Source organism: Neoarius graeffei, chromosome 19 (assembly GCF_027579695.1).
Source record: "Neoarius graeffei isolate fNeoGra1 chromosome 19, fNeoGra1.pri, whole genome shotgun sequence".
NCBI lineage: Eukaryota > Metazoa > Chordata > Actinopteri > Siluriformes > Ariidae > Neoarius > Neoarius graeffei.
In genome coordinates, this window is record NC_083587.1 from 19301581 (window position 1) to 19373669 (window position 72089).

Below are 72089 nucleotides of genomic sequence, written 5' to 3' on the forward strand. Positions count from 1 at the left end.
CGTCCGTTGAAATCTGCTCCTATCAGCACGCGCTCCTCCCTCGGTATACTTTCTACCACTTCATCCATCTTTTCCCAGAAAGACTCTTTCTCTTCATTCTCACATCCAACCTGTGGGGCGTACGCGCACACAACATTGATTACCACTCCTTGAATCTCCAACTTCATGCCTATCACTCTATCTGACACCCTCTTCACATCAATCACACTGCTGACCAACTCTCCCCTCAGAATAATACCAACACCATTTCCCTTTCCATCCACTCCATAATAAAACAACTTGCATCCACCTCCAATGTTCTTGGCCTTGCTTCCTTTCCACCTCGTCTCCTGCACTCACAAAATGTCCAACTTCCTTCTTTCCATCATACCTGCTAACTCTTTCCCTCTGCCAGTCAGTGTTCCCACATTCAGTGTTCCTACACTCAATTCTAAGCTCCTTCCCTTCCATCTTTCACGCTCTCTCCTAACACACCTTCCCCCTCTCTTTCTCCTTCTCCATTTTGGCACAACAGTAGCACACTTTCCACCGGCACCCTGTTGACCAACAGTACCGGAGGCGGTCGTTGTTAACCCGGGCCCTGACCGATCCAGTATGATATTTCTCTTTTCATTCCGCATGTTAGATTTGGCACAGTTTTACGCGGGATGCCCTTCCCAACGCAACCCTCTCCAATTTATCCGGGCTTGGGACCGGCACCAAGAGTACGCTTATGCACCCCCAGTGGCTGGATTACTCGAGTTCATGGAATAACTTAATTATTTTTTGAGAGTGTACTGTATTCAGAAGCTGCATTTTCTCTATCTTAATGTACAGTACTGTGCAAAAGTATTAGCCCCTCTCCTTTTTTTCATACAAACTTTGTTATAGATTTCTATTTTATGACTTCGACATTATTGAGTTAGTACAAAAACATTTTAGAGTCCAAATGTTCATTTTCTAGCGCAAAATTAAATATTACAGGGGAAAAAAGTTTGTATCTGAGCAGCATATGACATACGGTAAGAGAGCACTTTTCAGATTAAAAAAGAAAACATAATGAAGGTGGGCGGCACGGTGGTGTAGTGGTAAGCACTGTCGCCTCACAGCAAGAAGGTCCGGGTTTGAGCCCCGTGGCCGGCGAGGGCCTTTCTGTGCGGAGTTTGCATGTTCTCCCCGTGTCCGCGTGGGTTTCCTCCGGGTGCTCCGGTTTCCCCCACAGTCCAAAGACATGCAGGTTAGGTTAACTGGTGACTCTAAATTGACCGTAGGTGTGAATGTGAGTGTGAATGGTTGTCTGTGTCTATGTGTCAGCCCTGTGATGACCTGGCGACTTGTCCAGGGTGTACCCCGCCTTTCACCCGTAGTCAGCTGGGATAGGCTCCAGCTTGCCTGTGACCCTGTAGAACAGGATAAAGCGGCTAGAGATAATGAGATGAGATGAGACATAATGAAGGCGGGTGGCACGGTGGTGTAGTGGTTAGCACTGTCGCCTCACAGCAAGAAGGTCCAGGTTCGATCCCCGTGGTCGGCGAGGGCCTTTCTGTGCAGAGTTTGCATGTTCTCCCCGTTTCTGCGTGGGTTTCTTCCGGGTGCTCCGGTTTCCCCCACAGTCCAAAGACATGCAGGTTAGGTTAACTGGTGACTCTAATTTGACCGTAGGTGTGAATGTGAGTGTGAATGGTTGTCTGTGTCTATGTGTCAGCCCTGTGATGACCTGGCGACTTGTCCAGGGTGTACCCCGCTTCTCGCCCATAGTCAGCTGGGATAGGCTCCAGCTTGCCTGCGACCCTGTAGAACAGGATAAAGCGGCTACAGATAATGAGATGAGATGAAGAAGTGAGTGTGACAAAGTGTCCAGAAGAACTGTGGCTGGTTCTGTAAGATGCTCAGTACAACCTACAGCTCATTTCCGCATAAAACTGCACTCACTGGACCTCAGACTACTATTTTTTTTTTTAAAGCAAAGGGTCGTCTCACACTGACTTTGTTTCATTTAGTACGGCTTACTGATTACTGTTTAATTTAATTTTTTAATTTAATTTAACCTTTATTTAACCAGGAAAAGTCCCATTGAGTTACAATAACTCTTCTCCCAGGGAGTCCTGGCCAAGACTGGCAGCAAAAAGTTTCAAAATACATAAAAAACCAGACAAAGTTACATACTACACCACAAATCCTATACTATACTGTACATACTAAAACACAAACAAGACATTACACTTAATATGACAAATAATAAGCTAATACAGACACACAATTTAAAGGGCACCTAGTTAAAAACAATTACACTGTTCAGTCAGAGTTGACATTAAAAGGTTTTTAAAAGTGCTGAAAGGTTACTGTTTGTAGTATTTTATAATGTTGAAACATTTAATTTCTTATTTTTAAGCCATTTTTTTGCATTTCTTTCCAAGTGCCTAAGACTTCTCCACAGTGCGGTGTATTTTCTTTTTAAGAAAAAAGAAACTGCTCTAATTTCCCTGTTATGAAAGCTCACAGCTCATCTAGTGATGTACTTCCGGGTTACGCTCCATGGAGTCATTTGGACGGGAGGCAGCACGCGCTCTTTACTGAACATTATTGCGCTTTTGCACTTTATTACCGACAGAAACTCGTTAGTTTGTGCTCACGGTGTATCCGCGGAACATGTGCTGAAATCTGGTATTTTGGTGGACGTTTCGTCTTTTCACACTTTGAGCAGTGAGAAGTGCAGAGGGTAAGCGCTGAAGCTCAGCCTGCTAATGCTAAAGCTAATGTTAAAGCTAATGCTAATGCTAGCAGGCCTGCTGTATTAGCTCGGGTGAGAAAGTCTCATTCGCGCTTTCTTTGAGCTCAGTGAAGGTCATTTGGTAAGAAAGCCTTAGAAAAAACAAAATGTCTGTATATTAACGATTAATTATCAGAATTTAACCTGCTCATAAACCCGAGCAGCTAACAAGCTACATTAGAAGGTTATTAGCTAACTCTGCTAGCCGGAAACACTTGGTGTAAACTCGACAAGTAGAAGAAAACAAGTAGCGTTTTCTTGCTCATATAATCATTTTATAAAGTCACTCGATGCTGAAATCAAGCCAGGCAGCAATATTGTGTATTTTAGTAAGGTTTTTTTAAAAATTAAAGTGATCATTTTGCACAATCGACACGCTGGCTAAATCTAAAATGGCTCCCTTTTAGACACAATGCACTATTTAGTGTGTAGGGGACATTTCAGGGAACATAATGCAGTTATTTATATAAATAAAGTGCACACTATGTATTTTTATTTATTTTGCTTCTAGTAAGCTATATTAGGCATGCATGGATTTGTAATATTGTTGGATCAGCTTTAAGGTGATGATGGTGATTATGATCTGTATATTGATCAATATCATGATAATTTGTTGCATGCTTTTCTGTGATATTGTGAAGATTGTGATTTTTTTTTTTTAAAGCTTTTTTTTTGCGCTCATTCTAAGCAGGTCATGTTAAAGTCTTGTATTCATTTCTTACTCTAAAGGTGTAATATTCAATATTTTCCATTCCTCATTCCTTACTAAGACATGGAAAATTCTGCAGAGCAAGTGCATCCCTGTCAACCCATTTCAGAGCCCAGGTTTATAAGCCCTCACAGAAACCCTTAAAGAGGGGAAAAATACTTATGAACTAAAAACGAGACAACTATTGTTTTTAAAGAATAACATATCCCCCAAAAAACAAGGAAAAATTTCAGTTGCACTTTTTTTTTCCCCCCCAAGTCATAATTTGCAATACAGTAGAGCAGTGTGGGAAATAAATAAGGAATTTTAAGTAGACTGTCACGAGACAGATGAGTCTGAAATGTCTGTCTGTCTGTCCAAATTTCAGCCTGTCTGGAACAATGCGGCCGGGGGCGTCTAAAGCTGAAGAGCTTTTAGACGCCTGGAGATGGCTTCTCGGTTATTTCCAGGCACATTTTTGTGATCTTCAAAGGCCAGATTACACAATGAATTGAATATAATTTACAAGAAAATGTCAGAAGATTCAAGAAAAACATGCTTAAAGTTTTACCCAAGAAAACAGTAGCGCACACAGGTCAGTTCCGTGTCTAGAAAGAAGTACGCGGAGCAAGGATGGTCCAGTTGGTTGCAACTTACTGGTACTCATATATACTGTAGGTACTATAATAACACTCATGAAACGTTATGTCAACAATGACTATTTTTTTTATACTAAGTCTGTAAGAAATTCAGTCATTAACAATACAACTATTCTTACATAATAGAGTTAAAATTTTGAGTTCGAGATTCCAAGTAACTTTATAACAAAAGGACTTAAAATGACTCAGAACTAGACATGGGAATATCATTTGGCATTCAGACTAAAATCTGCTGGACTCGAACTTAGAAAATAGAAGAAAATAAAAACTCTATTACAATATAAATCTGTATCCTCCAAAGCATATGACTGTGACTGCCATTCTAATTATGAATGAAAAATGCACATAATAATAACATAACCATTGATTGGCAGTTTGGCACTTAACATAATACTGTACTGCAAAGTTTCATGTAAACTGAACTCTTAATCACCTGACTGGATCAATCACATACTGCCAACCCTAAAACACTAGTTCAGCTGCATCACGCAAAAAAAACAACAATGAATACTGAGATTATTATTATTGTCGTCTTTAGTGTGCCACTCGGGGAGAGGGAGGTGCCTGTACATTTTGGCGGGGCTACGACCTTCAGTGGCCGAGTTATGAATTTTTAAAGTCAGGTCTGCGGGGGCCCCGTTTTACATGCCGTGTTACGACATAATGTATTCACCTAGTGTAACATTTGGAAGAAAATTAGAAGCAGATTAGACCCATATCTTTACAATTTTTCATGGGCCATCCGGTTCGATGCTTTTGAAATACAGACAGACACGTTTGAAAATTAGCAGTAAATGTCTGCCGGTCCGGCCTTATTTCCCACACTGGTACTGTGCAAAAGTCTTAGGCATATGTAAAAGAAATGGCTTAAAATAATGAAGTGTTTCAATCTTAAAAAAAAAAAAAAAAACTTTAATCAGTAAGCCATAATAAATGAAACAAAGACAGTATTTGGTGCGAGATGACCCTTTGCTTTAAAAAAAAGAAGCTACTAGTCTCAGGTAGAATAAGTGCAGTTTTATAAGGAACTGAGCTGGAGGGGAAGCCCTGGCCTAATGGTTAGAGAAGCAGCTTTTGGATGAAAAGGCCGGTGGTTCGAGAATGTTTCAGATTGTTTATGTGCCCACGCTAAACATTTCTTTGCCCAGTTTTGTGCTTGTGATCCACTTTAAATCCACTGTTTGTTAAATTGGCAGTGGCTGAAAGAATTTGAAGTTCTTCCACATTAGAAAAAAAAGCATTTTGTTTGTGTTTATTGTTTGAGTAAATTTTGAATGAGGTTTGAATTTGATATTCTTTTTCTTGTTTGGTTAAAGGAAAAGTATTTTCAAAGCCGTTAACTTGCCAAGTCCTGTCATGGCACATTTTTAAACATGAAATAAAATATTTGTGATTGTGATTGTTTTTTTTTTTAATAACTTGACTATCAGTAGCATTATGCAGTTTGTCACTTGTAGCAATTCCTCCTGTATTTACTGGCATGGATATACGATGAGAAACAGGTACCGAACCAGGGGAAGTTGAATTAATAATTTAATAAATAAATTAATAACTTGCTGCTGATTTTTATCATGCAGCGTCATGTCACACGGCTGATTCTGGCCTCACTCTTAACTTACACCACTGTGAGTGAGTTCCTTTTCGTAAAATTTCAAGCTTTTTTTTTTTTTTTTTGGGTCATGGTTTGTTTTAGACCTTTTATATCGCCTGGTCGTGTGGCTGACATTCTTTTTTTTTTAAGGTGACAATGTCACGGCAACGTTCAAGATCCCCTCTCCATTCAAGGTATTTGGGTTTAATTAGTTTGAGCTCATTAACATTGCATTGTAGTGTGATCTTGTGGGTTTTTCTTGTTGGCTGATCGTGTTATTGACAACTTCGTTCATACAGAACCTCGACTTTGCTCGGAAGGCGAGAAGGATATTACACTGAGCAGTACCATGCACCGGTGCATTCTGATCTGTGGGGAGGTTCAGAAAACGTAGGCAACAGAAATGCCGATGGTGCCGAACGCTGGAATAACGGATCCTCTCAAACAGAGGAGCAGGTTGACCACTGGGCCAAGTTCATCGAGGCTATAGGACGTGCCGGAAAGCGGAAAGCTTCGTCCATGTCAAGGTACCACGAGCAGGACAGCGTCCAGAGTTTTGATGAGAACTCGGCACGTTCTCCGAGACAGCTATCTCAGGAGAGATTATCTTCCCAGGAAGCTTCACACTATGGTGTGGAAATGCATCAGAGGATTCAATCTCCAGGTCTGAGAAGAAACGAGCATGATGCTGCTCATGTAGACAGGCGCTATTCAAGAAGTTCCAGTCCAAGGCATTCACAAGGAAAGAGATATGACAGAATGGAACATGGATATCTTAATGAAGAACACGAAGATAGATATGACAGAAGCTCCTATAGCGAGAGGTACAAGAACACTGATCTACTGAAGCGGAGGAGAGGAGTGGAGAAAACATGGATTCAGTTATGAAGTCATTAGCTTTAAGGTTTAGAATATTGGAACATATACAAAAATTGATTACCTCAGACTTTTTAAAATGTATGTATTTTCATTTTTGATGCTGTTCCTGATCACCTGGCAGCACTCTGCAAGTTGTAAAAGATGTATATATTTTTAGTCAGCTTATTACATTTAAATGGATAGTTGATTAGGAAGCATAGCTTTTTTTTTTTTTGCTTTTTTTTTTTTAATAGTAATTTAATGTTGAACATATTATTGTACTTGCTTTTCCAACACAGGTCGCTGAAGGCAAATTATACGGAACATCAACTACATTTTAAAGGATTCCAAGATTTGGATCCACAGGAAGAATATACTACATCGCGCAGGGGCTTCAGTCCACATTGTGCCACTGTTGTAGTGGAGCATGATCATGGAATCCCAAAACATGACCCAAGTATCCACGATCAAGATAGGGCCCGCGAACGTCCAAGGAGCCGCGATCCAACCAGAGAACGAGGGCGTTCTAGGAACCCCGATCCAGGTAGGGATAGGGAGCATCCGAGGAGCCATGATCCAATTAGGGACCAAGAGCAACCAAGAAGCAGTGGTCCTGTTCGGGACCGAGAGCATCCAAGAAACCGTGATCCTGTTAGGGACCGAGAGCATTCAAGGAGCCATGATCCAGGTAGGGACCGAGAGTATCCAAGGGGCGGTGGTCCTATGAGACACCAGGAGCATCCAAGGAGCCGTGATCATCTGAGAACTAGTGATCTACCAAGAGGCAGAGATTATCCAAAAAGCAGTGAACCACAAAGGGGCAGAGATCCCAGCAGGGGAAGAGAATCCTCAAGAAGCAAGGAACTCCATAAACATGGAAGGGAATATAGCCATCGTTCAGGAACATCCCATCATAGCCCCAGTGGTTCATCAAGCTATCATATTCAGGAAGACACAAGATTCCATACCTCTTCGGCTGAAAGAGGAAGTCCTTTGCAAGGCATGCGACCCCACAAGGAGCAACCTAGGATGAGATCACGTTCAAGAGAGCCCTATGGACAAAGGGCAGTGGATGGTAGAGACTTCAGAATGGATGAGATTGATGGTGCAAGAGACTCTGTTCATGACTGGGAGGAAGAGGTGCAACGTAGAGGGAATCATGGTGGTGTGTTGGGACAAGGAGACGTTTTGAAAAGACATCCTCACCATAGTAACACAAACCATCCTGGAACTAGAATGGATTTTGCCGGTCATGAGACTCTCAAGATCAAAGTGGATATGAGTCGTCCTGTGCAACAGAGCAGGTATAGTATCGCCGCAGCAGTACTCTAGGGTATGGTTAAAAGTTCATGCCTCTTTTCCAGATACACAGCATGAAGATGTATCTTAAAGAAGACTGAACCTGTTGTACAAAAGCACCCATTTTTGGAATTTGGACCATTACATATCACAAAAATGGAAGTTTCTTTAAATAGAATGCAGGAAGCCAATGGAAGTTGGTCCGATATCTCAGCAGACCTTCAGGCTTTGTAGAATCGATTTTCCCTCAATAAATTCCGAAGCGTACACACGTCCTTTGATGGTTTGCTCACTGGAACACTTCAGACTCTTCCATAAGCACGTGACAAGATGAAGCGCCATATTATTCTGGGTGAAAAAGGGTCCCTGGTACCCTTTATGGTCGATCCGAAGGTGGTTTGAGACAGTGACCTCACACCCAACACTCCCAACTGATGTTCCCTTGTGAAGTATACCAGGTATTTAACCTGGTGGATCTTGTTGGATTTGGTATATCGTATCCTGTCTCTCTGCTATCACCTTATTTGTGAGGTGTGCCGAGTATCACATGGTTATTAGCAACAAGTGCTATACATACTTACGAAATGCAAAAATTGTTGAAAATATATGAAATCCAAGGGTTTTACCATGGCATGCCTACTGGCCACAATCTTTCAGGAGGTCAAGGGAAGAAAATCAAGTGAAACACCTTGCAAGTGAGACAATGGTTGCATTTAGCCAAGGTTATGGACAAGAATTTGGACAAGGGTGGCAGAAGAAGGAAAACTCTGCAGCAGAGTTTGTATTGCACAGGATTCGTTGCAACTACAATGAAGAGAAGGATGCTCAAGTAGCCTCTTGATGAAGAATGGAATGAACCAAATGGGAGGTCATTAAATTCCACCCAAAGGTTCTAGCATTCTGTGGATAGGAGTTGGGTGTACTTACCCAGTGACCGAGGGAAGGAGTCTTCATTCTTTTATGATACGTGAGCATCACATCTGTGCTTGAGGAGCCTGATCATTGAGCTGGATTTGAAGAGGCTTTGGTTTGGGACAAGAGTTATTTGATGGCCTGTTTTGTAGAGGAAAGTGAAGATGATGCGTCCACCAAAATACCAGTACCCACAGCTCTAAATGTTGCATGCTATGTATTATTCAGAGCAATACTGACTGAAGGTAAGTCCACAGAATTATTTTAATGATTTGGTCCTTGATTTTGTGAAAGCCACCACTTGCTCTTATACACTCGAACCTCATGGAGATGTTGGACCTCCGGGCTGATATTGCACCTCAAAGCTGCAAGCTTTTGAAACTGCCAGCTTGTGCTCACCTTAATTTCAAGGAGGATGGACGCTTTTGACATCAAGGCAAAGAAGAAATTTGTTTTCTGAATGAAGGAAACACTTTTTGGATGATGTCCACTGTAACTGGTACTATTTTTATGAAGTTGTGGATATAGAAATAAATGTAAAGAAAATGGATTAGTGTTTGTTTGATTTTTTTATTTTTTTTGGCAACTATTTCATCATTAATACACTATCCTGGACTGGACTGTTGAAAGATTGCAAAAGGATCTACTTTACCATCAAATACTTATCAATTCCCAGAATAAAAATGGACGTTCAGAAGAACATGGGTTCTCAAGGCCCAGATCTCATCAGTACTGTGTCTCACTGATGTAAAGACCTGAGAGTAGACACTCGCATCGCAAAATGGACGAAATCCAATTCAACTCCTTGCAGAGAAAAGGGCAAAGAAGCTAGCTCGCATCCTTTGTCACCTATTAAATGGAAAAACGATCCATCAAGCTCTGGAAAGGCAGCGTACAATGGCTCATCGTGTGTTTGAGTATTTCTCTGACTTGTTTACTGAACTCGGACCAGTCCGATGGTTCTTCTCAGGATGAGTATTCCAAATCTTCAATTTCAGAACCTAGGAACAAGAATAAATATCCTCAAACTGGTAGTCGTTAAAGCAGGAAGTCTACCTGAAATGGACAAGTCGTCTACCTGAAATGGACAAGTCGTCTTCCTCCAGCAATAAGCCACACAGAAGAACCAATTCCTTCCTGTGATCTCTGAACAAACGTGAGCTGTCACTAACTAACTACTACTCCTGTATCATTCAAGGACATCTACCCATCCTCATAAATCTGGAAACCTTTGTACGTCGAATGTCTTCAACTGATAAGAAGCTCCTCAAAGTTCACACCAAAGCGGAGGACTAAGGACCCAAATGGAGAGTGAAAAAGAGGCATGAACTTTTCACCATCCATTTATGACTCAGTGGTGTACTTAAAAGCAGCAAAGGTTGAAAGAGAACCTAAACCAGTTAAAGGCTTGGTTTAAAATAATATAACACTATCAAGTCTTAAATTTAAGCTTGAATTGAGAGACAACAAGGCTAACGTTAAAACTGAAGAGTATTGGATGACTTGTATCGGCAACCTCTGCTTTTTAGATACACCCTGTAGAGAAAGAGAAGGGAGTTTCTAATATTTTCTAGCTTACTTGCTGAAACTCTTCACACCACACTCAGGTTCAAACACCGAAATTGAGTCTTAAAGTAACACTTGCTTTCGAGGGTGGTTTAGGTTTTTTCTGTGTGTTGGTATTTGGTGACTTGTAGAAAACCCAACACACTGAACAGTAGAGCTGTAGATTAGAAGTCCAGTTTCATTTAATCACCAGTAATCTGGTTTCAAAGTGGCGTTATTAACAAACCTGTATGGCCGACGTAAGCGTACACACTTTGTTGCCAGTGACCTGATTTCCCAAGTCACAGAGTACACAAGTCCCAGTTGAGTAGCTAGTTGGGAATGAAATGGCTTAAGTATTTTAAGAAACAGCAAGTAAGGATTAGTTCTGTTTAGGACCATTGACCTTTCACTAATTGGTTACTGTTGGTTCATCTGACAAGCTTTCAAGCCTGGAGATTTTTAATGAGATGTACCATGTTTATCGTAATTCCACGAAACAATGTCTTGACTTTCAGAGGACCAAATGGAAAAAGGTCTTTGGTATGCTTTTTATAAATCATTCAACATCCATCATTACATAACATTGGACAGTGTTTTAAAAAATGTTAAAAGGGTAAATAGTGACCCTGAAGCTTGCAGATCATGTACAAACTTGGTAGCTTTGTCAACTGGAAATGTTTGTACATGTAAATTGAAGACTAGCTTTTTTCCTGTATGATAAGCACATAAGTACATGATGGGATTTTAAGGATGGCTTTTATTTATTTATTTATTTATTTATTTATTTTTAAGCCGTATGTTGGACTCTGCATAACACGCCATTGTCCTCTTTCCTCTGGATTTTTTTCCTTGGGGAAACCTGGGAAACTATCTTAAGGGTCAGCCTATTACTATATTAGCTCATTAGATGACCCTTTTAGAGGGATGAGAGATTGAGTTAGGCCCTGTCCACACGGCAACGGATTCAGGTGAATCCGATAAAATTGTTTATCGTTTCGGCCTGGCGTCCACACGGCAACGGCATTTTGGGTGCCCCAAAACGAAATCTTTTGAGAACGGGTTCCAGAGTGGAAAGATCTGGTAACGGCTCCGTTGCGAAGTCGTCTGGATGAGTAGAACGGATTTGTTTACGATGACGTCACAACCACATGTGCTTCACGCCGGGTAGAAGTGTAACGAACTCTGCGAGTTGTCAACAAATCCTATAACTTGGTTCATGAAACGCGCTTACAAAATATTTTCACTGTGAATATTTATTGTGTAATGGTGCAAAGTGAGAGAGAGAGAGAGAGAATAGCTCTTAGGGCAGAGTCAATCCCGCCAGCAAAAATAGGGAAAAAAAGGAGCGATCTCACCTCTTCAGATGTTGGTTTAAGTCCTACAATACATTCCTCAAAAAAGGCATCGAAGAACAAATTAATCCATCAACGTGTAGCATTCAATTTATTCCAGACCATTAAAGACGCCGCCTTCTGTGTAGAATCATACGTCATCCTCGCCACCATATTGGATGGGTCAAAGCGGAGAATAAAGATGCCTCATTCATGTGCTGCGTTTAACTGTACCAACAGGTTTGCCGTCCAAACGCGATCACATGGGATTACCTTTCACAGGTGAGACTGGAAAAATACTTTTCATTGTATTTGGTCATTATAATGTAATTTTACGAACAGATTTTCCTGACTTTGTGGCTAATATGAAGTCTCGCGCATAATAGTTTGTGCATGCGTCCTTACTACTTCTATTGTTCTGGTGTCTCCGAAGGGACCATCTTACAGCGCCCCTAGAGGTGTGGCATGTGTATTGCATCGTTTTCAGCAAGCGTTGCGTTGCCATATGGACCTGATATTTTACTGAGCCGTTGCCCATGTGGACGCGATATTTTTTTTTTTTTTAACATCTCGTTGCCGTTGTCGTGTGGATGTAGCCTTAGTCTCAATGCAGACTTCAGGAATGGAAATTGTCATCCAGAAATCATAATGCATTACGAAGTTTGCCTAGATAGGGACTTTGGTTAGGTATTGCAGTCATCCATTGAAATTGTCATCTCACCGTTACAGCTTCATTCACGGTCAGCATTTTAAGTCCTGAAACCTTGTCAGAGGTGCTCATGCCTAAATACAGTCGCCAAGTTATGATTGGTCATTTAATATTTTTGCGTTTTAGCAAAGAGTTTAGTGAAGGGTCAGTTCCATAATTCATACATGGTAGGTTCTGTGTATGAACCTGGGAGCTATTTGAATATTGTGGTGGCTTTCTTCCCCAATCCTTTATGTAGCCACTTAGGCTATTCGTCTGAAAGGCAGTTGTCACTCGATTTGGTCAATGTGGGTCGACAACGTCTCGACTTCCTGCCCATGCTGGAGCATTCTGGGACATATAGAGAGACTCCAATGCATTCTGGGACCTTCGCACAAGAGATCATCACTCTGGTGCATCAGGTCAAAGGTCAGATATGTTTGGTTTAATCGAGTTGCTTGCAGCTAATCAGCATTAACCCATTTGAGTTAACATTATATGTTCTTTATTTTATCAGAAAATTATTTTCAGGGTCAAGGCGTCACACTTAATGAACGGTTCTCTAACGAACAAGAGTATTCTTTGGTGGATGAGTTGACCGATGAAGAGCAGGAGATGGAGGCCGTCAGGCCTGTCGTAAACAGGTAGCTGTGTCATGCTTAATACAAAACTGTTGCTGTATTTTTGTACAATATTCTCATCGCACTAAGAATGCTTCAGTCCGTTTGCCACTGAGCATCAGGAATGGGGACGATTTTGAAAAGCTGCGTTTCCCCCTTACCTATGCTCCAACAGATTTATCCAGTTTGGAGAGCAGATTTGAAAATTGGTGTTTGTGACAGGTGAAAACAATGGGATTTCACTTGGAGAGAGAAGAAAAACGGACCTGAAATAATTAATTTTCAGATTTACCTGAGTTTTAGTGTTTGTGGACTAGAACTTAAGAGAGATCACACGCTTGTCTTGAAATTTCACCAACATTGCCAAGAAATGTTTGCAGTTCTTGGCTTAATTAGTAGCGGGAAAGAAAATCTGAGCTGTAGGGCTACTGCACATCCGCCAGTTTGACTCGCTGGTTTTTGCTGGTTTTTGTTTCTATTACAGCAAAAGTACCAATTTGGCATGCTCTTTTTAAAAGAGGTCTGGAGTTCATTTGAAAATGTATTTTAAAGTGTTTTAGAATTAAACTATTGACACTATTCAGTAAATTTAGAGCAGTTTGGATAAAGACATACAGTGGTGCTTGAACGTTTGTGAATCCTTTAGAATTTTCTATATTTCTGCACAAATATGACCTAAAACATCAAATTTTCACGCAAGTTCTAAAAGTAGATAAAGAGAACCCAGTTAAATAAATGAGACAAAATTTATTATTCTTGGTCATTTATTTCTTGAGTAAAATGATCCAATATTACATATGTGAGTGGCAAAAGTATGTGAACCTCTAGGATTAGCAGTTAATTTGAAGGTGAAATTAGAGTCAGGTGTTTTCAATCAATGGGATGACAATCAGGTGTGAGTGGGCACCCTGTTTTATTTAAAGAACAGGGATCTATCAAAGTCTGATCTTCACAACACGTTTGTGGAAGTGTATCATGGCATGAACAAAGGAGATTTCTGAGGACCTCAGAAAAAGCGTTGTTGATGCTCATCAGGCTGGAAAAGGTTACAAAACCATCTCTAAAGAGTTTGGACTCCACCAATCCACAGTCAGACAGATTGTGTACAAATGGAGGAAATTCAAGACCATTTGTTACCCTCCCCAGGAGTGGTTGACCAACAAAGATCACTCCAAGAGCAAGGCGTGTAATAGTCGGCGAGGTCACAAAGGACCCCAGGGTAACTTCTAAGCAACTGAAGGCCTATCGCACATTAGCCAATGTTCATGAGTCCACCATGAGAACACTGAACAACAATGGTGTGCATGGCAGGGTTGCAAGGAGAAAGCCACTGCTCTCCAAAAAGAACATTGCTGCTCGTCTGCAGTTTGCTAAAGATCACGTGGACAAGCCAGAAGGCTATTGGAAAAATGTTTTGTGGACGGATGAGACCAAAATAGAACTTTTAAATGAGAAGCGTTATGTTTGGAGAAAGGACAACACTGCATTCCAGCATAAGAACCTTATCCCATCTGTGAAACATGGTGGTGGTAGTATCATGGTTTGGGCCTGTTTTGCTGCATCTGGGCCAGGACGGCTTGCCATCATTGATGGAACAATGAATTCTGAATTATACCAGCGAATTCTAAAGGAAAATGTCAGGACATCTGTCCATGAACTGAATCTCAAGAGAAGGTGGGTCATGCATCAAAACCACGACCCTAAGCACACAAGTCGTTCTACCAAAGAATGGTTAAAGAAGAATAAAGTTAATGTTTTGGAATGGCCAAGTCAAAGTCCTGATCTTAATCCAATGGAAATGTTGTGGAAGGACCTGAAGCGAGCAGTTCATGTGAGGAAACCCACCAACATCCCAGAGTTGAAGCTGTTCTGTATGGAGGAACGGGCTAAAATTCCTCCAAGCCGGTGTGCAGGACTGATCAACAGTTACTGGAAACATTTAGTTCTAGTTATTGCTGCACAAGGGGGTCTCACCAGATATTGAAAGCAAAGGTTTGCATACTTTTGCCACTCATAGATATGTAATATTGGATCATTTTCCTCAATAAATAAATGACCAAGTATAATATTTTTTTCTCATTTGTTTAACTGGGCTCTCTCTATCTACTTTTAGGACTTGTGTGAAAATCTGATGTTTTAGGTCATATTTATGCAGAAATATAGAAAATTCTAAAGGGTTCACAGACTTTTTAAAGCACCACTGTAATTTTAATGTTTCTTTCTGAAGAGATCTCAGAGTCTGCTCGTAACACCACCAGAGGTGTGTATCGTCCAACAGTACAAACTCTTCCCTGAGGATGAGTTTATCCTCTGATGCGGAAATCAGTTGTTCCCTTGCATTTTAAAATGACTTTTCTTAGCTACACAAAGACTGTCAAATACTCCGTCCCGCAGTAGCGTTAGAGTTGGTTCGCGACTTTGGTTTAAACATCTATGAAGTGAACACACAGTTCATGATCATTGTGTAAAGTGGTTAGGATTACGATCGCAGCACAAGGTCAGTATTGGACATTGACCAGTTTTCAGTCACTTGAGATTGGACTGATGCTAAACTACGCTTTCTCCAGTGAAGCCTCATTATTTCACCCCCATAAAGACAAAAACTAACATTTTCTCTCTCATATTTATGAATCCTCCAGGCCACTTGGTTCTGCGTCTTTAGACACTCAGATTTTCTGCAAGATTGGACCGATGCAGGTAAATCACAGCACGTTACATCATCTCATCTGCATAAATAACGTGATCTGGCTTGGTTTAAAGTCCTCGGTTGCTTATTAAAATCCACCTTGTTTGGTCACAGAGGAAACCACATGTTCCTGCTCCTGGTGATCTCAGGCATGACCTGGAGAGGAAAAGACAGGAGAGACTAGAAGGCGTGAAGATCACTATCGCTGGAGGGAACTTCTCTCAGATACGGCATGAGAGGTACCAAACCTGCTTTATGGCCTTTATTAATAGATATTAATCTATACTAAGTAACTTTAAAAACGCACAATGGAATTCAACACGCTATCACTTTAGATCCATGCATATATTTGAAATTTATGATATTGTATGTAATGCACACACATCTTGAAACATCGATAAAGGACATTTATTGTCAAACTCAAGAATTAATTCACAGTAAAAAAATTCAAAGTGACAGTTGGTCCATGTTCGGACCGTCACGCTGGAGATTCTGGGTCTGCGTCGTCCAGGGGTCTCAGCAGCAGTGACTGAGGGTGTCGGGAATCTGTCACGGAGGTGAGCTAGCCTGATGTGCTGATCCTGAACTGGCGTCGTGACTCGAGGCTGACCAGGGCGTGGACGATCCCTGGTGCTCCCTGTCTGTCTGTAACGCTGACTCAAACGGGAAATGGTCGAATGATGAACACCGAAGTGCCGAGCGACCTCTGTCTGTGTACTTCCGGCACGCAACATCCCGATGGCCTGTTCACGTTGATTTTGGCTTAGGCGTGGCATCTTCAATAATGACAATTTTCCCATCATTTCCCCCGGGTATTTATAGGCAAGATTGTGTGTGTACAGTGTATGCAAAATTTGTTTGAAAATTAAAGCCTGTCCATGTCATTGACTACCCGAGTCATATTGTACGTTATTGAGTACAACTCCCTTAAATTCTGATTTGAGCACAGATTTGGAACTTATTCGGGCGAAACAAAGTTATTTTTCCATTGTGATATATTTATTTTCTTCTTGAGATAAACTCAGCACGAATTCAGCAAGTTTTATCAATGTGCGTTTTTAAAGTTACTTAGTGTAATTTTTTTTTTTTTAACCAAGATTTTTTTTTGGTGTCTGTGTGCGCTCATGTTGATGCTTAGTCAAGAGAACGAGCCTGAATATATAGGCGATGAAGACCCGTGTGAAGCAGGCTGGTCCGAGGAGGTGCCTCAGCAAACAGAACACTGGGTAAGTGGATTGGTTGGTTATGCTTTTTTTTGTGTGTGTAAAATGATGAGATATTCAGAGTATTGTTGTGTGTGTCTCTCTGCTGCAGGATGAACTTCGTCAAAAGAGGCCCGCACGGAATTTCAATGCCAGACGGAATTTCAACCGCGTCCGCAGTCGACATGGTTCACGCATGAAAAAGAATGCAAGTAAAGGTAAGGAATATACGGACACCATTTTACAGCATGGCCTTAAGTGTCATTCGCACTCAGTAATGTTCTTCATGTCTTCCAGGTGCCCGATGGTGAGGAACTGGAATAAAGTGAAGCTCTGGGGGTCGTAAACATGACTGCTTCTTGAACTTACATGATGGTGTGTTATCGGCTTCAGTTGTTACTGTTTTCGTTAGTAGACTGTAATATGTCTTGTGTGAAATTTCACAGCTAGTCGAGCGCAGATTCTCGTACATTGCTTATTTTTTAAAAGTGGTTTATGAAGCAAACTTAAAGAACATTATGTATTCGATCATGAAGTTTGTGGATGTGGTTCATTTTTAGTCACCAGCATTCTGTAATGTTTAAGCCCTCTCCCTCGTGAACAGCTGTCATCAGAATAAAAGTAATCCCCTTTTCAGAACCTGCTCATATTCATGTGTCCAGAGTGTGCTTTGTTTATATTAAAAGGAGTGAGTTTCTTTTTATTGAGGAAAAAAGCATCCACTTTAGATTGTTTCGGTCCATTCTTTGCCTTTTTGTTCCCCTTCATTGTTTTAATCAGTTCTAAGAGAAACATTTGCAGTTATGTTGAGTAGTCATCTAAATGTTGTACATAGTTTTGTATGAAATAAATGTACAAAAAAAAAGTTGTCATAACTGTTTATTCATTGCACTTGGCACCCAAGTATGATCCAAACCATCACTTTAGGCAGCTGGGCCATAGAAGGTTCACGCTGCATGCTGCACACTACACGCTACACGCATGTAAAGAAAAGTGGACAAACGTAGCATGACTTGCTCTGGGCCATAGAACGGCGTTCACGTTGCACGCTGCACACTTCACGCGTGAAGCGAGAAATGAACATGCACACTTTTTTCTAGGCGTGAAGATGGAAATTCCAGTCAATGCATGCGGTCACCGCCGCGCCAGCCAATCAGAACGGGTCTAGGGAGATAACTCTATGCTTTCAGGGGAAAACTTCAGAAAAAATATAATTGAATGGTATAATTGAAAAATAGTTCTTCATCGGGATTGTCAAGCAGATTATAGAATGTTCGGTGAAATTCACCACGGGTTTCTCTCAGAAGGAAGTGTTCTCGGCTCCAAATTCTGTTCCTTTTTCTCTTCCTCTGTCTCAGTAAAAGCAGAATGAGGCAATCGTCGTCATCCGAAGAGTCCATATTGTTGGTTACTCGGTCAAAGTAGAACAGACGCAACACGTGAACATCCAAGCATGAAGTTTAATGGCCCAGGGTCCGGTTCTTCACGTGAACGTGTAGCGTGCAGCATGCAGCGTGCAGCGTGAACCTTCTATGGCCCAGCTGCCTTAGTGAGCGCTTTATCCTGGTCAGGGCTGCAGTAGATCCCAAGCCTCGCCCAGGAAAACACCCTGGATAGGACACATGCCCGTTCACAGCAAGGAGTCATTCTCGTTATACGCTGCATTGAAGGAAGCCCACCTGAACATGAGAACATGCACAGAAACTCCACACAGACCTGAGCCCAGCATGGAACCAAGGATCCTGAAGATAAGAAGCTGCTGTTCAACCTTCAAGATGCTGATGCTTGTTTTAAAGAGATCAGAAGGTCTGTGGGGGGGGTGGCACAGTGGTGGAGTAGTTAGTTAGCACTGTCGCCTCACAGCAAGAAGGTCCTGGGTTCAAGCCCAGCGGCCAGCGAGGGCCTTTCTGTGCAGAGTTTGCATGTTCTCCCCGTGTCTGCGTGGGTTTCCCCCACAGTCCAAAGACATGCAGGTTAGGCTAATTTGTGAGACTAAATTGACCATGAATGTGAGTGTGAATGGTTGTTTGTCTCTGTCTCAGCCCTGTGATGACCTGGCGACTTGTCCAGGGTGTACCCCGCCTCTTGCCCATAGTCAGCTGGGATAGGCTCCAGCTTGCCTGCGACCCTGTAGGACAGGATAAAGCGGCTACAGATAATGGATGGAAGGTCTGTGGATGAAGCTTCTAAGACTTTTTGAAGGAATAGTTTGTGTTGACAGGAGTGAATTTGTAGGAGATAAAAGGGAACAACTCTAGCAATAAATTATCCAAAAAAAAAAAAAAACCACACAAACTGTTAGTACATGTCTTATAAAGTAGAGAAAATAAATAAATAAAAACCCAGACTTGAGTCTAAACCAACACTTCCAGTTCAGTGGAATAGATTGGACAGTCTTAAGAAGAAAAAAAAAAGTCCACAAACAGTGTTGAAGTGCAGAAAGTGTCTGTGTGTAGGCACAAGATCATCCAAACTGCAATATTCTCTTCAGTGCTTCCTCACCAGATGATACACACTCCTCCATTTAGCGTGTTTGCACTTTGTAACATGGATGACAACTTTATGAAGGCTTACAGATGAGACTCCTCGCACAACAGGGGTTTAAAGGTCACCTCTGTGTTCTCCTCCATGACGAGGTCATATCGGCACATCGGAGGCCTGGAGAAGACGGAAGAGCAGTATGGATGTTTCACATCGCATGCTAACTTTATCTGCACACTATTCCTTAGTGACTGTGTACTAAAGGTTATTTGATAAGTTTACAAATGTTTGATTACATGAAATTTTCAACATTGGAGACTGGCTAGTTAGCCAGATATCTCTAGATTCACACAGACAACCGCAGCTCGCTCTCTCAAAGGGAAACTGAGATTTTTTTGAATCCTGGACCCTATTTTCAGGTCCAAATCTTTACTCCGGACAAAAACAATCAAAATTGGTCCAGTATTGAGTTAGATCACGATAACTGGCAACCGCAAAACGGCTATCCAACGTAAGCCTATGGGGCAATCGAACGCGTCAAAAGTAAACCCCTTGTTTTGGCCACTGACAGGCTCAATGTTATTCTAAGTGTCCGACAACATGGAAAGGATCCCTCCAGACTAAACAGACAGAGTAGAAACTCTGGAGTCCAGAGTTTCTACTCTGTTTACCTCACTAACTAGAAAGAAAGTGACCATTTCTACACTTGTCGTTTTACCTTTCTTTTCTTCTGGTCTCTGATGCAGTGCTCTATTCAGTGCCTGTAGTCAATTGTCACAAAGGGCCTTTTTTTTTTTACTTTTCATGTTAAAAAAAAAATCCCAGAGTTTCTCTTGCAGAGATGTGGTTGGGCCTGTGAATCTATAGATATTTGACTAACTAGAGAGTTATGAGTTTTGAACCTGTCAGTGGCGAAAACAAGCGGTTTACTTTGACGCGGATGTTTGCCCCATAGGATTACATTGTATAGCCATTTTGTGGTTGCCGGTTATAGCGTTCTAACACAATACGGGAATGATTACAATTATTTATTTTTATTTTATTGAGCTTTGCCTTAACATAATTGAAAAGAATATGTACAAGAAAACAAAATAAGCATGATTACATGTAGGCAGGGCGGCACGGTGGTGTAGTGGTTAGCGCTGTCGCCTCACAGCAAGAAGGTCCTGGGTTCGAGCCCCGGGGCCGGCGAGGGCCTTTCTGTGTGGAGTTTGCATGTTCTCCCCGTGTCCGCGTGGGTTTCCTCCGGGTGCTCCGGTTTCCCCCACAGTCCAAAGACATGCAGGTTAGGTTAAATAGTGACTCTAAATTGAGCGTAGGTGTGAATGTGAGTGTGAATGGTTGTCTGTGTCTATGTATCAGCCCTGTGATGACCTGGCGACTTGTCCAGGGTGTACCCCGCCTTTCGCCCGTAGTCAGCTGGGATAGGCTCCAGCTTGCCTGCGACCCTGTAGAAGGATAAAGCGGCTACAGATAATGAGATGAGATGAGAGACATGTAGGCAGGGTCACCACAACAGTTTACACCAGTTACTGTGGGCTCAGGTAATAAAAACAAAAAACAAAACAAAAGATGGATAGATACGCTAATACATTAAAATGCAATGCAATAATAGAAAAAAATCTGAACATTAAAAAAAACAACAGGTAACGGGGCTGGTAAGGATGCGTGACTTGTTACATTTCACTCAGTTTTCCATGAACGCGGGTCTTCTATGTTATACACAGAGGTAAGTGCTTCATGATAGTAAGCTTGGAACAAGAATTTAAACTGTACGAGAGAAACCTGGGTGAACCTAAAATGTTCTCACGAAAAATGAGTATTGGTGTGTCACAGTTCTACACTTACAAGGACGGAAAGGGATTACACTGGGATTTGCAGTAAATCTAGTTGGTATCAAACGACTGGGTAAAATATCAGATGAGACTGTTACAATGGCATTTATGACCTTAAAAAAAAAAAAGAATACCATGCCCAAAAACGGGCAGCACGGTGGTGTAGTGGTTAGCGCTGTCGCCTTACAGCAAGAAGGTCTGGGTTCGAGCCCCGTGGCTGGCGAGGGCCTTTCTGTGCGGAGTTTGCATGTTCTCCCCGTGTCCGCGTGGGTTTCCTCCGGGTGCTCCGGTTTCCTCCACAGTCCAAAGACATGCAGGTTAGGCTAACTGGTGACTCTAAATTGACCGTAGGTGTGAATGTGAGTGTGAATGGTTGTCTGTGTCTATGTGTCAGCCCTGTGATGACCTGGTGACTTGTCCAGGGTGTACCCCGCCTTTCGCCCGTAGTCAGCTGGGATAGGCTCCAGCTTGCCTGCGACCCTGTAGAACAGGATAAAGCGGCTAGAGATAATGAGATGAGATGTCCAAAAACTTGTGCCAGTAGCAAATTGGCAAAAGGTTAATGGCAACGAGTCTGTCCGTAGAGCTCTCCGAGCGAAGAAAGGGGAAGTCTAAAATAAACTTGGACACCTGCCGTGTTTGATAAGCTCAACTGACTGCAGACACCAGACTTAAGTAGCGTATCCTAAGACTGGGCGAACAACTGCTAGATGCAATGTGCGACGCATAATTTGAATGCTAATCTCTGTAGCACATCTGCGTACGAAACTGAGTAGCTTGTTAGCCTTTGTGCACTTTTCCATTACATGTTTCAACCACGTCAGGTCACTTGACACCCAGACGCCAAGATCTTGCTCCACAGAAGTGATTGTCAGGGTCGTTCTGTTGATCTTGTAAGGGAACTGAATAGATGTTTTTGTCCGTAGTAAATATCTGGAGCCAAAAACACGAGATCATGTGGCCAAGGTAAAAAATAAATAAATAAATAAATAAATAAATATATATATATATATATATATATATATATATATATATATATCCTGGAGTTTTCCTTCAAAGAATTGCAAAGCTGTGATGCTCAAAATACCACGAGGCTTCCGTTTTGCCAGCAGGACTGCAAGATTAAGTAAGGAATAAAACACTTTGGGGTGTGCTGTTGTAGGAAAATAATGAACAGTGGGGTGAGGCGGTCCAATGTGAAGGGGAGTTAGCGTTATAACCCTGAATTTGATTAATTTTCCAATAGCAGCATATCCCTAAGTATTTATTCCTCTTAGACCAAATTTTTTTGTCCTTCCCATGTCACATCAGGTGGCACAGATCTCCGTTTCTACAGCCCTCAGCCTCTTGCCTATCACATAGCTAGGGTTACAGTGGGGGTGCTGATCCTCTGATAACTGTGAGAGTTTGACTCCCTACTTGCACCTGTGTTGCGGTGCCTCACCAGATGGCTGTAGGTACCGTTTTTACGGTGGTCTTTGGTATGACCAAACCGCAAGTAGAACTCGCAATATCCCAGTCAAGAAGCGGACACGCTAACCACTAGGCCAACTTGTGGTATACCAACAATTACACTTTCGTAAAATTTAGTAAAGAATGACATGCCTTGTGTTCATTTATTGTTAGGGAAAGTCCACAAAACTAATCAGTTCCTTTTATCACTTCTTGCTTGAGTGCTTTTTTGAATGCCTGCTTTTGACGCTCACCTCTCTAACAGATCCAGTGGCGTAATCGTGATGCGGAGGAGTCGAATCTTATATTGAGGTCCGATTACGTTCCCAGTAACAATTCGGAAGGAGATCTTCTGAACTGGATACAAGTCCTCGTCAAACTGTGCAAGCAGTCGCATAGAGGTGTGTTTCTCAAAGCGTAGCAGCTTACTGAGCAACAACAGAGACACATTTCTCATGAACCGCAGGAAGAATCTCACTAGCTTTAAATATATATAAATCTTGAGGTACTTACTGGTCAATCTTTGCCTCCGTTACATTTTTGCCGCTGTGAAGACGAAGGATGACTATCCCCCATCGCAGGTACTGATTCCACATAACAGTGTCCACTATGTAGCTCGTCTCTGTCAAGCAAAATGAAAATTTGCTCCTTCATGATTAAAATGGGATTTTATCATCAGGAAATGAGATCACAGTTGCGTCAACTCACTTCTGTATGGCGGCTCTGCTGTGGTAGAGAAATAGACTTTTGTCTGTCCCAGTTTCAACAGTTTGTCCCTCCACTGGCTCAAATTGTATCCTAGAGGAAAAATCTTAAACTGCATTAATTATCAAATCGTATCATACATCATAAAGTCACGTTTATCGTTACTGCATACATATAGTTAGGTGACAAAAGGAAAACCGATGGCTCTGTTATTATTAATTACATATACAGTGCTCAGCGTAAATGAGTACACCCCGTTTGAAAAGTAATTTAAACAATCTCTCAATGAACACAAACAATTTCCAAAATGTTGACAAGACAAAGTTTAATATAACATCTGTTTAACTTATAACGTGAAAGTAAGGTTAATAATATAAACTTGGATTACACATTTTTTCAGTTTTACTCAAATTAGGGGTGGTGCAAAAATAAGTACACCCCACAACAAAAACTACTACATCTAGTACTTTGTATGGCCTCCATGATTTTTAATGACAGCACCAAGTCTTCTAGGCATGGAATGAACAAGTTGGCGACATTTTGCAACATCAATCTTTTCCCATTCTTCAACAATGACCTCTTTTAGTGACTGGATGCTGGATGGAGAGTGATGCTCAACTTGTCTCTTCAGAATTCCCCGTAGGTGTTTGATTGGGTTCAGATCAGGAAACATACTTGGCCACTGAATCACTTTCACCCTGTTCTTCTTCAGAAATCCAACAGTGGCCTTAGATGTTGTGATGTATGTGCCCTGCACTGACTCCACCAATGTATGCACCCCATACCACTAGTTGGCGCTGCGCTGCCACTGTTCCAGTAATTATCTGTATGTACGAACTAATGCAGATACTTGTCAATGAATATAGTTCTCACCGTGAAGACGTGTCTGAGTGTGTCTCTAGAAAGGTTATCTAAAGGAACCCACTACATAACATTATTGGCGACGAGGCAGACTTTAGGTTACCTGCAGTGTTTCCGCCACGGTACTGACTGTGAGTGGAGGAAGGGAAAAGTTTGGTCGCGGTGGAAAGTTGGCCAAGACCCGCACGCCTAGAAAAGGGAGGGTGAGTGCTAATGACACGAAATGGCTGGCTACGGATACATTGGACACATAAATGCGTTCGACGAGAATGTGGAGCAATGGACAACCTACGTGGAAAGGTTTGAGCACTTCGTAAAGGTGAACAAGATTGAGGAAGATAAAAAGGTAGCCATTTTTCTAAGCATAATGGGTGCTGCTACGTATGGACTTTTACGCAGCCTCATAGCTCCTGACAAGCCAGGGGAAAAGTCATATCAAGACATTGTGAGTGTTTTGCAAGGGCATTTTTCTCCAAAACCAATTGTTATCGCGGAAAGATTTCGCTTTCATAAATAAAACCAACAAGAGGGAGAATCTGTGACGCAGTACATTGCAGTCATTAAAAAGCTCTCGGAACATTGTGAATTTGGCACACACTTGCAGGATGCATTGAGAGACAGGCTTGTTTGTGGACTGAACGCAGAGGCAATACAGAAACGATTGCTGACCGAAGTGGCACTCACTTTCCAGAAGGCGGTAGAGATTGCTGTGTCAATGGAGACTGTAGCACGAGAAACCCATCAGCTGAGTAACGCGCTAAAAGTGCATGCATTGTCAGTGAATAATCAGCAACGCAGCAAGTGTGCGCGCTGTGGTAAAACGAATCATAAAGAAGCAGAGTGTTATTACAAGGAACAGAAATGCCACAACTGTGGTAAGAAAGGTCATATATCAAAAGTTTGCAGAAACAAAGAGACTGTAAATAATGAAAAGTCAGTGAAACCCAAAGTCAAAAATAAGAACAGAGTGCACCACATGGAGGCAAAAGAGAGGTCCAGTAGTGATGGTAGCACAACTGATTCAGAACCAAGTCTGCATATGGTGGCGCAGAAGGGAAATTTGTCACACATATGTGTTAAACCAAAAATTGAAGGGAAGATGATTGAAATGGAGTTAGACACAGGTGTGGCAGTTAGTCTGATTTCAAGAGAATCGTATGATGCACAGTTTTGCAACTTGCCTTTGCGCCAAACAAGTATAATGTTGAAGACATACCGTACACTGGTGAGATGAGTTCACCGGAGGGAGTCATCACGGTCTCTGTGAAAATGAACAAGCATAGGGCTAAGCTACCACTGTATGTGGTCGAAGGGGCTTCACCCCCACTTTTCGGTCGGGAATGGCTGCGAAAAATACAGATTGACTGGCGGGAAATTAAGACGATCCGTGAAGAGACGCTAGAGGGAGTGCTACAAAGGCACAGTGAAGTCTTTAAAAAAAGAGCTGGGTACTCTGAAAGGCACTGAAGCTGCCATAGCTCTGAAACCAGAGCATCAACCACGTTTCTGTCAGGCAAAAGTCGTTCCTTATGCTCTCAGGCCAAAAGTGGAGGCTGCGATTGACCGACTGTGTAAAGAGGGCATAATTTTGCCTGTGAAGTTTAGCGAGTGGGCAACGCCCATTGTGCCCATTGTTAAAAAGAATGGAGACATTAGGATTTGTGGCGATTTTAAAAGTTACAGTCAACCCCGCTCTGTGTGTAGAGAAATATCCAATTCCATGCATCGAGGATTTATTTGCATCTCTGTCAGGAGGGCAGCATTTCAGTAAGCTGGACCTATCTCATGCATATTTGCAAATGGCTGTTGAAGAAAAATCTAGAAAATACCTCACAGTAACTACATCCAAGGGTCTGTTCTGTTATAACAGGCTTGCTTTTGGGATTACATCATCACCAGCTATTTTCCAGCGAGCCATGGACCAGGCCCTCCAGGGTTTTCTGAACATCCACTGCTACCTGGACGACATTCTAGTTACTGGCCAGGACCGTGCCCAACACCTGAAGAACTTGGACGCAGTTCTTGGGTGCTTGAAAGAAGTCAGCTTGCGTCTACAGAAAGAAAAATGTGAATTTTTCAAGGATTTGTTGGAATACTTGGGCCACATCATCGATGCCCATGGTCTACACAAATCTCCTGAGAAAGTCTGGGCAATTGTGGAGGCTCCTGCACTGACTGACGTGAGCCAGCTTCGCTCATTTTTAGGGCTTATTAATTATTACAGTAGATTCATTCCAAATTTGTCATCTATCCTTTGCCCGCTGAATGCTCTTCTGTGTAAAGGAAAGCAATGGTGATGGACACCAGAATGTGCAACAGCTTTTAAAGAGGCTAAAGAACAACTACTCTCTCAAAGTGTGTTGACCCATTATGACCCGCACCTTCCCATCTGGCTGGCGTGTGACGCATCCCCATATGAGGTAGGTAGCGTCATCTCACACATCCTTCCAAATGGACAAGAGAGGCCCATAGCCTTCGCCTCAAGGACTCTGAACAAAGCAGAACAAAATTATGCCCAAATTGAGCGTGAAGCTCTCGGCATCATCTTTGGAGTTCATAAATTCCACCACTACCTGTATGGCAGGAAGTTTACACTCCTTACAGACCATCGTCCACTGACCACAATTCTGAGTCCTAGTAAAGCTATACCATCTATGGCAGCCACTAGAATGCAGTGGTGGGCTCTCTTGTTAGCTGCTCACGATTACACCATACAGTACAGAGAGGCAGCACGTCATGGCAATGCTGATGGACTGTCACGTCTGCCAATCCCCACATCTCCAAAGGAGAAAAACAGTGCGGTGGACAGCTTTCACATTAGACACTTGGAGGCCTTACCTGTGAACTGCAAAGAAATCTGCAGAGAGAGCAGGACAGATCAGGTTCTTGCTCAGGTAGTGGAAATGGTATCCACAGGTCAGTTTCCAAGAGTCCAGGATGTAGACAGCGTGCTGGCACCATTCATCAGCAGGAAGGATGAACTGACACTCCAGCAAGGGTGTCTTATGTGGGGTATCCGGGTTGTCGTCCCTCCAAAACTGAGGCCCAGAGTGTTGTCTGAGCTACACACGGGACATCCGGGTGTCATCAAAATGAAGGCTGTCGCTCGCAGTTACATGTGGTGGCCAGGAATAGACACTCAAATTGAACAAGTCTCAAAGACCTGTCAGTCCTGTCAGCTCACACAGAAAGCACCAGGACCATCACCCCTCCATCCATGGACTTGGCCTGGATCTCCATGGCAGAGGATCCATATCAATTTTGCCGGTCCTTTCCAAGGCCATATGTTTATGGTAGTCGTAGACGCACACTCTAAATGGCCGGAAGTACACCTCATGAGTTCAACCACAACTTCTAAGACAGTACAGGTACTGAGAGGGCTGTTCAGTCACTATGGGCTCCCTGAAGTCTTAGTAAGTGATAATGGCCCACAGTTCACTTCAAGCGAGTTCGAGACATTCATGAAAAGCAACGGCGTGAAGCACATCCGCTCTGCACCATTTCATCCATCTACAAATGGCCTTGCAGAACGTTTTGTGCAAACATTCAAGCATTCACTGAAACGTTCCACAGGAACAGCTTCAATTCAACACAGACTGGATGCATTCTTCCTAAGGTATCGCAACACTCCGCACTCCACAACCAAGGAGACGCCATCTATGCTCTTCATGCATCGCAAGTTACGTTCTCGACTTGACCTGCTGAAGCCGAACGTCACATCAGAAGTGGAAAAGGCGCAAGAGGCACAGTGTACTTGCCGAGAGATTCATGCCAAGGCCAGGTCGTTCAAGGTCAGTGACAGTGTTAGTTCGGGATTATGGGAGAGGAGAGAAGTGGACACCGGGAGTAGTGTCAGCCAAGACTGGTCCTGTGTCATACACAGTCAACATTGGATCAGAACACTGGAGACGCCACACTGACCAGATGTTGGCCAGACACGCTGAGTTGGATGCTTCAACCAACGGAGAGACGGCATCTTCTCACGCTTCAGTAGACCTACCTGTGGTGGAGAACACAGCTCCCAAACCTGCTATGCATTATTCTTCTGAATCCGTGAGTGTGTCATCACCTCAGGTAACCTCAGAGGAAACCAACACACAACCACAAGAGACTGGTAAGCGATACCCCTCCAGAGTTATTAAACCACCAGTTCGTTACAGCCCTTAAGGCGTTAAGCATGGTGAAGACAGTTTCCTTTTGGACACTTGAAGGAGAGACTGTCAAGCTGTATTTTTGTTAGTTTAAGGAGTCATGTCTTAAGAATAAGGGCAGAATAAACCCTTGACTGACTCAGGGGTTTGGGACAGTCTACTCCCAACCTCAAGGTTAGTGTGATTTAAATGTAAAAAAAAGAAAAAAATTTTTTGTAAGGTCATGTTCATGTTAAGGGGAGAACAACAACATTTAGTGGGGAGGAGATGTGATGTATGTGCCCTGCACTGACTCCACCAATGTATGCACCCCGTACCATTAGTTGGCACTGCGCTGCCACTGTTCCAGTAATTATCTGTATGTATGAACTAATGCTTCAGTAAATGAATATAGTTCTCACCGTGAAGACATGTCTGAGTATGTCTCTAGAAAGGTTATCTAAAGGAACCCACTACATAACAGATGTGTGTTTAGTCATGTTGGAAAAGTGCACGACGACCAAGGGCACGGAGTGATGGTAGCATCTTCTCTTTCAGTATAGAGCAATACATCTGTGAATTCATGATGCCATCAATGAAATGCAGCTCCCCGACACCAGCAGCACTCATGCAGCCCCACAGAAGGACACTGCCACCACCATGTTTCAATGTAGGCACCATGCATTTTTCTTTGTATTCCTCACCTTTGCGATGCCATACAGTTTTGAAGCCATCAGTTCCAAAAACATTTATCTTGGTCTCATCACTCCAGAGTATAGAGTCCCAGTAGCCTTCATCTTTGTCAGCATGGGCCCTGGCAAGCTCTAGGCAGGCTTTTTTGTGCCTGGGCTTTAGGAGAGGCTTCTTTTGTGGACGGCATCCATGCATGCCATTCCTCTGCAGTGTACGCCGTATTGTGTCACGGGAAATAGTCACCCCAGTTTGGCTTTCTACTTCTTTAGATAACTGCAGTGAACTTGCATGCCGATTTTCTTCAACCCTTCTCATCAGAAGACGCTCCTGTCGAGGTGTTAACTTCCGTGGATGACCTGGACGTCTCTGTGAGATGGTTACAGTTCCATCCTTCTTAAATTTTTGCTACAGTATTCTGACTGATAAGTAAAGCTTTGCTGATCATCTTGTAGCCTTCACCTTTGTGGTGTAAAGAAATTATTTTCTTTGGGGAATTCTGAAGAGACAAGTTGAGCATCACTCTCCATCCAGCATCCAGTCACTAAAAGAGGTCATTGTTGAAGAATGGAAAAAGATTGATTTTGCAAAATGTCGCCAACTTGTTCATTCCATGCCTAGAAGACTTGGTGCTGTCATTAAAAATCATGGAGGCCATACAAAGTACTAGATGTAGTAGTTTTTGTTGTGGGGTGTACTCATTTTTGCACCACCCTAATTTGAGTAAAACTGAAAAATGTGTAATCTAAGTTATATTATTAACCTTACTTTCACGTTATAAGTTAAACAGATGTTATATTAAACTTTGTCTTTTCAACATTTTGGAAATTGTTTGTGTTCATTGAGATATTGTTTAAAATGTTACTTTTCAAAGGGGGTGTACTCATTTACGCCGAGCACTGTAGTTATAATAAAATACTGCACATATATAAAAGGTTCTCTGATTGGTCAGTTTCATCCTGATGGTCATGATCTCATACTGGATGACTCTGTTTATATCCAAGAAGGCTCCTTGAGCATGAAAATTATATAAATCTTATACTATGCACTTCACATTCACCAGATCTCAAAGCAATTTAACTTCTCCACTACCATCACCAAAACACAAAGGGAAGATAGTTTGCATGACCAATGTTCGTCACTCCTGTACAGTTCCAGTAAATAAATACCGAGGAGCACTGAAACTTTTCTGGTGGCTCACAGTGATCCTACACTGGAATGTGAATTTTCCTTTAACGTGTCACCCATCTCTATGTTGACTGCAGTATTGTAATGGACATTTACGTTACCCAGAACAGGGCAGGACGCTGGTTTAAAGGCCTCACACTGCAAACACTGGCCGTTGATGAAGTCAGTGTAGGAGGAGCATGGATAAGCGGTGAGGTGACAGGTGCGGTTTAGAGAGCACAGGTAGAGAAAAACAGAGCGCTGGTGGTCGCAAACAAAGTAGGACTTTCCTAAGGAGGAGAGAAGGCAAGATCATGTTTAGATGTTTTGCAAGATCTACCTTTAAATCCAGTTGTAATGTTCGTATGAACTGACCTGAGAATATAGTCTTGGGGCACCCAGGCTGGTCAAGTCCACCATTGGCGTAGAAATCGATATGACCATTAGGTCCTCTGAGGCCAAATGCTGTCAAGACAAATGCATCTGGAATGTGTTTTCACCATGGATACATCAAATCCATTACTGCTGTTGGGTACTGGTTCGATGTTTTGGAGATTTACTCATCCAACACCACGATACCGTGTGATATAAGCCGAATATGTACCTACTAGACTGCTCAAAGTCGTCAGTTACTTAGTAGCCCTGATTCTTTTATCTAAACTCTGAATAGCTCTGTAGTGCCTCTAGGTAGTTGAGGACAATAATATTTTTGAGAAATTTCAATCTGGTTTCAGAAATTAACAGGACAGAACTGGCACCCCTCAGAGTTACAAATGACATTTTAATGAATAAAGATGCTGGGAATATCTGTGTTAATTCTCCTTGATTTAAGTGCTGTGTTTGATGCAAACTCTTGCCAGAGGATCAGCCCCCCCACTGTGGGTAGCTAGCTATGTAATGGGGAGAGGTTGAAGGATATAGAAATGGAGACTGAAGGGCCTGGTTAGCACAAGGATGGGAGACTGCCTGGGAAGACCAGGTCCTGGTACGAGAGGGACCTGTTTGATGCCATCCATCATGCTGTTTTGATCAGCAGATTAAAGCAGTGGGTGGGAATATCAGGAACGGCACTGTCCTGGTTTTCCTCATGTTTTATCTATTTAACAGCACTTTTCCAGTTGCTGTTGGTTTCCTCTTCCACAGTGCTTAAATACGGAGTACCTTAAGGCTCAATTTTAGGTCCAATTGACATTAACTTCCACTGTTAGGGCTCGGTCCCACAATGCTGATAACTATAACTAACTCCAACTCTGACTATACCTCTACCTGAATTTAGTTCCAGTCTGGAGCAGTCACACCTCAACTATAATCCCCACTATAATATTGCTTGGTCCTGCCACTCAGGGAAATAAATGCATGCAACTTAGGAATAGTCATGGAAGTTTTTACCAAGTAGTAGCACATTATTCTGGGTCATACTGTACAGCTTGGACTTCAAAACAACCCATGCACACACTCCGGTGGTTGATATAATACAGATAGGTCACGGATTACGGAAATAAAATAAAGGATGCAAAATACGGAGTGGTTACGTATTTTAATACGGATGCATCACGGATGCTAATAATTTACGGATTGGTCACGAACGTTTCAGTATATTACAGATTGGTCACGGATTTCATATGGATGATGCATCACGGATTTAAAAAAAAATTAAGAAGTCTAAAACAATTAAATGTGTGGACTGCCAAAGTTCATAATTAAAATATCTTACCTGCATTTATTATTTACTATTTATATTTCACGGAAAATCACATATCCGTGAATAAAAAGATCCGTGTTTTTTATTACATTTTTTTATTTTCAGTGAATCCGTATTCTGTGACTTCACGATGCAACAAGGATCTACAAAGATGCCCGGGAAAAACAGCACATGCTCAGACAACGTCACATATAAACAATTACCTGATTGGTCAGATGTTTTAATCAGGTCGCTCCAGAAACAATCTCACTGATATGGATAAACCCAAGCCTGGGCTATAGGTATCATTATCAGTCTGGTGTGACCACCAACCACATAAACTGCGGGGGACTGATTTATTTATATAGTTATTGGTATTGTGGGACCGGGCCTTTATGCTGATGATATACAGCTCTACCTGTCTCTGGATCCAAGCAATGTGGCTAACGTACCAATTCTTCTCGCCTGTATTAATGATGTGAGAAATTGGATGCCCAATAATTTTCTTCAACTTAACACTGACAAAACATTGTACCCCACAATAGACTACAGCTCTAGTGAAGCAGGTGACCCTTAACTTAACAACCCTCCTTGAGCCAAGCTAACTAAAGTAACTATTTATTTTTATGCACTTTATTTCGAATCAACTACTTAATGTTATGGAATGAGCCAAAGCATGTGAAAAACAAAACGTGCACACTTCATAAATACTAATTAAATCAGACAAATATAAACAGAGCTAAAGAAAAATGTTACATGACACCCCGACAGGTTATCAGTATCAGCGTTGGTACCAACAAGTACCAATAAACGTTACATGCACATTAAAGATTGAGAACACAGAGAAAGAGAACTCAACCTGCAGTTTTGGTGCTTACAGTTCATATCTGTGTGTAAGATGTCTACAAACTGAGCATCGGTTGGATCCAGGCGCTCCTCTGGAGGCACACTTGCAAACATAGGGCCAGCAGGGTCCAGACCTGATCATATGGAGCAGTCAGTCATGGTTAAGGCAAGACACGCAAGAGGTAAAAAAAATTACGATTTGGTCAGGTCAGTTGTTTTTTGTATTTTTGCATAAATTGTGATAGAATGTATGCTTAAAACTGTAGAAAAATGTAAAAACTTTTGTTTAAGATGTTTCGTCCACTTTTGACCACCATATTATTTAAAATGGGAGACTTTGATGAAGCTTCTTGTGTCACATCCACACTACAGAAACACTGGATAGGTTAGAGAATTCTATTACAAGGGGAAGCCATGGCCTAATGGTTAGAGAAGCAGCTTTGGGACCAAAAGGTTGCTGGTTCAAGTCCCTGGACTAGCAAGAATGGCTGAAGTGCCTTTGAGGAAGGTACCTAACCACCAATTGTGCCCAAGGCTGCTCTTGGCATGTTGTATGTCGCTCTGGATAAGAGCTTCTGCTGTAATGTAATGTTCTATTTAAAGGATTAGCACGATTTGTTTTCGTATATCACCTGTGATTCGTCCCACTCGGCCTCCCAGCATAGCTCCTATAAACCCAGCCACATGTGCACCCAGACTCACTCCAATGAGATGGATCGAGTTGAGACACGCTCCCTCATCCTGAATGACACACACACACCCCTTACCACCACCTTGCTTACTGATTTACACATATTTGCATTATAGGTACAGGAACATCTAAAAAGGAGTACACTCCCCAAGTACAGTTCAGTTTTCATTTATCAATTTAGTAAAACACAAATATTTATTTGACATTATTTCTCAACAAAATCACCTTAAATCAAGACATACTGATCCTGGTTAATGGAAATATGACCATAGCATAAAGGTTTGGGTGAAACTTATATTACTTGCTACTAGCTACAGTGACTTGCAGAAGTATTCAATCCCAAAGTTTGAACATTCCATCAAATCCATCGGTTTAAAAAAAATGTAAAGAATGTAGTATAACAGTAATTCTGCCAAAAGGAGGCTGTCCACCAAAAGTCTGTGACTGGGTCAAAAGGGGATTAGTCAAAGAAGCACCCGAGAAGCCAAGGGCAACTCAATGAATGTGATGCTGCCACCACCATGTTTCACAGTGTGGATGGTGAAGAGTGGTGTTAGGGTTCCATGAAACGTAGAGTAGCACTTTTACAAAACCTAAAACCTATTTTTCGACAAGAATTTCTGAAGATGAAAATATTTGGAAATAAATTTTGCAAACTCTTATTACCCCACCATCTCCAATTCAATATCATGGGCTGTTTTGTTTAGATTCATGACATATAATCAAACTCAAGTCCATTTCAGTTCCAGGTTGTAACACTACAAAATTCCTAAAAGTTTAAGGGAGGGTAAATACTTATGCAACACACTGTATGCTTCAGCTAAAAAAAAAGAGCTATTGTGTAAACAGTATTTTAAATATCATGACATTTTATATATAGATTTGTTTTGGTTTTAAATAGCATTCTTTAATTGTAAACACCATCCTTGACTTTTCTATTAGTTTTAAATAAGATATAAAACAGTTTGGTGATGGTGGACTCAGACTCGTGTACTTGTCCTGTGACTCACCATCATCCTGCGTATGAAGGCGGTGATGTTGGCGGCGGTGTGGCGTGTGTTAGCCACAGCAGTGAAGTAGTTGAGGTTGGCAGCTCCACGGTTCCAGTCCACCACCAGGACGTTCATGTCAGCCTGCTCTACCAGCAGCCGTGTGATGTGGTTGATCCAGATGGGGGGCGCGCCAGTGGGCCGGTAGCCATGGATGACGAAGGTGGTAGGTCGGGTGACGTGGAACAACAGCACTTTGGTGAAGTTGTGATGAGGAAGCTCGTGGCCACAGTCCAGGTTGGCACGTGTGTACAGGAGCAGACGCACGTACAGGTTGGTTCCAATGAATGCCTCATGGAAGTCCACATCGGAAAAGTTGTCACACTCTTTGCCTTTGCCTGGTTAGAGTCGACACACTGACGTTTAATGTTTAAGTTAACTTTTTGATTCTGATTCTAGGTTTATCCTACAGTATTATTTTCATAAAATCTGTGCAGCAAAGCCGCAATCATGCATTAGTAAAGCTCTTTTTTTTAATTCTTAAAGAAAAATCCCACATTTTACTGGACATTTATTTTTCAAATGGATTTTAGTTTACTTGTAGTCATAGCAATACTTTTTGTATAACAATATAAACTACATAATAGACAAATTTAGGACCTTGATTGAAGGAAACATGAAACAATTTTTTTGATCACTGGCAACCCTGGACACAGAGTGGACAAGGAGTGTTTATTGACTCCTAAACTCCATCAGATGTTTGCAAACTATGCATTTAGGTAGGAACATTTGGTCTCTAGAGGTTAAAGAGATGGATTTAAGGTATGAATGACGTGTTAAGCCCAAGTACTAGTGTTGTTTGTCCTGGGTATGACGTAAAACTACATCCGGTGGTAAGGCTTCAGTTCAGGAGTTCTGAAGCGTTGGGGAGTGTGGAGTCACCCCTTAGTTACCATTGGTCCCAGGTCCATCCTGGCCCAGGATGGTAGTACCTGTGAGGGCCCCAACTATGGGTTAAATAGCCCCAGGGAAGTCCTCAGGAGTGGATCAGGCAGAAGAGGTGGACTCCATTGGAGCACTCGACAGCTGTGAAAGCGGAAGAAGGCTGCAGCAGATCTCCAACCCAATTGTCTGGGACTCCCAGCCATTGGATCCAGTCAGAGAGCTGTCAAGAGTCATGCTTTTGTTGGTGTGCAACGACATCCCCACGTTAAAACGAATTTCACACACAGGCATCTTCTAATCAACTTCTAATCTTTCGGCAACTGGCAACGAGTGACGGCGGCAGGACTGAGAGTCTGGAAGCCCTCAACTTGGACCTGGCCTGGAAGCAGCAGATGCATGAATAGGTCATCAAGTCCTTGGATGAAGCAGAAGGACTCTTTTGCATCTGCGACTGAGCAGCCCCATTTAGGATCCACTCTACTCACCCTGAACAGGGAGGGGGCTAGAAAAGGTGCCCTAAATATAGTCTACTTCACTGCCACCTGTCTGGATTTCCACATCCAGAGGGTCACCACTCTTGTGGACGAAAAATACAAGCATAGACGTCGCCAGACCCATTTTAGGGTAGCTCCAGCCACCCTATCTTATGGCAAAGCCACCCTATATTTTTTGCCCTTTTTTAAATTATTTATATTTTTATTTTTTTTCCAAAAAAAAAACCAAAGGCAGTAAAGCAGTGAACATGAGCCATCAAGAACGCAAGTTAATCCGAACAACAGTTTCTGCTTGCTTAATTATTGTTTAATGCAATATTATTAATATCGTTATGATTCCTCCTCATTGGCTCTGTGTCAAGCGTCACGTCGAGTGGTAGGCTAGTAGGACTTAAAAAACTACGTGGGCATTCTGCAGCAGGCGCGGTGCGGGCTTCCATTGAGTTGGGTTTGCAGAGAGTCAGAATTCTATGCTTTCATTTGCAGACACACACGGTGAGATTGTAATTTGATGTCAGTGGTTTGCATTTGCTTAACTTTACCTAGGCTATATTGAGTCTTCTGTAGAATGTTTACATGATGATTTGTGAAGCACTTGCCCTCTTCAGTTTGCGCAGGAATGCATGACACCTACCATTGTTTTTTTTCACATTTTTGTAGTTTAGCTGGTGAAGTTGCTTCAGCAAGCAATTAAATGATGAAAGCAATTTTAAAATAGAATAGAAATGGTGGGAAGTGTGTCCCCAAGATGTGATGCTCTTGAAATAATGAATTGATTGACAGCCTTAGTAGGTGCTCTGAAAAATGTTCGGCGCGCGCTGCGCGCGCACAATACCTTTTCTCCTCTGGGTGCTAAGCTACCCCTGTCTCTCAAACCTAGTGACGTCACTGAATACAAGTGATGAAATTTAACACATGGAATGTGTGAACTCTGATGGACAACACTGACTCAGACCGACCAAAGAGATGAACTGCTCTTAGCTCGCAAGCTTCAGAAATTCAACCTTGACATTGTTGCCCTGAGTGAAACCCAAAGAGCAGGAGAAGGAGCAGGGAGGATACACCTTCTGGAGAGGACTTCCCAAGGAAGAACGAAGAATCCACAGTGTCAGATTTGCAATCAAGAACTGTCTCCTCGCAAAACTGACAGAAGTCCCAGTGGGAATCAATGAACAGCTGAGGACCCTTCGTCTTCAACTCAAATCTGAACAGCATGCAACTGTGATCAGTACATACAGTTGTGTTCAAAATAATAACAGTCCAACATGACTAACCAGATCAATCACTGTTTTTGGTAGAAATTATATTACTACATGGCAAATAATTTACCAGTAGGTGTAGTGGAGTCATAGAAAACCAACAGACCCAACATTCGTGATATGCATGCTCCTGAGTCTGTGTAATTGAATAATTAAGTGAAAGGGGCGTGTTCAAAATAATAGCAGTGTGGAGTTCAATTAGGTAATTCATTCTGTGAAAAAACAGGTGTCAATCAGGTGGCCCTAATTTAAGGATAAAGCTAAAGTACATGTTGTACATGCATTTCTCTCTGAAAACCTGAGAAAAATGGGCTGTTCCAGACATTGTTCAGAAGAACAGCGTGCTTTGATTAAAACGTTGATTGGAGAGGGGAAAATGTATAAAGAAGTGCAGAAAATGCTAGGCTGCTTGGCTAAAATGATCTCCAGTGCTTTAAAACGGACAGCAAAATCAGAGAGAGACGTGGAAGAAAACGGAAGACTACCATTCAAATGGATCGAAGAATAGCCAGAATGGCAAAGACTCAGCCAATGATCAGCTCCAGGGTGATCAAAGACAGTCTGAAGTTACCTATGAGTACTGTGACAATTAGAAGACATCTGTGTGAAGCTAATCTATTGGCAAGAAGCCCCCGCAAAGTCCTACTGTTTAAAAAAAAAAAAGATGTGCTGAAGAGGATACAATTTGCCAAAGAACACATCGACTGGCCTAAAGAGAAATGGAGAAACATTTTGTGGACTGATGAAAGTAAGATTGTTCTTTTTGGGTCCAAGGGCCACAGACAGTTTGTCAGATGACCTCCAAACACTGAATTCAAGCCACAGTACACTCTGAAGACAGTGAAGCATGGTGGTGCAAGCATCATGATATGGGGACATTTCTCTTACTATGGTGTTGGCCTATTTATCACATACCAGGGATCATGGATCAGTTTGCATATCAAAATACTTGAAGAGGTCATGTTGCCTTATGCTGAAGAGGAAATGTCCTTGAAATGGGTGTTTCAACAAGGCAATGACCCCAAACACACCAGTAAGTGAGCAGCATCTTGGTTCCAGACCAACAAAATTAAAAGTTATGGAGTGGCTGGCCCAATCCCCGGACCTTAATCTGATAGAAAACTTGTGGGATGACATAAAAAATGCTGTTTCTGAGGCAAAACCAAGAAATGCAGAGAAATTGTGGAATGTTGTCAAATCATCCTGGGCTGGAATACCTTTTCACAGGTGCCAGAAGTTGGTTGACTCCATGCAACACAGATGTGAAGCAGTTCTCAGAAACCGTGGTTATACAACTAAATATTAGTTTAGTGATTCACAGGAATGCTAAATCCTAAATATTTTTTCAGTTTATACAGTAAATATTTGAGTTTGTAATGAAAAATGCAGACACTGCTATTTTTTTTGAACAGCCCAATATTCATTTTTCTTCATTTTCTGTAAAGTAATTAAAATATTGATACATTTTTCTTCATGTTTTGATGTAGAATATAATGTGCAGTGTTCCCAATGCATGAAATAAAATAAAAACTATTATAAGGATTTTGAGCTTTACTCACGTTTTTAAACACACTGCTATTATTTTGAACACGACTCTACGGTATGCTTCAATAATTGATGCAGATAATGAAGTGAAGGAAGCTTTCTATGCTGAACTGGACGCCATCCTATCTGCAATTCACCCATCTAACAAGATCATCCTTCTTGGTGACTTCAATGGCCAGGGTAGGGATAGCCCACCAACCTTGGAGCAGAACCATTGGGAAAAATGGAATCGGCGAATGCAATGCCAACGGCATCCTGCTTCTCACAAAATACACTGAACACGACCTGATCATAATGAACACAATCTTTCGACAGAAGCAGAAGTTCAAGGTCTCCCGGCAACATTCTTGCTCAAAGCTCTGGCACCTGCTTGATTACCTCATCGTTCAATCTTGCAACCGGAAAGATGTTCTCTCCACCAAAATGCTTATTGGCGCAGATGGTTGCTGGGCAGACCACTGCCTTATTTGTTCCAAAATTAGGCTCAACATTCGGCCTAAAAGGAGACCTGGACACTGCAAGCCCGCCAAAAGGTTTAACATCTCCAAACTTCATGATCCAGCTACAAAAGCAGAGTTCCAGAAACACCTCGTAAAATAACTCCCAAATGAAGTACTCCATCTCAGTCCCCAGCCACTGGGAAGAACTGAAGACAGTGATCATGACAGCCTGTCAACAAGCTATCAAAAGACAAAACACCAAGACTAGTTGATGAGAACAACAAAGTCCTGAAACAACTTGTGGACCAAAAGCAGAAAACTTTCCTCAAGCTTCAAAAAGACCCAAACTCAAGGGAGAAGAAACGTCGACACCAGGAAAACAAAGCGACTCTGCTGAGAGAAACCCACAAACTGAAACATCAATGGTGGGTCAACAAAGCGGCCGAGACCCAAGCACTTGCTGATAAAAATGATACCAGAGGTTTCTTCAATGCCACCAAAGCCATCTTCAGTCCCTCTAGCCAAGGACAAGTGCCTCAACAAAGCAAAGATGGTTTGACACTGCTGAAGATCAAAGATGACATCAGGGCAATGTGGAAGGAACACTTTGAAGAACTTCCGAACACCAATCTGGCCATCAATGAAGACATGCTCAGCCAACTGCCTAGTCAAAACGCCATTGATGATCTTAGCTGGATCCTTAGCCTCGAGGAGACTTGCTCTGCCATCAAAGCGCTAAACAACAATAAAGCACCCGACATCGACAATATCCCTGCCAAGGTCTTCAAAGAAGGAGGGCCTCTGCTTCAGCAGCAGCTACACCAGCTCATCATCAAGATTTGGATCTAAGAGCACATCCTGACCGACTTGAAAGATGCAATGATTGTCACCATTCTATAAGCAAAAAGGAAACAAGTCAGACTGTATAAACTACCGTGGGGTCTCCTTGCTGTCCGTCACAGAAAAAGTCCTAGCCTGCATCACCAAGAATCGTCTCGAGCCATTCACAGAAACCATCCTACTGGAGACCCAAAGCGGCTTCCGGCCATCAAGGGGAACAACAGACATGATCTTCACTGTCTGCCAAGTGCAGGAAAAGTGATGCGAACAACACCAACCACTATATCTGGCCTTTATGTACCTCACCAAGGCTTTTGACAGTGTATCACATCTCCTCCTGTGGAAAATCCTGGTCAAAGTTGGTGGTCCTGAAAAATTCATCAAGGTCCTGAAACTTCTACATAATGACATATCCGCCACGGTTCTAGTGAACGGCTCAAAGACTGAAGCCTTCAAGATTAAATCTGGAGTGAAATAGGGCTGCATCATCACCCCAATGCTGTTCATTATCTTTGTTGCCACCATCATGCACCTGGTCAAAGGGAAATTACCACCCAGAATCAACAGTTTACAGAACCAGTAGGGAACTCTTCAACCTGAGTCGGTTGAGGTCCAAAAACAAAACAAAACAAACCACCACCTCCCTCCTGGACTTCCAGTACGCCGATAATAGCGTGGCATCCTACACAGAGGACACAATTCAAGAGATTCTTGAAACCTTCAACAAAGCCTATAACAAGCTTGGTCTTCACATCAACTGGAAGAAAATTCAAATCTTGTACCAACCACCTCCTCTCAAGACCCACCCGAAAGCCCCTGCAGTGACACTAAATGGACAGGTCTTGGAAAACGTGAGCCACTTTCCATACCTGGGCAGCTGCGTGTCACCAAGCGCCAACATCGATGACGAAATACAACATCGTCTCAAACATGCAGGAACTGCCTTCAGCCGGCTTCGCTCTTGTGTCTTTCAAAACAGAGACCTCCGCAGCGAGTTGAAAATCCTCATGTACAAGGCTATAGTTATTCCAACTCTCCTGTACAGATCCGAGAGTTGGATAACATACTGCTGCCACCTGAAGTCACTCGAATGATTCCATCAACGCTGCCTGAGGAACATCCTGAATATCAGTTGGGAAGAATACCACACCAACATCAGCGTCCTGACTGAAATGAAACAGAGCATCAAATCCATAATCATCAAGAACCAGCTGCGATGGGTGGGTGTCATCAGGATGGAGGACAATAGACTCCCCAAACAGGTTCTCTACTCACAACTGAGCAAAGGAAAGTGGACCAGGGAGGACAGAAAAAGCTGTATAAAGATCTTCTGAAATCAAATCTGAAGAGCTGCAACATTGACTGGGAGACCTGGGAAGAGCAAGCCAAAGATCGTACTAACTGGAGAGTGCTGATGTATGAAGAAACGGAAAGATTTGAGAAGACACGGATGAGCAACATTGAGGAGAACAGAAGAAAGCGGAAGGAGCGACAGAGACCCCAAGCGCCCAAAACTCCCCACCACAACCACGTCTGCCAGAAGCTGTACACAACTAGACTGGGGCTCTTCATCCATCTCAGACTCCACCAAGCCACTACCGATTAGGAGACCATCATCCTCAAATTTCGAGGGGTAGCCACTACTAACTAGTGTTGTAGTCAAGACCACCAAAACCAAGACCAAGTCATGACCAAGACCAAGGCAGGTCGAGACCGAGTCAAGACCAGGACCAGACCATTTTTATATTTGATGATTTTATATCACTACGTATCTGCCATTATGTTTTGGCTGTTTTCTTAGTCTCGGTTTCATTTACCGCTTTGCAAGTTATTTTATATCCCCCTGCTGTTGTAGTATGGTACGCGTACTGTTTATAGACCCCTTGTGCATGACGTCACGCATCACGTGATAATTACAGCTGGGGTCAGACAGACACCATCTTTCATGCAAACAAGGCTTAATCTGTCTTCAACATGGTTAATTTCTGCGCCGTTTTTGCTTGTTCAAATAGAGAAATAGATAAAAGGCATTACCGTCTCCCTGCTATCAAGAAAAATGTTAACAAATAGAAGCAAATGCTTCAAGAACGAGGAAATGAGTGGTTAAAGAATATGACAAGAGGAGCTCAGCCTGAAAACTGCAGAGAAATTCACAATTGTATTTAAAATGGTGGTGTAGTGGTTAGCGCTGTCACCTTATAGCAAGGTCTGGGTTCGAGCCCCGTGGCTGGTGAGGGCCTTTCTGTGTGGAGTTTGCATGTTGTCCGCATGGGTTTCCTCCGGGTGCTCTGGTTTCCCCCACAGTCCAAAGACATGCAGGTTAGGTTAACTGGTGACTCTAAAGTGAGTGTGAATGGTTGTCTGTGTCTATGTGTCAGCCCTGTGATGACCTGGCGACTTGTCCAGGGTGTACCCCGCCTTTCGCCTGTAGTCAGCTGAGATAGGCTCCAGCTTGCCTGTGACCCTGTAGAACAGGATAAAGCGGCTACAGATAATGAGATGAGAAAGTCGGAAGTGAGCATGGAAGCGTTTGCTTAAGAATCTCAGTTTTTTTTTTCTGCTCGCATTCAAATTAGCTCCTTCATGAAAGTGTTTGATTTTCTTACAGGTGAAGCCGCTTCCTCATTCGACATGGAAAACCCAGATTGGTTTCAAACAACTCAGGCATAAAAAAACAAACAAAAAACTCAACAAGAAGCGACATGCGCAATATAATCCTAAAAGAACAGAACAGATTAAGAGCAGAGAGAGCTGGAGCTTTGTTTCTGTTATCAGAGGAACACAGTCCTGTGCAAAATGTCTCCATGGAGTCAGAATGTAGTAATGAACCTATAGTTCACGAGAGTTCTACACAAACACACTAAACTTAGGACAGCTGCATGCATGTGAAATGGAAATAAATCGACTAAGGCAGGAAAAACTATTTTGGATCAAATTGTTATTGTCACACTTATCAACCTGTGTGACTCAGTTGTGCCTTTTGAATAGAGAATAAATGAAAAGGGAACTGAACATTAACTGTTTATTGAAATTATTATTACAAGGGTGATTATAGTTACTATATAACTACAGCTACAACTGAAATGTGCTGATTCTGTTAGTGTTTATAATTATTGTACTATCCACTATTAGATAAAATTAAAATAAAATCTTACAACATTGTTTGAAAGTCTAGAGCAACATATTTTTTTACAAATAACACTTCAGATATTGTTTTAACAATAAATCACTGTATAAATGATGAGAGCAAATAGCTTTGTAATTAGATGTCCGTGGATTTGAGACATGGAGGGGCAGTAATACCATCCAGCCTACAGTTCAGGTCAGAGTCCTTCAAGAGTACATGCTTTGGCTTTTGCAGCACTGTCCCCAAAAGCTGATGTCGGGAAAAAGTCTTTACACAAAGGTTTTCTTGCTTTTGTAGTTTTTTTTTAAACTCTTCTTCTGTGTCAATACTCGGGGGGGGGGGGGGGGGGGGGTATATTCCAACATGTACAGTAGCTAATGCTAGGCCACAAATCTACACGGTCACTCCAGTCATTTTGAGGAATTTTGTATGGATCAGAACCGCTAATAAACTAATTTTTGCGTATATCTATCCTCTGCTTCTTTCTGACTAAGATTATCCAAGTAATCCGGTAGTAAAGCTTTTCTAGCTGTAGTTTTTTTTCAGACAACAGCAACAGATGCTGGACATCTCCGCTTGGCTTCAGTATGTAAACAAAGTTCGCTTGTCCCCAAAGCAGAGGGTAGTGAGGTAAATCTGAAGTCAGTGCAGCTATTGTAAGAGCGGTATCTATCGGAAATGACTGGTCATTGCCGAATATTTCAATGATTATTTTTGACCAATCAGAACTTCAACTGTATTCAGTCTGTGCTGTACAAGATGGCAACGAAGAAGCCAAAGCAGCAAACTCTGTTCAGCTTTCAGTTTGAGCTAAAAAAAACCAGTCTGATAACAAGAAACAAGAACAAGGAAAAGAACGGGAAAGTCAGTCCGAAAATAAAATGATCTATGAAGCTAACAAGAGAAAGAGACAGTTTCAACAAAGTTGGCTCGAGGAATTCAGGGGACTCGCCTACACTATGGAAGACGGGATGATCTGCGAGTATTGCACTCAATATGGAGGTGGTTCATCTGTCTTTATATCTGGCTGCAAAACTTTTAGAAAAGGATGTCTTCAGAGTCATTGGGATTCATCTTATGGCTGCAAATGCTGCTGCCTGTGCTGAATGGGGACAACAGGGGCCAATTGATGTTATTGTTTGTAAAATGGCCGAAAAAAAAAATGAAATCCTAAAGGAAAAGTTTAATACTGCATACTTTGTTATGCACTTTGGAATGCCATTCGCTTCTTTTCCACGTCTTCTTGAACTCCAGGCTAAGAATGGCTCCGATTTGAAGCGGCTTCTGAGCTACACAAGTGATAAAGCCTGTTCCAGGTCAGTTTTGGAAGTTTTAGGTGGTCTCTGTATTGTTACTATCCAAATTTTAAATACTTTTTCAATAATGATTCATGAATTTTCTCATCTCATCTCATTATCTCTAGCCGCTTTATCCTGTTCTACAGGGTTGCAGGCAAGCTGGAGCCTATCCCAGCTGACTACGGGCGAAAGGCGGGGTACACCCTGGACAAGTCGCCAGGTCATCACAGGGCTGACACATAGACACAGACAACCATTCACACTCACATTCACACCTACGCTCAATTTAGAGTCACCAGTTAACCTAACCTGCATGTCTTTGGACTGTGGGGGAAACCGGAGCACCCTTCGTGAATTTTGCTTGGCAATATAAAAAAAACACTAATAGTATTCAAAATTGTGCAATTTAATAGTGAAGATAATATGATATCACATTTATCAAATTTACCAAACAAGTTCTGAATTATTTTTTGTTGTTACAGGACAATTTTTGGAAAAGCTTGGAATTAATTTGAATTTTATAGATTTACAATGGGTCCATGAAAACACTGATTCATGCCCGTTTTAAAAATTGATATTTTTCAGGTTCTCAAAGTATATTGTAGAGGCCATAAGACAGCCAGTTTTAGAATCCGTTGCAGCTGCAGATGTTCTGCCCATAATATTTGATGGGGCCATAGATTGCAGTGCTTCTGAATTAGAAATTGTGTACTGCAGGTATGTCACTGCCATATACGGCGAACTAGAAAATGTAATGCATAGTTTCAACATTCTAATGTGTTATTCGGAAAAGAGTAATACTCAGGTACTTTCAGTTTTGGTACCAAAGGATTTTTTTTTTTTTGGTTGGCCAATCATTAACATGTAATCAAGAACCATGTACCTTCCCATAAAAAGTGATTATTCATGACATTAAATAAAATCAAAACTGCATAACAACTAAGTTTTACAGTTTATGGCATATTCCAGAATTTGCTTGTAGGTTTGTGGAGAATGGCCAAGTGAGAGATGTGCTGGCCAGTTTAGAAGATATTGAGCATGCACAAGCCGATGGAGTTTTTGGTGCACTAGACAGATCCATGAGAAATTTTGCAGGTGAAGTTTTAAAACAAAATTGCCTTTTGGAATAGCATCTTCCACATTAACATGTAGATAGATAATTAAAAGTTAGTCAGTTTGGCCAATTTCTTCCAGTATTTCTCTTTGCAAATTGAGTGACACTCTGTAATGGATAGTTATTTCAGAAGTTATTACCGCGAATCACAAGTCATTGTATTTCAATTTGGAGATCAGTTAATGACATCCAAGAATCATTGTCATTTTTTAAAACTTCACTTTTGTTTTTGCCAGGCAGTGATTGGTTGAACAGACTAGGTGGTGCTGGGTGTGATTGTGCTTCTGTGAATCTAGGGGCCAACAGCATTGCCACTTGCCTTCAAGCAAATCATCAATACATTATCCCTTTTCACTGTGTTGCTCACAGACTTCTGCCATGTACACACGTAGCCGGGTATTTTTAAAACCAAACATTTTCCCCCCCTCCGTTTATAAAAATGTTTTATCCACACCACCTCGTCTTCGAAAAAAATCCCTTCCACACATAACCGAACATCTGCGTTTTCAATCACATTCATAAGCATTCCAAACCTGTAGATGGCATTATTTCCCCAAATCCTACCCCCTAATCACATCGCCTGTGCTCTTGGAGCAGTAGTTGGGCTTCTAAAATTAAACATGTAAATAGCACCTGCACAATAATTAACGCTTTCAAGGCACTACTCCGATCCATTACTCTTTAGCTAGCCGCACACTACACTGATTTTCAGCGTACCGAGCCAACTGAAGTCGCGAGTCAGGCGTAAAGACTAGTTTTCGATGGTACCGACTCGTCTCACAGCCGATTCGAAAAACTAATCGGGAGCCAGACTGATTGGCGAGATTCACTAGCAATAGCCAATCATATCTTTCGCATATAACACGTGACATCATTAAACACAATTTCTAGCGCGAGAAATACGTGTTGGTAGCACCTAATGCAGGTATATACTGTAATTCCATAGACTGAAGCTTTATCCATAGACACAGTGGGCTGGAAAGCCACTCTGCTCAAGTTGTGTGGCTGAATTCCAAATCGCTTTAACTCCCCTATATAAGTGCACTATTTAAGGTTGGGAATAATAGCTCATGCAGCCTAGATAGTGCGCTACATATTCCGTGTTGTGTCATTTGTAATTCAGCCTGTAGCATCTTCAAGTGTTGGATTTAACAGTAACTATATCCAATAGCCAATCACAAAGCTATTAAGTTGTCACGTGTCACTTCAATCGCGACTGCACTTGTCAACAGTCGGGGGATATGTGCGTGCCCTGTTGGGAGTCGGCTCTGAAATGGGTCGGTTCGGTACCGCGTGGATCGCTGTGGTGTGCGGCTAGCTTAAGTCCATGCTTAATCTGGCTTCTGCAGTAAACAAAGGTTGCACGTTTGACGTCAGGGCAGATTTGTTGTCATTTTTTTGGCGCAGATTGTGACGTTCTAAAACGCAAAACTCCGGTTATCTCTGTCTACACGAAAAGGCATACACGGAGTTTTCAAAAATCTTCACTTTGCCCGGAGTTTTTTTAAATATTCATTTTTGATGTGTTTTCATGTGGATGACAGGCCAAAACGTAGAAAAATATCTTCGATTTAGCAGATACCCGGCTACGTGTGGACGGGGTCTTCAGCTGGCTGTTATGAGTGCTGTCAAAGACAACCAAAACATGACCACAGTTAATGACATACTCAAAAAACTCCACAAACACTATCACTACTCTCCAAAAGCTCTTAGGGAGTTGAAACCCATAGCGGAGACCATGGAGGAGAAAATTATTAAACCTACAAGACTGTCAGGAACCAGGTGGCTCCCCCATATCAGAAAGGCTACTGATGCTTTGATGGCCAGCTATACAGTAATTGTTACTCATTTTAACATGTTTCACAGGCAGGCCCAGGGCAGGCAACCCCTGAAGTCCGAAGCAGAGCTCAGCTTGTAGTAGACAAGCTGAAAGATTTCTGGGTATTGCGCTTTATTTTCTTCATGAAAGATGTTCTTGATGATGTTGCCAGGCTCAGCCTGTCATTTCAGCAAGAGGAAATGACTTGTGTTGACTTTCTTGATCCATAGGAGACTGCAGCTCTTGAACTGACACAGCTGGCAACAACACCTGGGCCACAGTATACAGAATTTCTGGCCCAGGTCACTACTGTACCACAAAGCATAAAGATGTTGTTCTCACACATGTGAAAGAAAGCTCAGATTACACAGATTTAGAAGGGGTGTGTTAAGTGATTAGAAATCATATCATTGCATGGCTAGACAACAATCAGAATGCCGTTACAAGAGTTCTGCAAGCAGGCAGGATTTTTGACACCAATGAGTGGCCAGGCGACAGGGATGCTCTAATCACTTATGGGAATGATAGCCTAGCATTTGTGTGTGACCATTTTGCTGAACTCCTAACAAGTTTGGGAATGAATGACCCTGCTGCCACGCGTCATGAATGGACTAGGATGAAAGCCGTTCTTGGAGCCAGGCTACACCAACACCCCAGACCAAAAGTGAATGGACTTTTTCTGACTCACCCTGTTCCTCTGGTGCATATTTTGAAGTTGGTGCAGATAGTTTTGACAATACCAGTTTCCGGTGCTATTTGTGAGTGTGGCTTTTCAGCTGTGAAGCGCATAAAAAGTGACCGGTGTTCATCCTTGACAACTGCACAGATGAACAATCTTCTGATTGCCTCTATGTAGGGTCCATCACTGGAAGCATACAATGCTGAAAGAGCTGTACAACTCTGGTGGAATGGTGGCCAGAGGCAATGGCGCCCTATATTTGCTCCACCACAGGCAATGGAGGAACACAATGATGCTGCTGCAGAGGATAGACTGCTTGATTTTCTCATTCAAAATGATGCATGTGACATTGTTTAATCTGATGGTGCTTCATCAGTTTTGGCTGCTTATCAGACATTTTGAATTCTTACTGGTCTTAGCTGTCTTGCCTAGTTGAAACCCCCCCCGTTTACCTTTTTAGATGGTTTGATAGTCCAGTTAGTCATTCTGGGAATACTCAGGTCAATCGGTTTTGTTGATTAAACAGATAAAAGTACATGTTTTGTGTTTCAATAACCAAACTTCAACTCAATGTGTGATCATTTTATGTTGCAATTCACAACTATTCTATGGTTTTCCTAAAGGAAAAAAAAAAAGTAGTACTCGCAAAATAGGGGGGCAAGTGGAAATTAACCCCCACTTCCCTCCAGGGCAAGTGGGTTTAAAAGTTAATGTCAAGCCCTGCATGTCTGAGACCAAGACAAGACTGAGTAAAAATGCAGCCGATTCCAAAACGAGACCTTCAAACAGTGGTCTTGAGACTGGTCTCGAATACTACAACACTACCATGTACACAAATCTCTGCACACAGAATCTATGGTGATTCAACTAAAGTTAGTTTAGCAAGGACTGTCATGACATAAACGTGCAAAATCCAGCCCTTTATCAAAATCCAGTTTTTTTTAAATCGCTGCCATTTGATCACCACATCATTCTCCTTGATACTGTTTTGAAAGGAATGTGCAATGTTAATGCTAAGGTGCTGTGATGCAAACCTCAGTCTTTTGACATGCTCTAAGCTCTGTAATTAGCATTCATGTAAGAGGTACAATTGGATCACGGTGCTATAAAAAGCAGATTATCTTCTCTCTCTCTCTCTCTCTCTCCCCATGCTGACCTCAGCCCCTCCCGCCTGACCTCTGAGAAGTGTAAGGTGATTACAGCGGGTAGTAATGTCATGTTCAACTAAAGAATTTCTGGCCCTGATTTGGAAGAACCAAACAAAACACTACCTAAACTCAGAAAGAGGTTTTCCACACCAACTTCAGCATATGTGACATCATATCAGCATGGCTGCACACAAGCACTATTTCTTCACTTTGAAATGAGATTCTCGTCATATATGCTTTTAAAATCAATCAATCGCCATCCAGTCAGGAAGAAGTTCATAATACTGATCCTATAGTTTACTGCTTTGAGAAGGTAAAATGTCATGAACTTTAAAGTTCACATTCGCTCTTATCAATAATGTTAACTGGTTAGCTAGTTACTGGTTCACAAACAACAAGCTTGTAGGAGTGAAGGATAGGAGTACAGTCTGCTCTTCACCCCTTCTTCCTGACTGCATTAACCCTTTGAAACGACATTAGAACTCAATCTGAAGTGCAGGATTTGCCATTTATTTTCATACCATTTCCTTTAAAAGCATTTAAAACTGAAGACAGCTCATAAACTGGGTCTTTTAATACTGTCTTACAGTCTTCTGGGATTGGATGTAAATTTTTTATTTTTATTTATTTATTTTACTCTAACAGTGATCAAGTTGCATATTTTATTAAAAAAAAAATCAAATAAAAAAGTACTATGATTTCATCCGGTCTTTAAAAAATACCATTATTTTTTAAATGAACCATGTACTGAACTACCACAACAAAAGTACATATAGTTTGGTACTTATCACTCCTGAAAACTGAACCTCAAGATGGAGCATAAATTCATTTGGAAAGTTGGGAAACCACGAAGGAAAGTCTTCTGATCAAGAAACTACATCAGACGTACTAAACTAACCAATGAGGTTACCAAGTAATCTTATCTCTCACCTCTGCCAAGCAAGAAGAAGCCCACGAGAACCATAAACCGTGAAAGATCCATTGTTACTGGGCAAAACGTTGAAAAGAATGACACTGCAATGAGCTGAACGTGTCTAAGACGCAACATGAGGGATCATAGTAAAGCACAGGTTGGAAGGTTGGAGTTGAGGGGAGGGATAAAGCTGGATGGAGGAATTGAGAGCTTTCATAATTCTCAGGTGCTGCTTGGGTGGTTACTCAATATGACGACATCTTTCTACCTTTCTTTTTATAAAACACAAAAAACTATGTATTTTCTATCAAATATAGGTCTAGCCTGGCGTTTCCTCCAATATATCTCTTCCTACATCTTGTTCACTGTGTTCCTCTGGCTTGAGCATCTAACAGATTTTCATCCACTAGGCATGAAATCTACAGTAAACATGACCTGCATCACACAATCGGCATGAAACAGCTGTTTAGAAGCTGCACTAGAACTACAAGCATGACACAACATCTTTAGTTTCTCCATTTCTGCTGTATAAAAGATGAGAGCCATCACCCAAACCCCAAAAGAAATAGGGCTTCTTAACTCCGCCCCTTTTTCCTTAAAAGGAACCAAATGAACTGTGTGTAGTTTTAACAGAGGGGGTGTGGCTTAGAGGAAATACAGTACTGAGGTTTGACAACGTTAAACTAAATGCAATATGCAATCAAAACTAGAGTGGCGCCTACGATTATCGACACCTTAAATGATCTTTTGGCTGTTGCAAAAGTAGAAAAGGACTTTCAATACGTAAATTGTGCATGAATAATTACTCAAACTTCCACTGGAAAAAAAATGAGTTGATTCCCAATTACTTAGCGTATCAAATCACGTGACACTGTTCCACAATTATTGACACCTTTGTCCACAGTTAGACATCCAGATGATTATTTATTTAAAAAAAAAAAAGGTATGGTATTAAGTTACCACATACCGAACAAAACAGTTTATTTAAAATTTGTTTTACAGACTTATATTTACTACAAAAATATATCAGTGTCTGTGCTTATGTAAATGAGGTAGTTCTAATGTTTGTAAACAAATTAACTGATGTTTAACCTGTCAATTTTTTTTGTGCCACTTTCTATCCACTAAATATTTTCATAGATCACATTTTGTTAATCATTCACTGTTGTTTGTATTAATTTCTAGTTTTGTAGTTTACCAATAAACGTCAACAGGCAACTGACATTGTAACCACATGAAAATCCAGGTCAAAGGTCGCACGTCATTCCTCGAACCAAAACTACCTTTTTACATCTAAAAATATAAAATGTCTACTGATATTGTAATACGTGGTAGATATTTACAACAATCTAGAAAAAAAAATTCTGAATGGAATAGAAAAATCTGAGTATTTCAAGCATGCAATTTTTTTAATATGCTAGGAATTTAATTCTGGCCTAATTCTATTTATTGCAATCGGATTCCAAATACTCTATAAAAACATTCCATTCTGTTATGAATCAGGAAAAAAAATTATAAAAATCACAGAACTTTTTTTTTTTTTTAAAGTACACTACCGTTCAAAAGTTTGGGGTCACCCAGACAATTTTGTGTTTTCCATGAAAAGTCACACTTTTATTTCCCACCATAAGTTGTAAAATGAATAGAAAATATAGTCAAGACATTTTTCTGGCCATTTTGAGCATTTAATCGACCCCACAAATGTGATGCTCCAGAAACTCAATCTGCTCAAAGGAAGGTCAGTTTTATAGCTTCTCTAAAGAGCTAAACTGTTTTCAGCTGTGCTAACATGATTGTACAAGGGTTTTCTAATCATCCATTAGCCTTCTGAGGCAATGAGCAAACACATTGTACCATTAGAACACTGGAGTGAGAGTTGCTGGAAATGGGCCTCTATACACCTATGGAGATATTGCACCAAAAACCAGACATTTGCAGCTAGAATAGTCATTTACCACATTAGCAATGTATAGAGTGCATTTCTGATTAGTTTAAAGTGATCTTCATTGAAAAGAACAGTGCTTTTCTTTCTAAAATAAGGACATTTCAAAGTGGCCCCAAACTTTTGAACGGTAGTGTACATCTGCTTCAATAATGTTACACAAAGATCGATCCATAACAGTTGTAAATGTCACTTAATTCCACAGGATGTCGATAATGGTGGACACCGGTGAAAGTGATTGACTGTTTTGATCCTTGATTATTTGGATGACCTCTGCTGGAAAGTCAGCCTGATTTATCATCAGCTGTTCTCAGAGCGTAGATGGCACAATTCGGAGATGATACGGCACCGAACAGATGGGCAGTCACAAGGGACTCAGCCACACCCTTGGTCAGATCTCCCTCTGGCCACCACAGAAACCACAGGAAGTCTTTGTCCTCTTCTGGGACCTTGACTTGATGAAACATTGCTTGTATGTCACCCACGACTGCCACCAGTTCCTGCCTAAATCTCAAGAGAACTCCTAGCAGAGTACTGTTGAGGTTGGGACCTTGCAAGAGCTCTCAGTTCAGTGACGTTCCCTTAAATGTTTCAGCACAGTCAAAGACTACTCGCAGCGTTTTCTTCCTGGGATGATATACCCTGTGGTGTGAGATATACCACACATTGCTGTTGCCACCACTCAGCTGCTGGTTAAGTACTTCCTCTGCATATCCTTTAGCAATCATTTCATTGATATATGTACTGTACTCCTTGAAGAAGTGCTAATTTTTAGGAACTTCCTTTTCAGTCCAAGAAGTCTTTGCTTTGCCATGGAGAAGTTGTTCAGCAAAGACAGTTCATCTTTCCTAAGTGGCAATTTTAGTCAGTAGTGATTGTGTTAAAGTGTTGCAAACCTCTCCATAACTTCCATGAACTTAATGCAGGGCTCAAAATTCTTTTTATTTTTCACCAGCCAGCCGGACTAGTTACCTTCCAAAGTAACTCGCCAAACAGAAAATCAACTAGCCAAAATTTGTTCATGTATGAATTTTACTTCTGTCAAAAATAACACAAAAAAGAGTAGTTACCATTGTTCATGACTAATGTGCATTTATTTCAAGACCTGAGTATTTTGATACTGTTGTTAAATACATAAATGAGAACAACACAGAGCACCATAATATAATATCAACAAATAATAATATATTGGAAAACTTGGCAACTTGGTGTATGAGTATTGAAAGCAAATATACTTACTATCAGACTATAGCACCCAAAATATGTCCAACATGCTTTCTGTATTTAACCATTAATGAGAGAGAAAGCATTAGGAGCTTCATATTGACTAGGAATCAAGTTGAAAAAAATTATTCCATAAAAATCGTATCGCAGCCAAGGCCTACAAGTCCTTTGTCGTTTCTCCTCTTCAAACCGAGGTCGCTTTGTCCCTGTCTCTGGCGGTTTCTGTACACCTTTCAGAAAATTCCACATCGCAACATAGCTTTGGCAGATGTAGATGTAAACAACAACAAAAACGTGTTTAAATGGGCGATAATGTGGCCACATCTATTGAATTTGATAACATGAAGTGGCAGCGGGGGTGTGGCCAAGCGTCGGCCTATGAATGGAGGGCGGAGTCAGGGAAGGTAAGTGGTGGAATCATTGCACCTGATGGGGATTAACCTGTTTGTGTATCTTCCCCAATGACTGTGCCCTTTAAAAGGAGAGGAGAGCAGAGAAAGGGAGCTCTCTCTCCCCAACCAGAACACGTGTGTGTGTGTGTGTGTGTGTGTGTGCGCGCGCGGGGCTGGGAAGTGATAAAAGGCTGAAAAGCTAGCAATAAATAGTTCATTGAGAACTCAGTTCTGGCCTGCTGTGCTTCTGTGCTCCACCCACCTGCTCCAATACTACACGTGATTAACGCGATATTCAACGAGATGTGTTATATTCATGCGCAGTAGTGAAAAAACCGACAGCCTGACTCGTACACGATATGATTTGGAATTCTTCAGTAGTTTCCATCCTGCCGATAAACACATCGATTAACACAGACGCGCTTAATATGTGGCAGCTTCAGTTGATGGTGTGTCTGAATCTTCGCTTCATATATATTTTTTATTTTCAACTAGCCAGCCGGGCTGGCTAGTGACAGGAATTACCCGCCAAATTAAAAATTAAGTCGCCTCGGGCGACCGGACCACTACGAATTTCGAGCCCTGTTAATGTCTTCTCTTAGCAACTCTTTCTCTTCTGTAGCGCTTATTGAAGTTGTGATTATACTGATTATTCAGCATTTCTTCCAACTTGCACACAGAAATCCTACTAAACATGGCTGACGTACACTCTGCTCCAAAGCTGCTGTGGTTTCCATGCAAAAGACCATTAATGACCCACCCTAGCGCTGTTCTCATAGCGTATGGGCCGTTCCCACAGCTGCTGACAACCTTCCAAGGCTCCAACATCTTGGGTGCGTTGCTTCCGATCAACAGAGCCACGTTAGCCTTTATGCTAGAGATTTTAATCTTTGCTAAGTATGGCCACTTTGCCAAATCTTCTTCGGATCAATATGTTGTCAGAGCTTACAGACACTTTCTTCTGTGTGAGGGTTTCTGGAAACTTATAGAAGAGGTTGTCATCAATTCCAGACACCTCCAAGCCTGAGACAGAGTATGCTGGCACCACCTTTTCCTGCCCCATGGTTTGCAAGAGAAAACGAGTTTGTCTCCCAGCAAGATTGAGCCTTAGCATAAGCTGCTCTGAGCAAAATGTGGCTGAGCTTCCATGATCTAAGAAGGCATATGTTTGAATTATTTGGTCTCCCTTAATAGACTTGACTTGGACTGGCAGGATAGGAAGCAGACAGCGATCCCTTCCCGCCCCTGTATGACCACAAGTTTTTGGAGATGCCATTAGCACTTAGGCCCCTGACTCCTTAGCCGGTCTCCATAGCTCAGATCAAATGTTCATAAGTTCTCAACAAAATAGCAAATTATCCACCCTGTCACCAATGCATTGGATTTTTAACCCTGCGGTGTGTACACACAAAACATGAATGGCCATTCATTTTAGTAGCACTACACATACCTCGCATTGGGCACCATGAATCCGATGAAATAATTCCTGTCAGCTTTCAAAGAGCAACGTTGTGCTCACATGTGACTTTTAATCCAAGAAAATACAAAGTAGCACTGTAGGCGCTGTCTTTGGTCTGGTTGTAGTGAAACTCAGTGAGCACAAGCCCGATGTTTGGATGTTCCATGAGCTTCCATTACTGGGTTTCACGTGACGTCACATCCATCTCATTAGTTATTCAAAACTTTAGCTGGTGGTCTACCAAAGCTCAGTTGACAAAGCGTTTGTACAGAGAAGGTGCATTGCTCCATGAAAAATGCCTTACGCTTGCGTTGTTTTAGGTTGTTCAAATTGATCAAACCGGCGGCACCGTGGTGTAGTGGTTAGCGCTGTCGCCTCACAGCAAGAAGGTCCGGGTTCGAGCCCCGTGGCCGGCAAGGGCCTTTCTGTGTGGAGTTTGCATGTTCTCCCCGTGTCCGCGTGGGTTTCCTCCGGGTGCTCCGGTTTCCCCCACAGTCCAAAGACATGCAGGTTAGGTTAACTGGTGACTCTAAATTGAGCGTAGGTGTGAATGTGAGTGTGAATGGTTGTCTGTGTCTATGTGTCAGCCCTGTGATGACCTGGCGACTTGTCCAGGGTGTACCCCGCCTTTCGCCCGTAGTCAGCTGGGATAGGCTCCAGCTTGCCTGCGACCCTGTAGAACAGGATAAAGCGGCTACAGATAACGAGATGAGATGAGATGAGAAACTGATCAAACCGTGAAACTGATAAAACTTTCTTCAGGGTTCCCCATGAACTAATAAAAAAGGGTGGACGAACACAAGATTTCACAAAAAGATGCCAAGAAAGGTGGCTTTTGAAGCTCTCTGTGAAATCGAAGGGAGTCGAGTCGAAGCATGCTCGAGTTTGCAGTGGTCACTTGGTGAAAGGTTTGTTTCCCTTTCAGCTATGGCCTTAGTATTTTCCAAGTACTTTTCTTGCTGTGTGTCATTATTTTACGGTACTTTTTTTTTAGTCACACAGTGCTAAAGTCCCCAGCTGTTTCTTTGTTTACTCCTCATAAAGTCCATATGCATGAAGGTTGTGACAAAATTCTTACCCAGCCATACAGTTACGGTACAATGCGCTGTGATCACTTCTCCGTCTCGTTTAACTAAGATCCAGGTCTTTAAAGGGGTTTCTGATGATCTTTGTGAATGATTTACCTGAGAGATAAGATCCAACACAAGTGAGAATCAAGCAAACTGTTGTTTGTTTACATTTCAACTTGCAGCACTTTGTTGTAAGGACGTGAACGAAAAGCTTAAAAAAAAACCCCACATACTTACATGAGGGCGGCACGGTGGTGTAGTGGTTAGCGCTGTTGCCTCACAGCAAGAAGGTCCTGGGTTCGAGCCCCGTGGCCGGCGAGGGCCTGTCTGTGCGGAGTTTGCATGTTCTCCCCGTGTCCGCGTGGGTTTCCTCCGGGTGCTCCGGTTTCCCCCACAGTCCAAAGACATGCAGGTTAGGTTAACTGGTGACTCTGAATTGACCGAAGGTGTGAATGGTTGTCTGTGTCTATGTGTCAGCCCTGTGATGACCTGGCGACTTGTCCAGGGTGTACCCCGCCTTTCGCCCATAGTCAGCTGGGATAGGCTCCAGCTTGCCTGCCACCCTGTAGAACAGGATAAAGCGGCTAGAGATGATGAGATGAAATGAGATACTTACATGAGCAAAAACAACACAAGATTCATTGGGCAGTGACTTGATCCCGAGGTCCTTTACCCAGCCACATACAAAAAAGTTGTAAGCCTCCATACTCTTCCACGCTTTCATCTGTTTTGCGGTGTAGAAGGACGTCTGCAACACCAGATAGTTTGAGATGTCGGGGAACTCGACTGAAGGGTCGTTTTTGAGATCGTATGACAAATCCTTCTTTCCCAGACTGTAGGGGTCAATTCCATTGCACATAGAAGTCTTCTGAATATATGGGTCCGTCTCAGAAACTGGTCTCACATTTGGGACATTATGGTCAAAAAATAAATTTTCTAATTTTACTTTCTTTTTTGCATTTATCTAACACTCAATGTTTCTTTTGTCATGTTTAATAAGAATAAAGATAGCATCTTGCTTTATCTGGCCTCCACTGTGGAAAATTTTAACGATGTTCTGAAGTTCACTCGCGTAACAGGGAAACATGTATGCATTTAAAAACCCTCTTTAATAACCAAGGAATATATTTTTCTGTACATATATTTGTTTCTTTAAATGCAATTATTGGACAGAAAAACAAAAACATATTTATTATTTTTAAATTTTACTCCTTAGTTTCGAATGCTCATCAGTTATCATACATTTTATTAAACTTTACTTTGTTGTGCCTGCAGGATGTCATGTAGATACACCCCTTATTTTGTACTAAATTATCAATTAGCATAATAGTAATACACAGACAAAAGTTTGAAACTGTCACACAATATCCCATTGATTTATTCAATTATTTGCTTTTTTTCATCACTAACGTAATATGGAAACATTTTTTCTTTACTAGTTTCTTTTTACAGTGAAGATATCATTACTTATATCACATCTGAACAAGTTGCAGATTTACATACTGCATTAAAATGTAATTATTCTCACAACTTAAAGTTAAATTATATTTTGATTACAACCAGGTCAGGGGGCGCTGGTGTTGTAGGAGCCACGCTGTGTGCTGCTTCAGTGTCTGGTCTTGGCACTCTACGCACTCCCTGTATGCACACTTCTTTTGCCATATTCCGTCATCCCGACCACAGGTCAGGAGATTGATGGCATGGTAGCCATGCCTGATGCGAGCAGCATTGTCGATCCTTCCAGCGATGGCATGTAGGGTATGAAGCTTCAGGTCAACATTTTTGCAATACTCACACAGACACATTCTCAGCCGCTAGTCTTACCGTGGATAAATGTGCCTGGGTTTGCACTTGGCAAAGTGAGAGAAGATGACCTTTGTTGACCCTGCTGGTTGTGCAGCAACAAAGTCATCACAGACTTCTCTCAAGAGTGATGCAGCCTGGCCGGTTTTTGATGAGACAAGTTTCTTGTCAGGGATGGGGCAGGAAACACTTTCGTAATATTCCTCAATCTCTCAGGGGCGATTTCTCAGAGACAACAAGGGAAGCCGAGCTTCCCCTAAAATTCTCTCCCCAAACTGCGGCATCTATGACGTTGAATTCTCATTAAAACAATAACTTGCATAACATAATATATGCCCAAGATTGTATTTACGTTCATAACTATCCTGTAACTTATTTGAGTGATGTCTGACGAACTTGCAGTTCGCTACGAGAATCACCTTTGCTGCCAGGCTGTAACCAGCGTTGCCAGATACTGCTGACGTTTTCCAGCCAAAATATGTTCAAAACCCGCCAAAATGCACTTAAAACCGCCCAATCTGGCAACACTGGCTGTAACCTTTCTTATTTCAATGGGCTCTATGCGCTGGCAGCCGGGTATCCGTTGCAGTCTATGAGAGGGCTCTGAACAGCCAATTTCGGCTAGTTGTTATTGGTTAAAATCGACAAAATCGTCACTTCCAGGGAAGCCGGGGCTTCTCTGGGACTAACGAGACAGTGGGAGGGGCAAGAAGCCGGGCTGATAAAGGATTATTGGAGGTGGTGTTTGAAAGACATGAGGAGGGCGGGCTCTGTACTTCGGCGTCGGCGAGGAACACGGAAGTATGATCAGTCCCTAGCGGATGTCGAGAAAGTGTAGTCATGTGCCAAAGTGCTGTCCGAATTTCTTTTCATATAAACGTTTCTTCTCATTGATGTCTCTGTACATTACTCTGTAAATAAATGTAAATATTACTCGTTGTGCTCCGTTAACTTTCATCCATTCTATCAGTTTGATCATTCATGAATTCACTCGTTTATTTCATTTGTAGTTCAATCTGGTTGTAGGCTAGCTTGAGCCTTATTGGGATCTGCAGTGCTAGCTGCTAACGGAAATTGGTGAAGTCTCTGGAAAGCACAACCAGCTGGTATGACACGGTCACAGACCATTTTCTGGAAAAGGAGCGGAGGGCAGAATTTGTGTATAAATAGTGTGCATCATATAATGTTCATGAATCTGAAGTGGGTATATTGTTCAGTAATGTTAAGAGAATGGTGGGCTCTGTGTTATAGGTTATACCTGGGTATAATATTCAAGGTTCTGTGTGTTGCATAGCCTACCTGGTTATGAATTTCCAGACTGTGTTGCAGAAGATGTTCAAGGATGTGTTGCACAGCTGGGTGTTGTGTTAAAGACTCTGTGTTGCATATCAGGGTATGATGTTCAAGGCTCTTCGTTGAATAGCCAGTGATTTTTGGATGTTTGATATTTTTGATTAAGGATATGAGGCACTAGCCTGGCAAGCCAGACTATAACATGAAATGTACAAGCAAAAATACTTTCTGCCACTAGGTAGGGTTGTCTAGTTCACTGTGCTAATGGGGCACACCTTTCTATGCTTTGATATCCGGCCTACAGGTTTTACGATGAATGCGTAAAATGGGCTTCCCCTGTTTTAAAAACCAGCAGCCGCCACTGCAATCTCTTTTTTCATCTTCTTCTCTCGTTTCTTGTGTTTTGATGCAGCCAGTGACAAAATGCTCCTCCTGCTGACTGCTGCTCCTCTTTAGCAGCTTGAGTCAATCTAGGTTGCTCTGGCTGCTCTGCTTTTTTTCGGGATCTCATCGCCTGCATCTGAAGCCTGCTTTGTTCTCTCTGAATGGCCTGCACGCGTGCGCGCACGCACACACAAAAGTTAGCTTTGTATTTGGCAACTTTTCAACACATTATGATGAATAACCCTGTTACATAAAAATGAAACTTGTACTAATTGCAATATTCAGGTATGCTTCGCGGGTGGCACGGTGGTGTAGTGGTTAGCGCTGTCGCCTCACAGCAAGAAGGTCCGGGTTCGAGCCCTGTGGCCGGCGAGGGTCTTTCTGTGTGGAGTTTGCATGTTCTCCCCGTGCCCGCGTGGGTTTCCTCCGGGTGCTCCGGTTTCCCCCACAGTCCAAAGACATGCAGGTTAGGTTAACTGGTGACTCTAAATTGAGCGTAGGTGTGAATGTGAGTGTGAATGGTTGTCTGTGTCTATGTGTCAGCCCTGTGATGACCTGGCGACTTGTCCAGGGTGTACCCCGCCTTTCACCCATAGTCAGCTGGGAGAGGCTCCAGCTTGCCTGCGACCCTGTAGAACAGGATAAAGCGGCTACAGATGATGAGATGAGATGAGGTATGCTTCGCTTCATTCACTTATACTGGCTTTTACACATTCTTATTGACAAATATATCAACAATAGATGCATTTGCAAAATATGTCTAATGCACACTCTGATTTAGGTTCTTGTAAAAAAAAATGTACCTTCTTTTCTTCAGAACAATTTTTTTTCTGTAGGTTTTTGTTGCCTCTCTGGATGTATTCAGCCCACCTCAGGTTCATTTTGTTTCAGTCGGTCTTTCCAATCGCGTGTCGCCTCAGTGGCAGTTTTCCTTTTTTTGGGCGGTGGGGATGGAGTAAGGCTAGGAGTGTGTGTCTCTAAAAGATGTATCCTTAGCCTTGAACTATGGCGCGAAGTCATCGACCTGATTAAAAGTAAAACAGCTTAATGATTTTTATTAGAAACTTTTGAATAAATTTAGAATCAATCCACAGGTATTGAAGGTTGTTTTAAAAAAGTATCAAAATAGTTAATTAAAACAAGAAATGGTAGCAATGTGTATACCAAAGCTCATCTGAAAGATTTAGTACAGTCACAAAGCATTCTCAATCTTCACAGAAAAATACTAATTACAGCAACTTATTCTTGTAACATTCTTGTGCATGCTAAAATATATTGGCATTAAAAATTTGATGTGATTACAATAAGAATTGATATTAAACTGGACATGAACAAAAAAAACCCTTAATTTTCCCTTTAGGGTGGACTTCTGCATTACTTTCAAATGAGCGAAAAATCTAGGCACTTCTCCTAGATTATTCATTTCATAAACCCCCTTTCCCCCATCCTCAGTTTGCCAACTGGCAATACTGCCCCCACACTAAACTAATCTTAAATAGTTCCCAAACTATTGCCTTTTTAATTTCATTAAAATACATATATATTTTTCACAAATATAAATTGAAGCCCGGCTAATCCCCTCTGGCTCATCCCGATTATCAGTTAGTGTTTATCCCCAAAACATCGCCTATTTAACAGGCCTGTGTGTATTTGCAACTTGTGTGTTGTTTATGCATGCCATCAATTTATGTAACTGTGTATTTGACTTTCATGGTCAAACTTAAATTATCTATTGGGGAAAGAAATAAAAATACATCACTCACCTTACAGAGAAACAGTGCACAAGGACTGTAGAGTAGAATCCATCACAAGCGCAACAAAGAGATATCAACATACCTTTCCAAATTACGAAAGTGACCAGAATGATAATCATGAAGCTCTGTAGCTTTTGTCTGTCTAAATATGGCCAACATTCAAGATTATCATGACTTGCATGAGGACCTGAAGCAGTCAGCCACGCGTACTTGTAAAAAAATCCTCTCACTTGCATTTTATGATAGATAGGCTCACTCTCGTAATAAAGAAGCGTGATCTTAGACAGCCGACCACTTCCATGTTACGAACGTAAGTCGGATCGTTAATTCCACAATCGCTCACAATTAATATCAATTCTTCGCAGCTCATCCTGTGATTATTATCACTTCTTTTAGGAATTGAAACACTCAGCCACATATTTAAAAAACAAAACATATTCTCATTCACTCTTTATGGTTTATAAGTTCACTCTCGTAATAAGGAAGCACGATCTCAGACAGCCGACCACTTCCGTGTTACGAACGTAAGATAAAATTGTTAATTAGAATAGAATAGAATGCCTTTATTGTCACTATACCCATGTACAATGAGATTAAAAGCAACTCCAATAACAGTGCAAACAGCGTGTAGAAAAGAAGGAAAAAAATAAATAAATAAAAAAGGTGAGGGTGTAAGGTGCATAGTCCTGAGGCGTATGTGTTGTGTTTCACATTATGGAGTGAGGTATTGCACATTATAAAGTATTGCACAGAGAGAGTCATATTATAAAGTATTGCACATTATAAATTATTGCACGAAGAAAGTCACATTATAAAATAAAGTATTGCACAGGGGGGTTAGACTATAAAGTCAGAGCATATTCGAGTTCAGGGTGGGTATGGCTTTTGGAAAGAAGCTGTTTTTGAATCTATTTGTTTTTGTCCTGATGCACCTGTAGCACCTCCCTGAGGGCAACAGGCCAAACAGATCAAAGCCAGGGTGGGAGCTGTCCTTGATGATGTTCTTAGCTCTGCTAAGGCAGCGGGAGGTGTAAATGTCCATCAGGGAGGGGAGAGGGCAGCCAATGATCTTCTGTGCTGCCTTTACTACTCTCTGGAGCCTCTCCCTGTCTGTAGCAGTGCAGCTGCCGTACCATACTGTGATACAGTATGTCAGCATGCTCTCGATGGATGAGCAGTAGAAGGTCAGCAGCAGGTTGGAGTTCAGGTTATGCTTCCTGAGGACTCTCAGGAAGTGTAGCCGCTGCTGAGCCTTCTTAATGACTGCTGTAATGTTCTCTGACCAGGAGATGTCGGGGGAGATGAGGACGCCGAGAAACCAGAACGTGTGGACCCTCTCCACATACTCGTTGTTTACGGTATGTAAAGGGGGGGGCGAGGTCAGTGCTGTGCTTCCTGAAGTCAACAATAAGCTCTTTGGTTTTCTTGGTGTTCAGGGTGAGGTTATTCTCTGAACACCAGGCTGCCAACTTCAGGACCTCCTCTCTGTAGGCTGCCTCGTCTCCCTTTGAGATGAATCCGACCACTGTGGTGTCATCAGCAAACTTGACGATAAGGTTGTTGTTGTGGGTCGAACTACAGTCGTGGGTGTACAGGCAGTACAGGAGGGGGCTCAGCACACAGCCCTGTGGAGAGCCGGTGCTCAATGTGCGGGTGGAGGAGAAGTGGGGGCCAAGTCTCACAGTCTAGGGCCGGTTGGTAAGAAAGTCCTTTATCCAGGCACATGTGAGAGGGGGAAGGCCGAGAGTGTCCAGTTTACTGATAAGAATGTCTGGGATTATTGTGTTGAAAGCTGAACTGTAATCCACAAAGAGTATGCGGACGTAGCTCTGCTGCTGCTCCAGGTGGTTCAGCGCAGAGTGGAGAGCTACGGCGATAGCGTCCTCTGTGGATCTGTTCGCGCGATATGCAAGCTGGTAGGGGTCGAAGTCTGGGGGGAGGTGGTCCTTGATGTGCTGAAGAACTAGTCTCTCGAAGTACTTCATGATTACCGGGGTGAGGGCCACAGGACGGTAATCATTTAGGCTGGTGAAGGGAGACTTCTTCAGCACTGGGATTATTGTTGCTGATTTTAGGCAGGGTGGGATGACTGCCTGAGCCAGGGAGAGGTTAAAGATCCTGGTGAAGGTAGGGGCGAGCTGGTGGGCGCACGCTCTGAGCACCTTACCAGGTACACCATCTGGGCTGGCAGCTTTCTTGGGGTTCACTGCCAGGAGCACCCTTCTGACATCGCGCTCCTGTACAGTGAATGGAGTGGTGTAGGAACTGTGTGGTGGTGGGGACAATTCCACAGTTGCTCACAATTAATATCAATTCTTCTCAGCTAACTGTGTGATTATCATCATTTCTGTGAGGAATTAAAACAGTTAGCGACATATTTAAAAAAAACTGGCCGTAGATTCTATCAAAAGTTCGATCTAAATTGGCCATGGTTGCAAAATATTGGCCAGAAATATGCAAACATTATGAAATATGAAAGTAAGATGAAAAAGAAACATTCTGTTGCCTTATACTGCAAGACTAAAACAAAATAAAACTGTCAAAACTCACCTTTTCAGTGATAACGTCCGAACAGATCACCTGCGTAACAGAGAGACCGCAAATGGAAGCATGATCAACTTCTAACTGCTGGAGTGGAAAATTCCATTCTACACATGCAAATTGTTAGTGTGTTCTTCCCTGCACACAAATAACACGCTACGGTAAAAAATAGACCACGACTCATTTTATAGCTCAGAAATTCATACAAGACCAGCTACCATCGTAACATATTCTGTAAGAAACATATTCTATACCTAACTTTCAGCTTTCGTTTTAAAAAACAATATTGCAGATTTATAACTAAATGTTTATATGGCATAGTGATTTTAAGTTACTACTTTTGGTGAGGTAGTGACCTCGACCCTGAGGCTTTCCTCTTAGATCAAAACACACGATCGTATTGGTTTTGGGTATGCGGAAAATGGAGTTACAACGGTGATCAAATATTTTGCATGATGTTTTATTACGGTTATGATTATTCTGTGAGCGCACCAATCCTTAGGTGTATAAAGTTACAACTTAAAATACAATTAGTGATAACTGTAGACTTTTCAGTGGACTACAATCTTTCTAAGAGAATGTTATGTAGTCAACTATTTATCATGTCCCAGATCAAGCCGCCATTTTTCCACAAATTTGCAGAATTTTTGCCAAATTCTGAATAGAGTATTCACATCAAAGATTTAGTTTATTTGTATTATTTCTTTCATCATTTTATTTCAAATTAAATCCAACATCACCATTCAAAACCATATAGTTTATTGACTGTGAGTATACCCAGTTTCTGAGACAGACCCATATCTAAAGCCAGCAGTGGCTTCTAGATTACGAATGTATTCTGATAAGTTGTCGCTAGTTGTTTGCACTACGGCAGCCATTTAGACCACCAGCTCTTTCACTTCCAGTAAAACCGCTAAGAAGTCACGTGACTGAAACCCAGCCATTCAAACGTGGTTAGCACTGCGTTTTTGTTTTGTTTTTTTAAACTTTAATGTAGAGGCTAAGTCTACACTTAAAGCCCCTGAGGGGTTGCTGGACTTGGCACCTAGTTGACATGCTTTATAGGCACTTGTTACATGTGTTTAATGAAATAAAGTCCGTAAAATTTACTCACGGTTATGACGTTTATTTCTTACCACAATGTTTCAATAATCCATAAACAAGCTATATTAATTTAACAACTACACAATGTAACACACAACGAAGCGGTCAAAAAACTGTGTGTACTCCTCCTCTGTCTAGCAACACCTGATACTTTTCTTCTTCTTCTTTTATATTATTTTATGGTGGTTAGCAAACAGCTTTTAGGTGCATTACCGCCACCTTCTGGACTGGAGTGTGAACCAGACTGTTTACTACACTATTGTGCTAAATTCTCCTAATAATTCCTGCATCATTTAAAAACCTAAAAATAGCCCTATATCCCACATTATCAGACCTCAACTACAACATCTCTCTGATACCTAGTGTCATATGATTCCCTTAAAGCGTCTCTTTAAGTATCTGTCTCTCTTGTTGATATCTAGGACAATCCAACATCACATGCACCACCATTTCCTGTAATGCACAATGTTCACATCTACCATTAACATCCATCCATTACCTGTAGCCGCTTTATTCTGTTCTACAGGGTTGCAGGCAAGCTGGAGCCTATCCCAGCTGACTACGGGCGAAAGGCGGGGTACACCCTGGAGAAGTCACCAGGTCATCACAGGGCTGACACACAGAGACAAACAACCATTCACACTCACATTCACACCTACGGTCAATTTAGAGCCACCAATTAGTCTAACCTGCATGTCTTTGGACTGTGGGGGAAACCGGAGCACCCGGAGGAAACCCACGCAGACACGGGGAGAACATGCAAACTCCACACAAAAAGGCCCCCATCGGCCGCTGGGATCAAACCCAGGACCTTCTTGCTGTGAGGCGACAGTGTTAGCCACTACACCACCGTGCCACCCCATGGCTTCTACAATGATGGGGGGAAAAAATGATAGCATCGAACCTGTTAATATTTTTAAATGAAAATAAGTGCACTATCCACCAGATGTGCCTGCGAACCCAAACATATTTACTAAACATCTGAAAACATATGTGTTTAAAATGCTATCACTGTAGTCCAAGTTCATCGTATTTTTTCTTCATTAAGTTGGTGTGGTGCTCAGTCTGGTGTAGTGTGCTAAACAAAACAAACGTCTAAGTACAGTATGTGTTCAAATGTGTTCAGATTTAATCTGCACAGAAAGCTTTATTACATAAACATGCAGATGTTCTGTGAATTAAAAGTAATAAAGTTGCCTCTCAGAAACTGTTTGGACTGAGTCTGTAATGTTTCCAGAAAAGTCCAGAACATTATGGCCAGTTAAAATGAGCTCACTGAGCATTTACTAAATCACATTCAATCATATCAGCTTCAAAGAACTGATGAACAGGACTTCAGGTACTCATGAGCTGAAATTTATTCTCTGCTATTGATTTAATAATTCAGTTCTATATGTTCAGTTACATAAAAATAAAATATAATGTTATATTTACATCAAATTATTCATCTGAATTTCTGAAGTGAAAAACAACAACAACAACAACAACAACAACAAAAAACAGGGATGCGAGGTTCATGGGGGGGGGAGTCTGCAACCCTCTGATATGAGCAATTTTTATGTACGGTACATGTATTTACACTCACGAGCCACTTTATTAGGAATACCCACACATCCACCTGCTGTTTGATGCAGTTCTCTAATCAGCCGATCCCTTGACAGCAGCACAATGCATCAAATCATGCCGATACAAATCAAGAACTTCAGTTCATGTTCACTTCAAACATCAGAACGGGGAAAATTGTGATCTCAAAGTGTGACTTTCTTTCACTGTGGCATGGGTGTTGGTTTGAGCCAGATGGACCGGTTTGAGTATTTCAGAAACCGCTGATCTCCTTCCTGGGGTTTTCACACACAACAATCTCTAGAGTTTATACAGAATGGTGCGGAAAACAAAAAACATTGAGTGAGTGAGCGACAGTTCTGTGGGTGGAAACAAATGTCTTGATAAGAGAGGTCAGAGGAAAATGGACAGATTGGTTCAAGTTGCCAGGAAGGATATAGTAACTCATTTAATCACTCTTTACAACCGTGGTGAGCAGAAAAGCATCTCAGCATGCAATAGCAGAAGAACACATTGGGCTCCACTCCTGCAGCCAAGAGCAGGGATCTTAGAATCAACAATAGGTTCCTATTAAAGTGGCTGCTGACTGTATATATATCAATAAACCCAGAGTATGTCAGGTTTTTTTTTTAGTTTAGTGATAATGTAGTGTAGTCTGTTAGATAAACAAAAGAAAACAAAACAAAAAAAAAACATTAAAATGTTCTATTTTAAGAATTCAAACCTCTCAATTATCCAGGAGCTTAGTCCAGACTTCCAACATTTATTCTATTAACGACACACATTTCCTATTAGTGCAATTTCTGAATAATGTGCTTTAGTATAAAGAATCAAACAGCAATCCAGAACTTTATGGAATTAAGGTTTTTAGGTGTTTGCTCGCATCCTCATGAAGCTGGTAATGAGGTCCATGGGAATGGGGAAGACCACGGTGGAGTTCCTCTCTGTGGCGATCTCAGCCAGCGTCTGCAGGTAGCGCAGCTGGAGAGCAGCCGGAGACTCGGACATGATGTCCGCCGCCTCCTTCAGTGCACACGAGGCCTTCATCTCTCCCTCAGCAGCTATCACCTGGACCAGATGAATAGGAAGTAGTTTACACCATGCTTGTTCATTCAATACACAGCAAAAGGGTGCCATTAATTTTGGTGCTGATTGTAGGTTCTAAATATATTTCCTAATATTGAATAGCCAATCAGAGAGCTGCATGAACCCTGACCTTGGCGCAAGCCTCTCTGGTGGCCTCAGCCTCAGCAGCCATGGCTCTCTGTAAAGTCTGGGGCAGTTTGACGTCCTTCAGTTCCACCCGTTCAAGTTTAATCCCCCAGTTCTTAGATGCAGAATAGAGCACTTCCTGTCAAACAAAAGCACTGACAGATGGTAACTATAAATGGATAAAAAAAATGAAGTGTTGTTGCAGGAAAATAATCAACTTCAGGGTGCTAACAGTAACATTGCTTCATCACACCATCTCGTCGTTGCTAATACTGACCAAACCAAGCACTCAAATCGAATCCCTTCTTGAATGCTAATATTTAATTTAAGAATATTCGTCAGAATCTTTGGGATCTCCAACCTCCATATGTTCCGCCATCTCCTCACGGTCTCGCAAAATGTCCGCCAAGCTCTTGGTGCCCAACATGTTCCTCAGAGTGGTTTGTGCCAACATCTGCGTCGCCACATTAGCATCCTCCACTTTAGTAATCGACATTGTCGGATTAAAGACTCTGTAATACACTACGCCGTCTACCATGATGGTTACTGAGTCTTTGGTCAGAACCTGCAGCAAAGAGCAGAAACAGAAACGGAAAATCAGAACATTATTATATCAGTGTCATGACTTTGAACTTAATTTTAGTGACTTTTCCAACTAACTAAAAGATACTCAACTCCTGAGGAGGAATGTTGAAAGACACCGTCCTTAGATCAACCTTGCGAAAACTGTCCACACACGGAAGGATCCAGAATATACCTTTAAAAAAAATGATTTGTTAAAAGTTCACAAATGTTTGAGAACTGACGTATGATATGATTTTAGCTCACCGGGTCCCTTCGCTCCACCGAGGAGTCGCCCTAAACGGAAAATAACTGCTCTCTCATATTCCTTGACGATCTTTTAATCGAACAGAATAAACAATTGTAAGGAATAAATTTAAAACATGAGCATTGAGATACACAAATGTTATTTTATTTCATACTCATTAAAAACTGAAACAGCAAAGATCTAAATAATAATAAAATCAAAATAACTCTATAAATTAGGAAAGAAAGAAAAAATGCTGGGTCCTTTCTTACTTTTAAGCAGCACCATACAGAAATCGGGAAGGTCATGAAAATGAGAAGAAAAGACAGAGCTGTGAGGAGAAGCCCACAGAAACCTGAGCTCTTCGACCGACCCACATCTGGTGAAGGAATTATAATTAATTTGTAAGTAAAAATCCTTCAATCATAAAAATAAATAAAAGAAAAACCTTTTTTTAAAGCCCTACCTGTCTGAAATTCTTCATTCACATCACCAAAGACATTGAGATCCACTTTGCTGCGAGTTCTTTCAGTCATATTGTACACTAAAGCCAGTGAAATCACACTTTGCTTAATAAACTGTGTTCAATTCAGCCCTCCTTTCCCACTTCCACCCTTTTTTCCGCCCTATTCACCCAAGTCGACAAGGGATCCAGATGCTAAGCAACAATCTCACCAAATCATTGAGGTGTGTGTTTATTTAAATCACACCACTCTTTAAATATACCCTTAATGCCACACTATATACGGTATATACACCATTAAACATCTTTATGTCTGTGTTTGGTAATGAAGTCATTCGATGAACAATATAGAGAGCGTACAATATTTAAGTAAAGGTCAGTAGAAATAAATGACCCCAAAATGGTGATGTGCGTCATTGCCACATGATCACACTGTCACCTAAGTGTGTTAAAGAGAAGTGTTTGGAAAAAATAACACCTGCACCTGAGTCCGACAGAATAACAAGCTTTTGGTAATAATGAGATGAGATGATCATTAGTCTGGAACAAGTTTTCTAATTAGCCCTAGGTCTAACCTAGAACAGATTTTCAGTCACACCGTGTCGAGTTTACCTTCATAATTTACATTAAATTGTTTGTTTTACTTAACGTTTTGTGTCAAAAATCAGATTTTCTCATTTTCACATGTGAAAAAATTCTCCATGTCAACTTGCATGAGTGTTATTTAAAAAACAAAACACAATTTCTATTTGCACACATGAACAAAATTTTATATATATATGAGTCACTGTCTAAAAGCGGAGCTCCTTATGAGTTTATGAGCAAAGTATTTACCAGGGCACCCTGAATAGAATAATAATATTTTAGCACCATGAATGAACCATCGAATTGTGTAGCATTGTGTATTTCACCTCAATAAATCACTGCATTATCTTGTAACGGTGATACAATAGTGAGATACGCATCACAGTTATGATACATATTTTCTTTGACACCGAATGTCATGCGCTAGAAACAACAACACCACATTTATTATGGTGTGACTCTGCTGGGTGCCTGGTGGACAGCAGTGAACCAGCGCTTTCTATTTACATCAGTACTTATAGTTACCATACAATATCAAACTTTTTATGTCAGACAATTGTCTGGTTACATCTGTCACATCCACGTGCACACAATGCCATTAGGACTAATTACCATGCACCTGTTCCTGATTAGAGCTCAATCAAAGTGCAAATATATAAGGACTCTGAGTAACACACAGAATTTGCAAAAGTCTTGTATTTTGTGTCACTTTTCTGGTTTTGACCCTGTTTGTGTTTTTGGACTGTGAGTATTATATTCCCTCTGATATCCTGTTTGCTGTGTGTTTTCAATAAAATCTCTTCCTGCACTTACGTCCATCTATTGCCCTTACATGACAGAAACTGTCAACTGTCCAACATGATAGTGGACTAATAAAACTGTTTTAACTGGTTTTATATGAAACCATCATGAATAATTTCAGTATAATGTGTTTGTAAATAATCCAACATTATTTAAAAAAAAAGCAAATTAAAAATAACTGCTGGATAAAATCCCATCTATCAATAAAGATACAAATTTCATTTTGTGGTGGTCAAGTGTTTATGAGATATGCTGCCTTGCACTTATGATTGGGTTCCCTGTGGTGGTACACATATGCCGTTCATTCGTATGTACAGACATCATATGGTTGCGAAAGCCATCAAAAATCAAGTCAAAGCATTTCCATGTTCTCTTAAGTATGGAGCACCGCTATAAACACTCGTGTGCTTTAAAGAAAAATCACATAACTGCACATTAGCTTTAAATAAAATAGCACAATCTTTGCATTTTTGCATTATTGTATTCACCCATCATGCTTGAAACATCTGTTTCCAAAACTAATCTATTACACATGAGAAAAATTTACATTTTCCATTTAAAGGTTGACTGCCTTTCAGATTTTTCAAGTGTAGCTCATACAAAGAAGTTTCCCTGACACCCAATTATTTTTGTTTAGTGGACTGAAAGCTACTGAATTCAATTCACAGACTTCCAATTTTATTAGTTTTTTTTTAAATAGAACAATTAATGAATTTAGAGCCACGTGGCCTTAAATTCTCTGATATTTTTTCCTGCTTCACCATGACCCAATTCAAGATACTACATCATACATTATGTGGTGGGCTTTCCCGTTCGTATAAGGCATTGTGGGATACAAATTTGAAACAGGAGAGAAAAATGGAGGACGTGAGTGTGTAAATGAAACATGAAAGACCGACTACAGTAACGGAAAGTGAGAAGAAAAAATGTTATGTTGCGAAGGAAAGGAAACGCAAGACTAAACTAATAAATATCGGCGGTCAGCGAGCACCTCGGTGTGATCAGCTGTTTGTTTAGCAACAGAATGATGGAACTGTCAGTGCACACTCAAAGGTAAACCTGTAGATGGCAGTAATGCGACACTGTGGATTCCAGTTGCCGTAAAACCCAAAAGAAGAAGGAAAAGAAAAAGAAGAAGAAGGTAAATCTGCACATGCACACAAGGACTTCCTCTGTCTGCTTGACTGTGTGAAGCAAGCGATTTCATGCACATTATTTGCTCGGGAATCCCCTCAAATTAAATAACTTCCCAGCCACAGAATGGCCTGATATATATGGGTGGCACGTTGGTGTAGTGGTTAGCACTGTTGCCTCACAGCAAGAAGGTCTGGGTTCGAGCCCCATGGCTGACGAGGGCCTTTCTGTGCAGAGTTTGCATGTTCTCCCCGTGTCCGCATGGGTTTCCTCCGGGTGTTCCGGTTTCCCCCACAGTCCAAAGACATGCAGGTTAGGTTAACTGGTGACTCTAAATTGACCGTAGGTGTGAATGGTTGTCTGTGTCAGCCCTGTGATGATCTGGCGACTTGTCCAGGGTGTACCCCGCCTTTTGCCTGTAGTCAGCTGGGATAGGCTCCAGCTTGCCTGCGACCCTGTAGAACAGGATAAAGCGGCTAGAGATAATGAGATGAGATGAGATGTTTAGATATTGCAGAAATAAACATATCACAATGACCAAATTTCAGAGGGAACTAAATTTCACTAATTTTATGAA

The 72089-nt window shown here is 41.7% G+C and overlaps 3 protein-coding genes across 3 annotated transcripts; 1 reads left to right on the forward strand and 2 right to left on the reverse strand.

Annotated features, from left to right (window-relative positions):
- The first annotated feature begins 2509 nt into the window (after positions 1–2509).
- Positions 2510–17480, forward strand: zgc:112982 (uncharacterized protein LOC503771 homolog). Its single transcript, XM_060899797.1, has 11 exons — positions 2510–2698; positions 5838–5881; positions 5987–6511; positions 6845–7849; positions 12583–12752; positions 12841–12967; positions 15583–15640; positions 15744–15868; positions 16768–16855; positions 16944–17049; positions 17129–17480. The coding sequence occupies exons 2-11, from the start codon at positions 5844–5846 to the stop codon at positions 17140–17142; spliced, it is 2256 nt and encodes a 751-aa protein (XP_060755780.1). The 5' UTR covers positions 2510–2698; positions 5838–5843; the 3' UTR covers positions 17143–17480.
- Positions 17481–19401: 1921 nt separating this feature from the next.
- Positions 19402–50115, reverse strand: lipib (lipase, member Ib). The gene is made up of 11 exons (XM_060900834.1): positions 49998–50115; positions 49056–49161; positions 34381–34759; positions 33312–33420; positions 32712–32813; positions 30528–30617; positions 30275–30442; positions 23308–23397; positions 23113–23221; positions 22854–23027; positions 19402–19489 (listed from the first exon to the last, which is right to left on the reverse strand). The coding sequence occupies exons 1-11, from the start codon at positions 50113–50115 to the stop codon at positions 19402–19404; spliced, it is 1533 nt and encodes a 510-aa protein (XP_060756817.1).
- Positions 50116–67376: 17261 nt separating this feature from the next.
- zgc:112408 (uncharacterized protein LOC550260 homolog) lies at positions 67377–69065 on the reverse strand. The gene is given in 7 exon segments (XM_060900568.1): positions 67377–67577; positions 67726–67860; positions 68083–68286; positions 68378–68478; positions 68550–68619; positions 68802–68908; positions 68996–69065. Coding segments are annotated over 7 exon segments (888 nt in total).
- Positions 69066–72089: the final 3024 nt, after the last annotated feature.

Excerpts from the sequence above, each read along its gene's own strand:
- zgc:112982 (XM_060899797.1), top strand. The coding sequence starts at position 5,844 with ATGTCACGGCAACGTTCAAGATCCCCTCTCCATTCAAG. Across the intron at positions 5,882-5,986 it reads AGATCCCCTCTCCATTCAAG|AACCTCGACTTTGCTCGGAA; the intron begins GTATTTGGGTTT and ends TCGTTCATACAG. Across the intron at positions 15,869-16,767 it reads TCTCAGATACGGCATGAGAG|TCAAGAGAACGAGCCTGAAT; the intron begins GTACCAAACCTG and ends GTTGATGCTTAG.
- lipib (XM_060900834.1), bottom strand. The coding sequence starts at position 50,115 with ATGTTGCGTCTTAGACACGTTCAGCTCATTGCAGTGTCATTCTTTTCA. Across the intron at positions 30,443-30,527 it reads CCCCAAGACTATATTCTCAG|GAAAGTCCTACTTTGTTTGC; the intron begins GTCAGTTCATAC and ends TCTCCTCCTTAG. Across the intron at positions 23,222-23,307 it reads AGCAGAGCCGCCATACAGAA|AGACGAGCTACATAGTGGAC; the intron begins GTGAGTTGACGC and ends TTTGCTTGACAG.